The 72,089-nt window shown below is 43.5% G+C and overlaps 3 protein-coding genes and 1 long non-coding RNA gene across 5 annotated transcripts; 1 reads left to right on the top strand and 3 right to left on the bottom strand.

Annotated features, from left to right (window-relative positions):
• Window positions 1-12,165: 12,165 nt before the first annotated feature.
• On the bottom strand, window positions 12,166-38,034 carry spag1a (sperm associated antigen 1a). Its single transcript, XM_036953616.2, has 8 exons — window positions 36,505-38,034; window positions 33,626-33,725; window positions 28,558-28,710; window positions 28,249-28,385; window positions 23,037-23,178; window positions 20,470-20,596; window positions 14,276-14,413; window positions 12,166-13,578 (listed from the first exon to the last, which is right to left on the bottom strand). Exons 1-8 carry the CDS (start codon window positions 37,031-37,033, stop codon window positions 13,573-13,575), a joined length of 1,332 nt encoding a protein of 443 aa, XP_036809511.2. The 5' UTR covers window positions 37,034-38,034; the 3' UTR covers window positions 12,166-13,572.
• A 3,998-nt stretch (window positions 38,035-42,032) lies between these two features.
• Window positions 42,033-43,531, bottom strand: LOC110496771 (RNA polymerase II, I and III subunit K). The gene is made up of 4 exons (XM_021572807.3): window positions 43,422-43,531; window positions 42,812-42,880; window positions 42,450-42,542; window positions 42,033-42,261 (listed from the first exon to the last, which is right to left on the bottom strand). The coding sequence occupies exons 2-4, from the start codon at window positions 42,870-42,872 to the stop codon at window positions 42,239-42,241; spliced, it is 177 nt and encodes a 58-aa protein (XP_021428482.1). The 5' UTR covers window positions 42,873-42,880; window positions 43,422-43,531; the 3' UTR covers window positions 42,033-42,238.
• A 1,539-nt stretch (window positions 43,532-45,070) lies between these two features.
• LOC110496773 (serine/threonine-protein kinase 3) lies at window positions 45,071-67,055 on the top strand. Of its 2 annotated transcripts, none has more exons than XM_036953619.2 (11): window positions 45,071-45,256; window positions 45,944-46,024; window positions 46,374-46,502; window positions 47,023-47,137; window positions 47,282-47,446; window positions 48,091-48,258; window positions 51,689-51,826; window positions 56,182-56,304; window positions 58,354-58,549; window positions 60,229-60,413; window positions 65,377-67,055. In XM_036953619.2, the coding sequence occupies exons 1-11, from the start codon at window positions 45,234-45,236 to the stop codon at window positions 65,536-65,538; spliced, it is 1,485 nt and encodes a 494-aa protein (XP_036809514.1). In that variant the 5' UTR covers window positions 45,071-45,233; the 3' UTR covers window positions 65,539-67,055. The 2 variants fall into 2 exon arrangements, with proteins under 2 accessions (XP_036809514.1, XP_036809515.1); XM_036953620.2 differs by having other exon boundaries at window positions 45,074-45,256; window positions 65,380-67,055.
• Window positions 45,105-45,611, bottom strand: LOC149975658 (uncharacterized). Its single transcript, XR_016488638.1, has 2 exons — window positions 45,514-45,611; window positions 45,105-45,134 (listed from the first exon to the last, which is right to left on the bottom strand). It is a non-coding gene; the product is annotated as an uncharacterized LOC149975658 (long non-coding RNA).
• Window positions 67,056-72,089: the final 5,034 nt, after the last annotated feature.

Genomic DNA, 72,089 nt, shown 5'->3' with positions numbered 1-72,089 from the left:
GAGATGGTGAGTCCAAAGGGAGATGGTGAGTCCAAAGGGAGATGGTGAGTCCATAGGGAGATGGTGAGTCCACAGGGAGATGGTGAGTCCACAGAGAGATGGTGAGTCCATAGGGTGAGTCCATAGGGAGATGGTGAGTCCATAGGGTGAGTCCATAGGGAGATGGTGAGTCCATAGGTGAGACCATAGGGTGATGGTGAGTCCACAGGGAGATGGTGAGTCCACGGGGAGATGGTGAGTCCACAGGGAGATGGTGAGTCCACAGGGAGATGGTGAGTCCACAGGGAGATAGTGAGTCCACAGGGAGATAGTGAGTCCACAGGGAGATGGTGAGTCCATAGGGAGATGGTGAGTCCATAGGGTGAGTCCATAGGGAGATGGTGAGTCCAAAGGGAGATGGTGAGTCCATAGAGAGATAGTAAGTCCATAGGGAGATGGTGAGTCCAAAGGGAGATTGTGAGTCCACAGGGAGATGGTGAGTCCATAGGGGGATGGTGAGTCCACAGGGAGATAGTGAGTCCACAGGGAGATGGTGAGTCCATAGGGTGAGTCCATAGGGAGATGATGAGTCCAAAGGGAGATGGTGAGTCCACAGGGAGATAGTGAGTCCACAGGGAGATAGTGAGTCCACAGGGAGATGGTGAGTCCATAGGGAGATGGTGAGTCCATAGGGTGAGTCCATAGGGAGATGGTGAGTCCAAAGGGAGATGGTGAGTCCATAGAGAGATAGTAAGTCCATAGGGAGATGGTGAGTCCAAAGGGAGATTGTGAGTCCACAGGGAGATGGTGAGTCCATAGGGGGATGGTGAGTCCACAGGGAGATAGTGAGTCCACAGGGAGATGGTGAGTCCATAGGGTGAGTCCATAGGGAGATGGTGAGTCCATAGGGTGAGTCCATAGGGAGATGGTGAGTCCAAAGGGAGATGGTGAGTCCATAGAGAGATAGTAAGTCCATAGGGAGATGGTGAGTCCAAAGGGAGATGGTGAGTCCACAGGGAGATGGTGAGTCCACAGGGAGATGGTGAGTCCATAGGGAGATGGTGAGTCCACAGGGAGATGGTGAGTCCACAGGGAGATGGTGAGTCCACAGGGAGATGGTGAGTCCATAGGGAGATGGTGAGTCCATAGGGTGAGTCCATAGGGTTAGTCCACAGGGAGATGGTGAGTCCATAGGGAGATGGTGAGTCCACAGGGAGATGGTGAGTCCATAGGGAGATGGTGAGTCCACAGGGAGATGGTGAGTCCATAGGGAGATGGTGAGTCCATAGGGAGATGGTGAGTCCAGAGGGAGATGGTGAGTCCATAGGGAGATGGTGATTCCATAGGGTGAGTCCATAGGGAGATGGTGAGTCCATAGAGATATGGTGAGTCCACAGGGAGATGGTGAGTCCATAGGGTGAGTCCATAGGGATATAGTGAGTCCATAGTGAGATGGTGAGTCCATAGGGAGATGGTGAGTCCATAGGGAGATGGTGAGTCCATATGGTGAGTACACAGGGAGATGGTGAGTCCATAGGGAGATGGTGTGTCCATAGGGTGAGTCCATAGGGAGATGGTGAGTCCATAGGTGAGTCCATAGGGAGATGGTGAGTCCATAGGGTGATGGTGAGTCCACAGCGAGATGGTGAGTCCATAGGGAGATGGTGAGTCCACAGGGAGATGGTGAGTCCACAGGGAGATGGTGAGTCCATAGGTTGAGTCCATAGGGAGATGGTGAGTCCATAGGGTGAGTCCATAGGGAGATGGTGAGTCCAAAGGGAGATGGTAAGTCCATAGGGAGATGATGAGTCCAAAGGGAGATGGTGAGTCCAAAGGGAGATGGTGAGTCCAAAGGGAGATGGTGAGTCCATAGGGAGATGGTGAGTCCACAGGGAGATGGTGAGTCCACAGAGAGATGGTGAGTCCATAGGGTGAGTCCATAGGGAGATGGTGAGTCCATAGGGTGAGTCCATAGGGAGATGGTGAGTCCATAGGTGAGTCCATAGGGTGATGGTGAGTCCACAGGGAGATGGTGAGTCCACGGGGAGATAGTGAGTCCACAGGGAGATGGTGAGTCCACAGGGAGATGGTGAGTCCATAGGGTGAGTCCATAGGGAGATGGTGAGTCCATAGGGTGAGTCCATTTGGAGAAGGTGAGTCCAAAGGGAGATGGTGAGTCCATAGAGAGATAGTAAGTCCACAGTGAGATGTTGAGTCCATAGGGAGATGGTAGGTCCACAGGGAGATGGTGAGTCCATAGAGAGATAGTATGTCCATAGGGAGATGGTGAGTCCACAGGGAGATGGTGAGTCCACAGGGGGATGGTGAGTCCACAGGGAGATAGTGAGTCCACAGGGAGATGGTGAGTCCATAGGGTGAGTCCATAGGGAGATGGTGAGTCCATAGGGTGAGTCCATAGGGAGATGGTGAGTGCAAAGGGAGATGGTGAGTCCATAGAGAGATAGTAAGTCCATAGGGAGATGGTGAGTCCAAAGGGAGATGGTGAGTCCACAGGGAGATGGTGAGTCCACAGGGAGATGGTGAGTCCATAGGGAGATGGTGAGTCCACAGGGAGATGGTGAGTCCATAGGGAGATGGTGAGTCCATAGGGAGATGGTGAGTCCACAGGGAGATGGTGAGTCCACAGGGAGATGGTGAGTCCATAGGGAGAAGGTGAGTCCAAAGGCAGATGGTGAGTCCATAGAGAGATAGTAAGTCCACAGTGAGATGGTGAGTCCATAGGGAGATGGTAGGTCCACAGGGAGATGGTGAGTCCATAGAGAGATAGTAAGTCCATAGGGAGATGGTGAGTCCACAGGGAGATGGTGAGTCCATAGGGGGATGGTGAGTCCACAGGGAGATGGTGAGTCCATAGGGTGAGTCCATAGGGAGATGGTGAGTCCATAGGGTGAGTCCATAGGGAGATGGTGAGTCCAAAGGGAGATGGTGAGTCCATAGAGAGATAGTAAGTCCATAGGGAGATGGTGAGTCCAAAGGGAGATGGTGAGTCCACAGGGAGATGGTGAGTCCATAGGGAGATGGTGAGTCCACAGGGAGATGGTGAGTCCATAGGGAGATGGTGAGTCCACAGGGATATGGTGAGTCCATAGGGAGATGGTGAGTCCACAGGGAGATGGTGAGTCCACAGGGAGATGGTGAGTCCATAGGGAGATGGTGAGTCCACAGGGAGATGGTGAATCCACATGGAGATGGTGAGTCCATAGGGAGATGGTGAGTCCACAGGGAGATGGTGAGTCCACAGGGAGATGGTGAGTCCATAGGGAGATGGTGAGTCCACAGGGAGATGGTGAGTCCATAGGGAGATGGTGAGTCCACAGGGAGATTGTGAGTCCACAGGGAGATGGTGAGTCCACAGGGAGATGGTGAGTCCATAGGGAGATGGTGAGTCCATAGAGAGATAGTAAGTCCATAGGGAGATGGTGAGTCCACAGGGAGATCGTGAGTCCACATCGGTCTATATCTATCAGCAAGTCTCTATTGTACGGCATACATGAGGTGATGAAGGTGCACTTGTATACAATTCTCTAATAAAAATGTTGCCATCGGATATCTTACAACGGCTTTCTGCCAAATGTCAAAGAGCTCTTATCTGAGTTATCTGTACAGTTGCCATTTTGTTCCTGTGCTTCCTCCTCCATTCTTCGCCCCTCTGCTCTGTGTATACATGCTGCTCTTCCTTGAGAAAAGCATGCATCACAACTTTTTTCATTTGTAACATGTCTCTTGTTCACTTTCGCTTGTAATTGTCCACACTCACCGAAAATGACACTTGGTAGCTACTTCAAAAACATTTTTAGTAATTCAGCAGACGCTCTTATCCAGAGCGACTTACAGTAGTGAGTGCATACATTCTCAATTTGGTCCCCCGTGGGAATCGAACACACAACCCTAGTGTTGCAAGCCCAATGCTCTACCAACTGAGCTAAATGGGACTACTAAGCTATGCTTGTATACAGTAATTTTATGAATTGGATTTGCCTATCTTTGCCATTAGTTTGTTTGCTTTCGCTCATTTAGCATCCTGGTAATGGAGGCCCAATGGGATTTTCTTGCATTTTTGGCGCCCCTTGTGAGAGATGGACAGTATGACGATATGAACATCTGGATACTGCCCAAGCCTGTTGCTAGACAACCATTTTCAAGTCTTGCCATAGATTTTCAATCACATTTATCACATTCACATTCAAATCAAATCAAATCAAATGTTATTTGTCTCTTACACATGGTTAGCAGATGTTAATGCGAGTGTAGCGAAATGCTTGTGCTTCTAGTTCCGACAATGCAGTAATAACCAACAAGTAATCTAGCTAACAATTCTAAAACTACTACCTTATAGACACAAGTGTAAGGGGATAAAGAATATGTACATAAAGATATATGAGTGATGGTAGAGAGCAGCATAGGCAAGATACAGTAGATGGTATCGAGTACAGTATATACATATGAGATGAGTATGTAAACAAAGTGGCATAGTTTAAGTGGCTAGTGATACATGTATTACATAAAGATGCAGTAGATGATATAGAGTACAGTATATACGTATACATATGAGATGAATAATGTAGGGTATGTAAACATTATATTAGGGAGCATTGTTTAAAGTGGCTAGTGATATATTTCCATTATTAAAGTGGCTGGAGTTGAGTCAGTGTGTTGGGAGCAGCCACTCAATGTTAGTGGTGGCTGTTTAACAGTCTGATGGCCTTGAGATAGAAGCTGTTTTTCAGTCTCTCTGTCCAAGCTTTGATGTACCTGTACTTACCTTGCCTTCTGGATGGTAGCAGTATTAACAGACAGTGGCTCAGGTGGTTGTTGTCCTTGATGATCCTTTTGGCCTTCCTGTGACATCGGGCGCTGTAGGTGTCATGGAGGGCAGATAGTTTGCCCCCGGTGATGCATTGTGCAGACCTCACCAACCGCTGGAGAGCCTTGTGGTTGAGGGTGGTGCAGTTTCCGTACCAGGCTGTACGCTCAGGAGCTTAAAACGTTCCACCTTCTCCACTGCTGTCCCTTCGATGTGGATAGGGGGGTGTTTCCTGAAGTCCACAATCATCTCCTTTGTTTTGTTGACGTTGAGGGAGAGGTTGTTTTCCTAACACCACACTCCAAGTGCCCTCTCCTCCTCCCTGTAGCCTGTCTCGTTGTTGTTGGTAATCAAGCCCACTACTGTTGTGTCATCTGCTAACTTGATGATTGAGTTGGAGGCGTGCGTGGCCACGCAGTCGTGGGTGAACAGGGAGTACAGGAAGGGGCTGAGCACGCACCCTTGTGGGGCCCCAGTGTTGAGGATCAGCGGGGTGGCTACAATAGTCATTTACAACATTAAGTGGAGATGTTGTTTCCTACCTTCACCACCTGGGGGGCGGCCCGTCAGAAAGTCCAGGACCCAGTTGTACAGGGAGGGGTTGAGACCCAGGGCCTCTAGCTTGATGATGAGCTTGGAGGGTACTATGGTGCTGAATGCTGAGCTGTAGTCAATGAACAGCATTCTTACATAGGTATTCCTCTTGTCTAGATGGGATAGGGCAGTGTGCAGTGTGATGCCGATTGCATCATCTGTGGACCTGTTGGGGTGGTATGCAAATTGAAGTGGGGTCTAGGGTTGCCGGTAAGGTGGCGATGATATGATCCTTGACTAGCCACCCAAGGCACTTCATTATGACAGAAGTGAGTGCTACGGGGCGGTAGTCATTTAGTTCAGTTATCTTTGCCTTCTTGGGTACAGGAACAATTGTAGACATCTTGAAGCATGTGGGGACAACAGATGGGATAGCGAGCGGTTTAAATATGTCCGTAAACACACCAGCCAGCTGGTCTGCGGATGCTCTGAGGACGCGACTAAGGATGTTGTCTGGGCCAGCAGCCATTATCACAGCCATTAAACTCTAACAGTTTTAAAGTCACCATTGGCCTGATGTTCAAATCCCAGAGCGGTTTCCTTCCTCTCCGGCAACTGAGTTTTGAAAGGCACCTGCATCATTGTAGTGACTGGGTGTATTGATACACCATCCAAAGTGTAATTAATAACTTCACCATGCTCAAAGGGATATTTAATATTTTTAGCCATCTACCAATAGGTGCCCTTCTTTGTGAGGTATTGGAAAACCTTCCTGGTCTTTGTGGTTGAAACTGTGTTTGAAATTCACTGCTCGACTGAGGCACCTTACAGCTAATTGCATGTGTGGGGTACAGAGATGAGGTAGTCATTAAAATATCATGTTAAACACTATTATTGCACACAGTTAGTCCATGCAACTTGTCTTGTTAAGCTCATTTTATTTAGGCTTGCCGTAACAAAAGGGTTGAATTATTTTTGACTCAACATTTCATATGTTCATTTTTAATTAATTTGAGATTATAAAAAAAAAAAACATGATTCCACTTTGACATTATGGGCTATTGTGTGTAGGCCAGTTATACAACATATCAATTTAATACATTTTAAATTCAGGGTGTAACACAACAAAATGTGGAAAAAGTCAAGGGTGTAAATACTTTCAGAAGGGTCTGTAAACTACAGAGTAAATGTCACAGTAGTACCGTCCATTCTATACTATAGTTGGTAGTGTAGGAATGGTTCTGAAGTACGGCCACCCAGTTCACAATCCTATTGACAGAACAGGAGTATTATCTACTGGGAGATTTCTTGAATACTGTCAGCAGCTAAAACTGATTTCCAATGACTCCCTGTCCCTAATCACTACTCAGTGTTACTACAGTTCCTGTTCTGACCTCTCACCCACACATTAACTACTCACTGTAACTACAGTCCCTGTTCTGATGTCTCACCCACACATTAACTAATCACTGTTACTACAGTCCCTGTTCTGATGTCTCACCCACACAATAACTACTACACTAACACTAACCCACTCTACGCTAAGGACTGATTGTTAACACTTATCTTTAGGATGATGAATATGATGACCCCCAAAGATGGCGGTATCTGAGAGGGGTCATCCATCTATCCATCTATCACTCCTTAAATGCCCTGGAGGCACTCAACATGCAGTTTGGAGTGATCTGTGTCTCCACCTACTAGCAGGCTCAATCACTGCAGGTTTTCAGATAGTCCAGACAAAATGTATGACATGCCTTTTAGTTTCCTTCTCCATTTTGGAACATCTTTCACTTCTGGATTAGTATTGTAGTTAGAATTTAATACATGGTTTAGTAAATATGCGCAGCAGGTAGCCTAGTGGTTAGAGTGGAGGGGTGGCAGGTAGCCTAGTGGTTAGAGCATTGGACTAGTAACCGGAAGGTTGCAAGATCAAATCCCTGAGCTGACAAGGTAATAATCTCTGTTCTTTCCCTGAACAAGGCATTTAACCCACTATTCCTAGGCTGTCATTGTAAATAAGAATTTGTTCTCAACTGACTTGCCTAGTTAAATAAAGGTTAAAAATTGCATTGACAGGAAACACTGTTGGGGAAATATCAACTTTCTGTATTCTGATCAGCCTCCAGTATTTATGCTGCAGTAGTTCATGTGTCGGGGGGCTAGGGTCAGTTTGTTATATCTGGAGTACTTCTCCTGTCCTATCCGGTGTCCTGTGTGAATTTAAGTATGCTCTCTCTAATTCTCTCTTTCTTTCTCTCTCTCGGAGGACCTGAGCCCTAGGACCATGCCTCAGGTCTACCTGACATGATGACTCCTTGCTGTCCCCAGTCCAACCTCCAGTTTCAACTGTTCTGCCTGTGATTATTATTATTTGACCATGCTGGTCATTTATGAACATTTGAACATCTTGGCCATCTTCTGTTAAAATCTCCAAAAGAGAGGACTGGCCACCCCACATAGCCTGGTTCCTCTCTAGGTTTCTTCCTAAGTTTTGGCCTTTCTAGGGAGTTTTTCCTAGCCACCGTGCTTCTACATTTGCTCTGCATTGCTTGCTGTTTGGGGTTTTGGGCTTGGTTTCTGTACAGCACTTTGAGATATCAGCTGATGTACGAAGGGCTATATACTGTAAATACATTTGACAACCAGGCAGGATATAACCCCACCCACTTTGCCAAAGCACAGCCCCCACACCACTAGAGGGATATCTTCAACCACCAACTTACAATCCTGAGACAAGGCCGAGATGGTGAGTCCACAGGGAGATGGTGAGTCCACAGGGAGATGGTGAGTCCATAGGGAGATGGTGAGTCCACAGGGAGATAGTGAGTCCATAGGGAGATGGTGAGTCCATAGGGAGATGGTGAGTCCATCGGGTGAGTCCATAGGGAGATGGTGAGTCCACAGGGAGATGGTGAGTCCACAGGGAGATGGTGAGTCCATAGGGAGATGGTGAGTCCATAGGGAGATGGTGAGTCCATAGGGAGATGGTGAGTCCACAGGGAGATGGTGAGTCCACAGGGAGATGGTGAGTCCACAGGGAGATGGTGAGTCCATAGGGTGAGTCCATAGGGAGATGGTGAGTCCATAGGGAGATGGTGAGTCCATAGAGAGATAGTAAGTCCATAGGAGATGGTGAGTCCAAAGGGAGATGGTTAGTCCACAGGGAAATGGTGAGTCCACAGGGAGATGGTGAGTCCAAAGGGAGATGGAGAGTCCATAGAGAGATAGTAAGTCCATAGGAGATGGTGAGTCCAAAGGGAGATGGTTAGTCCACAGGGAAATGGTGAGTCCACAGGGAGATGGTGAGTCCATAGGGAGATGGTGAGTCCATAGGGAGATGGTGACTCCACAGGGAGATGGTGAGTCCACAGGGAGATGGTGAGTCCATAGGGAGATGGTGATTCCACAGGGAGATTGTGAGTCCACAGGGAGATGGTGAGTCCACAGGGAGATGGTGAGTCCACAGGGAGATGGTGAGTCCATAGGGAGATGGTGAGTCCATAGAGAGATAGTAAGTCCATAGGGAGATGGTGAGTCCACAGGGAGATCGTGAGTCCACATCGGTCTCTTTCTCTCTTTCTTTCTCTCTCTCGGAGGACCTGAGCCCTAGGACCATGCCTCAGGTCTACCTGACATGATGACTCCTTGCTGTCCCCAGTCCAACCTCCAGTTTCAACTGTTCTGCCTGTGATTATTATTATTTGACCATGCTGGTCATTTATGAACATTTGAACATCTTGGCCATCTTCTGTTATAATCTCCACCCGGCACAGCCAGAAGAGGACTGGCCACCCCACATAGCCTGGTTCCTCTCTAGGTTTCTTCCTAAGTTTTGGCCTTTCTAGGGAGTTTTTCCTAGCCACCGTGCTTCTACATCTGCTCTGCATTGCTTGCTGTTTTGGGTTTTAGGCTTGGTTTCTGTACAGCACTTTGAGATATCAGCTGATGTACGAAGGGCTATATAAATACATTTGACAACCAGGCAGGATATAACCCCACCCACTTTGCCAAAGCACAGCCCCCACACCACTAGAGGGATATCTTCAACCACCAACTTACCATCCTGAGACAAGGCTGAGTATAGCCCACAAAGATCTCCGCCACAGCACAACCCAAGGGGGGTGCCAACCCAGACGTCAGTGACTCAACCCACTCAAGTGACGCACTCCTCCTAGGGACGGCATGGAAGAGCACCAGTAAGCCAGTGACTCAGCCCCTGTAATAAGGTTAGAGGCAGAGAATCCCAGTGGAGAGAGGGGAACCGGCCAGGCAGAGACAGCAAGGGCGGTTCGTTGCTCCAGAGCCTTTCCGTTCACCTTCACACTCCTGGACCAGACTACACTCAATCATATGACCTACTGAAGAGATTAATCTTTAGTAAAGACTTAAAGCTTGAGACCGAGTCTGCGTCTCTCACATGGGTAGGCAGACCATTCCATAAAAATTAAGCTCTATAGGAGAAAGCCCTGCCTCCAGCTGTTTTCTTAGAAATTCTAGAGACAATTAGGAGGCCTGCGTCTTGTGACCGTAGTGTTTGTGTAGGTATGTACGGCAGGACCAAATCGGAAAGATAGGTAGGAGCAAGCCCATGTAATGCTTTGTAGGTTAGCAGTAGAACCTTGAAATCAGCCCTTGCCTTAACAGGAAGCCAGTGTAGGGAGGCTAGCAGTGGAGTAATATGATCACATTTTTTGGTTCTAGTCAGGATTCTAGCAACCGTATTTAGCACTAACTGAAGTTTATTTAGTGCTTTAACCGGTTAGCCGGAAAGTAGAGCATTGTAGTAATCTAACCTAGAAGTAACAAAACCGTGGATTAATTTTTCTGCATAATTTTTGGACAGAATGTTTCTGATTTTTGCAATGTTACGTAGATGGAAAAAAGTTGTCCTTGAAACAGTATTGAGATGTTCGTCAAAAAGAGAGCTCAGGATCCAGAGTAACGCCGAGGTCCTTCACAGTTTTATTTGAGACGACTGTACAACCATCAAGATGAATTGTCAGATTCAACAGAAGATCTCTTTGTTTCTTGGGACCTAGAACAAGCATCTCTGTTTTGTCCGATTTTAAAAGTAGAAAGTTTGCAGCCATCTACTTCCTTATGTCTGAAACACAGGCTTCTAGCGAGGGCAATTTTGGGGCTTCACCATGTTTCATTGAAATGTACAGCTGTGTGTCATCTGCATAGCAGTGAAAGTTAACATTATGTTTTCAAATGACATCACCAAGAGGTAAAAACCTTGTGGGAGATCTGTCAACATGCTCTTGAGCAGGACGTTGACCCTGGTTGCTTCTGTGTATCGCTCTGGATTGGAGTCTGTTAGTTGACTGGTGTGATGTGGTTGTTGAGTGGCTCCACTGCAAGTATATTGTATGTTTTAAATATTTTTTAAAAATGTATCAAGTCAAGAGATGCTAACCATCCCCCTCCTCATTGTGTTGAACAAGTCAAGAGATGCTGATGGACACACCAACTTGGTAACCACCTAGCCAACCAAAGACAGAACAGTTTAATGGACACACCAACCTGGTAACCACCTAGCCTACTAAAGACAGAACAGTTCTCAGGCTACTGTGGATGAACCCTCCTCACTCCTAAGGACCCTTGATGAGGTGTGTAGTGTCTCTCTGAGGTGTGTACTGTTCCCTTTCACTTTGACACTGTTTGTCACAAAGGTACAGTCAAGTGGTTCAACGTCAAGAATGGATATAGTTTCATCAACAGGAATGAGACATGGGAAGACGTATTCTTTGACGTCTTAGTACATGTTAAATTAAACAGTTCCGTTAGGATCGAATCTACGTTCATGTACCTGCAATACCTCAGAATGCATGGATGTATGTTCTAAACTAAAAGTTGACCCCTAAACTGTTCATTTATCTGCTGTTGTGGTGCTGCTCAACTATCAGTCTGGATTGATAACATGCCACAAGCTGCAGTTTGTCCGTTTGTTTCCACCCCCCTTTTCCCACTTCCTGTGATTCTGTATGATACTTTGATGACTAGTGTCTAACTTGTAGAGAGCGATTGGAGCTTATGGTATTTGTATATTTGTTTTCTAATTTGCTTCATAATTGGTATGTAAATGCATAGTTCACAAAAATAAACCCATGAGTGTAAGTTGTTAGCCTGGTCCCAGATCTGTGGTCTCCTTCTATAGCCTGGTCCCAGATCTGTTCTCCTTTTATAGCCTGGTCCCAGATCTGTTGTCTCTTTCTATAGCCTGGTCGCAGATCTGTTCTCCTTCTATAGCCTGGTCCCAGATCTGTTCTCCTTTTATAGCCTGGTCCCAGATCTGTTGTCTCTTTCTATAGCCTGGTCCCAGATCTGTTGTCTCCTTTTATAGCCTGGTCCCAGATCTGTTGTCTCCTTCTATAGCCTGGTCCCAGATCTGTTCTCCTTTTATAGCCTGGTCCCAGATCTGTTGTCTCTTTCTATAGCCTGGTCCCAGATCTGTTGTCTCCTTTTATAGCCTGGTCCCAGATCTGGTTGTCTCTTTCTATAGCCTGGTCCCAGATCTGTAGTCTCCTTTTGTAGCCTGGTCCCAGATCTGTAGTCTCCTTTTGTAGCCTGGTCCCAGATCTGTTTGTGCTCTGGCCAACTCCATAGCTCAAACCAAACTGTTTGGCATGACAGCTCAAACAGACTGGCACTCAGGCTAATACTTTGTTGTTGAACATACAAAATGGATTTGTCATCGGGACAACTAAAATACTGAGAGTCATCAAGTAAGTTGCTTCATATCATCAGTCCTACTGATCATCAGTAACTGACTGCATGAAGTCAACTCTAGACATCTTTCAGAATGAACACATGGTACACAGTACAAAGCAGACGTGTTTAATCATGAACAACCACCTCAGAGGGGTCTATGTTCTAAATAGACCAATCTGTGGTGAAAGCAGAACATTCACAATATATTCAACACACGCAGCTTGTTATTAATCAGTTTCAGACACTAACTGAAATACCTCTAACTCAACAGATAACTATCTGAAGGGAGTTGATCTCTAACTCAACAGATAACTAACTATCTGAAGGGGGTTGATCTCTAACGCAACAGATAACTATCTGAAGGGGGTTTGGGGATTTTATAAAGCAGTAGAGCAACATCTGAAAACTAGCAGATCAGTGTTTGACTACTATACACATTTACCTAGCTCTGGTCCAGGCCATTACAATTCCTCTAACGCCATGGACCAGAGCTAACATTTACCATACAATCATGGTCATGTTCAAGACTGAACCTGAGATTAAAAGCATACAGTACATGATATACACAGTTGTCCATCTTTCATTATGCATTAATTAGCCAACAGTGCCCTTTAAAGGTTGAAAAGGTACATGCATGACTGTCAATACAGTGGCAACATATTTTTTGGTTTCCACATGTAAAATACTCTGCAGTGTATCAAAGCAGCAGTTTATTACATATATACAAGGATGTTATTTCTCTGAGGTTCAGATTACACTTCCCAAATATATGGTTCAACTTGAATCTCAATAAGGCACACCACATCTCTCCCACATTGTGTTCCAGTGTGCTTCTAGAGCTTCTGTCGATCGCTTCTCCAATCTGTAATACCGCCGGTCTGCATAATCTGCTGTTAGTGGGAAGAAATCAAATACTTCTGCAAAACTAGTCACTCCTAGCTTTTAAGATGTTGGGTCTGAGTCCCAAATGGCACCCCTATCCCCTATATAGTGCACTACATTTGATTATAGACCTATGAGCCCTGGTCAAACATAGTGCACTTTATAGAGAGTAGGGCATCATTTGTGACGCACCCTTTCTCTACAGTGTGTTGCTGTAGGGGGTCTGAGCATGCTGAGGTAAAGAATGCACTAACTGCAAGTCTCTCTGGATAAGAGAGTCTGCTAAATGACTCACTACTGTAAGTCTCTCTGGATAAGAGCATCTGCTAAATGACAAATGTAAATGTAAGAAGCTGCATTGCATCTAAAGTATCTTTAGAGTCTCCAGAATGGAAATGAAGGATGCAGCTGCCTGCTGGGAATTATTGAACAACGCTCTGCCGTCGTTGACGCAATGCTTTAATGATGCTCTTTGAAGGCAGATGGAGTCAGAGCCCAACATCCAGCATAGTTCACCTTAGTTCATGTCAACTCTGTGAGGGATGATGAGGCCTGAACAGCCTTCCCAGGTCTCCATCAGTCTCTCTCTTCATCAGCCTCCTATACAGTCTCCTGTGGCAGTCTCATCTCTGCCATCAAACCTGAGGTGGAATAAAGAGTTCAGTCTGATCTCTGACATCAAACCTGAGGTGGAATAAAGAGTTGGGTACCTACCCTGGGTGTGTGTTGAGTACCTACCCTGGTTGTGAGTTGGGGACCTACCCTGGGTGTGTGTTGGGGACCTACCCTGGGTGTGTGTTGAGAACCTACCCTGGGTGTGTGTTGAGAACCTACCCTGGGTGTGAGTTGGGGACCTACCCTGGGTGTGTGTTGAGTACCTACCCTGGGTGTGTGTTGAGAACCTACCCTGGGTGTGAGTTGGGGACCTACCCTGGGTGTGTGTTGAGAACCTACCCTGGGTGTGTGTTGAGAACCTACCCTGGGTGTGTGTTGAGAACCTACCCTGGGTGTGTGTTGAGAACCTACCCTGGGTGTGAGTTGGGGACCTACCCTGGGTGTGTGTTGAGTACCTACCCTGGGTGTGAGTTGGGGACCTACCCTGGGTGTGTGTTGAGTACCTACCCTGGGTGTGTGTTGAGTACCTACCCTGGGTGTGTGTTGGGTACCTACCCTGGGTGTGTGTTGAGTACCTACCCTGGGTGTGTGTTGGGGACCTACCCTGGGTGTGAGTTGAGTACCTACCCTGGGTGTGAGTTGGGTATCTACCCTGGGTGTGTGTTGAGTACCTACCCTGGGTGTGTGTTGAGTATCTACCCTGGGTGTGTGTTGGGTATCTACCCTGGGTGTGAGTTGGGCTCCGTCCATGAGGCTCTGTCTGAGCAGCCCTGTCACAGTCTCCAGCTCCTGTTCAGCCTCGTGGACGTTGGGGTCCAGCTGTAACACCTCCTGGAGGTCACTGCTGGAAGACAGGTAGTCCTGGGAAGGGAGGGAGAGGAGGCGAAGAGAGTGGGGTAGAGGAAAAGAGAGAGAGGATGAAGAAAGGGTGAGCGTGTGTGGAGAAAGAGTGAGAGAAGGAGGGGGAGGTAGAATGTCAAAAAGGGGTTAAAAATCAATGGTATTTGGTATTTTATTAGGATCCCCATTAGACTTTGCGACAGCAGCAACTACTCGTCCCGGGATCCACACAAAACACAACATATTACAGAACATTAATAGACAAGAAGAGAACTACATACATTTTTTAAAAACAGCACACATATCCTACATATAAGCTATCTAGGTCCAATAGGGGAGAGGCGTGAGGTGTTGCTTTATTAGTTTTGTTAAACCAGGTTTGCTGTTCTTTTGAGCAATATGAGATGGAAGGAAGTTCCATGCAATAATGGCTCTATATAATACTGTACGCTTTCTATTTGTTCTGGAGTTGCGTGTAAGTTGACTATGCAAACCATTTGGTATTTTCAACACATTAATGTTTCTTATAAAAAGAATAAGTGATGCAGTCAGTCTCCCCTCAACTCTTAGCCAAGATAGACTGGCATACATAGTATTAATATCAGCCCTCTGATTACAATGAAGAGCAAGACATGCCGCTCTGTTCTGGGCCAGCTGCAGCTTAACTAGGCCTTCCTCTGCAGCACTGGACCACATGGCTGGACAATAATAATAAAAACATGTTGCATCTCTTCTATCCTCAAGGGCGATAGTGTCCATTGGCTTCACACAAAAACATGGGCACAAAACCATTTTTTCCAAGTTTATAACAGAAAAATCTGCAACGTGAAAAAGGCTTTTTTAAATATTTTTTTTTACATATAAACAAAAAAACGACTTCATGTTTCGATTTTCACAAGTGGGTTAGGGTTAGGGTTACATGTGGAATGCCTGTCATTTTCCAAATGCAACAGTTCCTGTCTCTTCAAAATAGAGGTTCATTCTTCTAACTTCATTCTATTAATCTACTATCTATTAAGACATCTATTAATACCTATTAAGTCATACATTAATGCCAGTGGTGTAAAGTACTTAAGTAAAAATACTTTAAAGGACTATTTAAGTAGTGTTTTGGGCGTATCTGTAAAGTACTACTTATTGTAAGTAGATATTTTGGAGTATCATTACCTGACTTTACTATTTATATTGATTATAAGTTTTAATTTTTACTCACTAAACAAATACTGCCTTTGTAAACTATGTTGGAGAGTTGGAGTGTGTCCCTGTCTGTACGTACACTACCGTTCAAAGGTTTGGGGTCACTTAGAAATGTCCTTGTTTTTGAAAGAAAAGCACCTTTTTTGTCCATTACAATAGCATCAAAATGATCAGAAATACAGTGTAGACATTGTTAATGTTGTAAATGACTATTGTGGCTGGAAACGGCTGATTTTTTAAATGGAATATCTACGTAGGAGTACAGAGGCCCATTATCAGAAACTATCACTCCTGTGTTCCAATGGCATGTTGTGTTAGCTAATCCAAGTTTATCATTTTAAAAGGCTAATTGATCATTAGAAAACATTTTGTAATTATGGTAGCACAGCTGAAAACTGTTGTGCTGATTAAAGAGGCCTTCTGTAGACTAGTTGAGTATTTGGAGCATCGGCATTTGTTGGTTCGATTACAGGCTCAAATTGGCCAGAAACAAAGAACTTTCTTCTGAAACTCATCAGTCTATTCTTGTTCTGAGAAATGAAGGCTATTCCATGAGAGAATTTGCCAAGAAACTGAAGATCTCGTACAACTGTTCTGTTGCCATGGCGCCTACAGAGATGGCCGCCTCGCTTCATGTTCCTAGGAAACTATGCAGTTTTTTGTTTTTTTACATGTTATTTCTTACATTAGTACCCCAGGTCATCTTAGGTTTCATTACATACAGTCGAGAAGAACTACTGAATATAAGATCAGCGTCAACTCACCATCAGTACAACCAAGAATATGATTTTCGCGAAGCGGATCCTGTGTTCTGCCTTTCAACCAGGACAACGGAATGGATCCCAGCCGGCGACCCAAAAAAACGACTCCGTAAAAGAGGGAAACGAGGCGGTCTTCTGGTCAGACTCCGGAGACGGGCACATCGTGCACCAATCCCTAGCATTCTTCTTGCCAATGTCCAGTCTCTTGACAACAAGGTTGATGAAATCCGAGCAAGGGTAGCATTCAAGAGGGACATCAGAGACTGTAACGTTCTTTGCTTCACGGAAACATGGCTCACTGGAGAGACGCAATCGGAGGCGGTGCAGCCAGCGGGTTTCTCCACGCATCGTGCCGACAGAAACAAACATCTTTCTGGTAAGAAGAGGGGCGGGGGCGTATGCCTTATGGCTAACGAGACGTGGTGTGATCACAGAAACATACAGGAACTCAAATCCTTCTGTTCACCTGATTTAGAATTCCTCACAATCAAATGTCGACCGCATTATCTACCAAGAGAATTATTTTCGATTATAATCACAGCAGTATATATTCCCCCCCAAGCAGACACATCGATGGCTCTGAACAAACTTTATTTGACTCTTTGCAAACTGGAATCCATACATCCTGAGGCTGCATTCATTCTAGCTGGGGATTTTAACAAGGCTAATCTGAAAACAAGACTCCCTAAATTGTATCAACATATCGATTGCGCAACCAGGGCTGGAAAAACCTTGGATCATTGTTATTCTAACTTCCGCGACGCATATAAGGCCCTGCCCCGCCCTCCTTTCGGAAAAGCCGACCACGACTCCATTTTGCTGATCCCGGCCTACAGACAGAAACTAAAACAAGAAGCTCCCACGCTGAGGTCTGTCCAACGCTGGTCCGACCAAGCTGATTCCACACTCCAAGACTGCTTCCATCACGTGGACTGGGATATGTTTCGTATTGCGTCAGATAACAACATTGACGAATACGCTGATTCGGTGTGCGAGTTCATTAGAACGTGCGTTGAAGATGCCGTTCCCATAGCAACGATTAAAACATTCCCTAACCAGAAACCGTGGATTGATGGCAGCATTCGCGTGAAACTGAAAGCGCAAACCACTGCTTTTAATCAAGGCAAGGTGACTGGTAACATGACCGAATACAAACAGTGCAGCAATTCCCTCCGCAAGGCTATCAAACAAGCTAAGCGTCAGTATAGAGACAAAGTAGAATCTCAATTCAACGGCTCAGACACAAGAGGTATGTGGCAGGGTCTACAGTCAATCACGGACTACAAGAAGAAAACCAGCCCAGTCACGGACCAGGATGTCTTGCTCCCAGGCAGACTAAATAACTTTTTTGCCCGCTTTGAGGACAATACAGTGCCACTGACACGGCCTGCAACGAAAACAAGCGGACTCTCCTTCACTGCAGCCGAGGTGAGTAAAACATTTAAACGTGTTAACCCTCGCAAGGCTGCAGGCCCAGACGGCATCCCCAGCCGCGCCCTCAGAGCATGCGCAGACCAGCTGGCCGGTGTGTTTACGGACATATTCAATCAATCCCTATACCAGTCTGCTGTTCCCACATGCTTCAAGAGGGCCACCATTGTTCCTGTTCCCAAGAAAGCTAAGGTAACTGAGCTAAACGACTACCGCCCCGTAGCACTCACTTCCGTCATCATGAAGTGCTTTGAGAGACTAGTCAAGGACCATATCACCTCCACCCTACCCGACACACTAGACCCACTCCAATTTGCTTACCGCCCAAATAGGTCCACAGACGATGCAATCTCAACCACACTGCACACTGCCCTAACCCATCTGGACAAGAGGAATACCTATGTGAGAATGCTGTTCATCGACTACAGCTCGGCATTCAACACCATAGTACCCTCCAAGCTCGTCATCAAGCTCGAGACTTGTCTCGACCCCGCCCTGTGCAACTGGGTACTGGACTTCCTGACGGGCCGCCCCCAGGTGGTGAGGGTAGGCAACAACATTTCCACCATGCTGATCCTCAACACTGGGGCCCCACAAGGGTGCGTTCTGAGCCCTCTCCTGTACTCCCTGTTCACCCACGACTGCGTGGCCACGCACGCCTCCAACTCAATAATCAAGTTTGCGAACGACACAACAGTGGTAGGCTTGATTACCAACAACGACGAGACGGCCTACAGGGAGGAGGTGAGGGCCCTCGGAGTGTGGTGTCAGGAAAATAACCTCACACTCAACATCAACAAAACTAAGGAGATGATTGTGGACTTCAGGAAACAGCAGAGGGAACACCCCACTATCCACATCAGTACAGTAGTACAGAACAGTAGTGGAGAGGGTAGTAAGTTTTAAGTTCCTCGGCATACACATCACAGACAAACTGAATTGGTCCACTCACACAGACAGCATCGTGAAGAAGGCGCAGCAGCGCCTCTTCAACCTCAGGTGGCTGAAGAAATTCGGCTTATCACCAAAAGCACTCACAAACTTCTACAGATGCACAATCAAGAGCATCCTGGCGGGCTGTATCACCGCCTGGTACGGCAACTGCTCCGCCCTCAACCGTAAGGCTCTCCAGAGGGTGGTGAGGTCTGCACAACGCATCACCGGGGGCAAACTACCTGCCCTCCAGGACACCTACACCACCCGATGTTACAGGAAGGCCATAAAGATCATCAAGGACAACAACCACCCGAGCCACTGCCTGTTCACCCCGCTATCATCCAGAAGGCGAGGTAAGTACAGGTGCATCAAAGCTGGGACCGAGAGACTGAAAAACAGCTTCTATCTCAAGGCCATCAGACTGTTAAACAGCCACCACTAACATTGAGTGGCTGCTGCCAACACACTGACTCAACTCCAGCCACTTTAATAATGGGAATTGATGGGAAATGATGTAAAATATATCACTAGCCACTTTAAACAATGCTACCTAATATAATGTTTACATACCCTACATTATTCATCTCATATGTATACGTATATACTGTACTCTATATCATCTACTGCATCCTTATGTAATACATGTATCACTAGCCATTTTAACTATGCCACTTTGTTTACATACTCATCTCATATGTATATACTGTACTCGATACCATCTACTGTATCTTGCCTATGCTGCTCTGTACCATCACTCATCCATATATCTTTATGTACATATTCTTTATCCCCTTACACTGTGTATAAGACAGTAGTTTTGGAATTGTTAGTTAGATTACTTGTTGGTTATTACTGCATTGTCGGAACTAGAAGCACAAGCATTTCGCTACACTCGCATTAACATCTGCTAACCATGTGTATGTGACAAATAAAATTTGATTTGATTTGAAGTAGTACACAGAGTTCAAAAGTTCAAATCAATGATTTGATTTGAACTCTGTGTACTACTCCCTTCACAGATCAGCGCAAACTGACTCTAACCAGAATATAAAGAGCAGTGGGAGGCCCCAGGTCACAACTGAGCAAGAGGACAAGTATATTAGAGTGTCTAGTTTGAGAAACAGACGCCTCACAAGTCCTAAACTGGCAGGTTCATTAAATAGTACCTGAAAAACACAAGTCTCAACGTCAACAGCAAAGAGGCAACTCCAAGATGCTGGCCTTCTAGGCAGAGTTGCAAAGAAAAAGACATATCACAGACTGGCCAATAAGAATAAAAGATTAAGATGGGCAAAAGAACACAGACACTGGACAGAGGAACTCTGCCTAGAAGGCCAGCATCCTGGAGTCGCCTCTTCACTGTTGACGTTGAGACTGGTGGGCGGGGGTTTCTGATCAATTTGCTAACCAGCTAACCATTTACAGTAATAGATTAATAAATAGCTATTAATTGGTGACTTAATTAATAGATGAATAAATAGCTATTAATTGGTGACTTAATAGATAGTAGATGAGGTTAGAAGGGTGAACTCCTATTTTGAAGGGACAGGAAGTATTGGTTGTGCATTTGGCCAATAAAATGCATTCCACATGTAACCCCACCCACATGTTAATTGTTTTATCTGCTGAGTTAACAAAAAACAAGCCGTTTTCCTGTTTTTGGAAAACACAGTGTTCATTGGTTTTCCTTGTTCTTCACAACAACAAAAAAATGTGTTGAACCAACTAGGACTTTGAATAATAGATAACCACCTGTAAACCTTTAAACGCCAGCGCCCGTCTATAGAAGGCCTTCTTATTGGTTGGTTCCAGCTTGAGGGCGGAGTCACAGTCCTGTCTGGCCTCTTCAAAACAACCCAGTCTCAGATAACAGATGGCTCTGGGGGTGAAGGGTAGGAGTTAAGGACTAACAGTGGGCTTGAATGTGGTCATGTATCATGGCAATTTTTGTGTACAGTACTACACTGATAAAGAACTGTGCTTACAATCATATAAAAATTAATCAAATAAATGCCACTCGCACTCGGTCATTACTGAGGAAAAATGGACTTCCCCCTACTAGCATGGACATTACTGAGGAAAAATGTACTTCCCCCTACTAGCATGGACATTACTGAGGAAAAATGGACTTCCCCCTACTAGCATGGACAATACTGAGGAAAAATTTACTTCCCCCTACTAGCATGGACAATACTGAGGAAAAATGGACTTCCCCCTACTAGCATGGACAATACTGAGGAAAAATGGACTTCCCCCTACTAGCATGGACATTACTGAGGAAAAATGTACTTCCCCCTACTAGCATGGACATTACTGAGGAAAAATGGACTTCCCCCTACTAGCATGGACATTACTGAGGAAAAATGGACTTCCCTCTACTAGCATGGACATTACTGAGGAAAAATGGACTTCCCCCTACTAGCATGGACAATACTGAGGAAAAATGTACTTCCCCCTACTAGCATGGACAATACTGAGGAAAAATGGACTTCCCCCTACTAGCATGGACAATACTGAGGAAAAATTGACTTCCCCCTACTAGCATGGACAATACTGAGGAAAAATGGACTTCCCCCTACTAGCATGGACATTACTGAGGAAAAATGTACTTCCCCCTACTAGCATGGACATTACTGAGGAAAAATGGACTTCCCCCTACTAGCATGGACAATACTGAGGAAAAATGTACTTCCCCCTACTAGCATGGACAATACTGAGGAAAAATGGACTTCCCCCTACTAGCATGGACAATACTGAGGAAAAATGGACTTCCCCCTACTAGCATGGACATTACTGAGGAAAAATGTACTTCCCCCTACTAGCATGGACATTACTGAGGAAAAATGGACTTCCCCCTACTAGCATGGACATTACTGAGGAAAAATGGACTTCCCTCTACTAGCATGGACATTACTGAGGAAAAATGGACTTCCCCCTACTAGCATGGACAATACTGAGGAAAAATGTACTTCCCCCTACTAGCATGGACAATACTGAGGAAAAATGGACTTCCCCCTACTAGCATGGACAATACTGAGGAAAAATTTACTTCCCCCTACTAGCATGGACAATACTGAGGAAAAATGGACTTCCCCCTACTAGCATGGACATTACTGAGGAAAAATGGACTTCCCCCTACTAGCATGGACATTACTGAGGAAAAATGGACTTCCCCCTACTAGCATGGACATTACTGAGGAAAAATGTACTTCCCCCTACTAGCATGGACATTACTGAGGAAAAATTGACTTCCCCCTACTAGCATGGACATTACTGAGGAAAAATGGACTTGACTGAGATATGTGGTTATGATGAATTCACTAACTGTAAGTGGCTCTGGAGATCTATCTGCTGAATAACTCAAATGTAAATCTTGTCTATAAGCACTTCCTATTATCTACTGTAAGTATTAACTTAGGTTTGATCTGAAGGATTAGGGCGTCACCTGTTGCTAAAGCAGGAACACTTGTCAGGTTAGGGTTAGTATGCTATGAGGATTATGGTTAGTATGCTAACAGGATTAGGGTTTGTATGCTAGCAGGGTTAGGGTTAGTATGCTAACAGGGTTAGGGTTAGTATGCTAGCAGTGTAAGGGTTAGTATGCTAGCAGGGTTAGGGTTAGTATGCTAACAGGGTTAGGGTTAGTATGCTAGCAGGGTTAGGGTTAGTATACTAGCAGGATTAAGGTTAGTATGCTAGCAGGATTAGGGTTTGTATGCTAGCAGGGTTAGGGTTTGTATGCTAACAGGGTTAGGGTTGGTATGCTAGCAGGGTAAGGGTTAGTATGCTAGCAGGGTTAGGGTTAGGGTTAGTATGCTAACAGGGTTAGGGTTAGTATACTAGCAGGATTAAGGTTAGTATGCTAGCAGGGTTAGGGTTAGTATGCTAGCAGGGTTAGGGTTAGTATGCTAACAGGGTTAGGGTTAGTATGCTAACAGGGTTAGGGTTAGTATGCTAGCAGGGTTAGGGTTAGTATGCTAGCAGGGTTAGGGTTAGGGTTAGTATGCTAACAGGGTTAGGGTTAGGGTTAGTATGCTAGCAGGGTTAGGGTTAGGGTTAGTATGCTAGCAGGGTCAGGGTTAGTATGCTATGCTAACAGGGTTAGGATTAGGGTTAGGATGCTATGCTAGCAGGGTTAGGATTAGGGTTAGTATGCTATGCTAACAGGGTTAGGGTTAGTATGCTAGCAGGGTTAGGGTTAGTATGCTAGCAGGGTTAGGGTTAGTATGCTAACAGGGTTAGGGTTAGTATGCTAACAGGGTTATGGTTAGTATGCTAGCAGGATTAGGGTTAGTATGCTTAGCAGGGTTAGGGGTCACCTGTTGGTAAAGCAGGAACACTCGTCAGGTTTGATCTTAAGGCATTCACTGTACTTTTCTAGACCGTCATGGAACTGGCTTTTCCTCACATGCTCATTTCCTTCTGTTTTGAGAGAGGCAAAGCGAGCCTCTGCTTTTTTGGCTGCGGAGAGAGAGAGAAGCAGTTATCAGTAGTGATGCCAGAGGAAATCTGCAGACTCAGAGCAATATGATTTGTTTTTCTAACTAATTAAACTACTTCTAGCTGACTGTAAATATAAAAAAAACTTTCCTACAATGACTTCTAATGTCAAATGAGCAAAAGCTGACTGGTTGAGCCTCTGTTGAGTTTAACAGTGCTGTGACTCGATGAACTATGTCTAATCCACAGCACACCATTCTGGTCAACTCAACAGATATGACATTTCATATTCAGGACACTGGGTAGTCTGGGTAGAGAAGTCTGATTAAGGTGCTCCCTTAAGGAGTGCTGGTGTCTCACATGACAGACCCTGTTTTATTAATCTGTATCTATTTCTGAATAATCTGCATGGACAATCTCTTTCTACCAGTCTGACTCTGGACAGTGGGTAAAAACTAACGGTCAGTCTGTGGTGAGATAATCAACAGAATGTTGTCATGCTGAAGCCTGAAGGGAGCCAGCAGCAGCCAGGCAACCAGACCCTGTTTGTTCCATGACTACCACACTGTGACTGGCAGACCCGTGGGTATCAGGTTGCACTCTACATAACTACCACACTGTGACTGGCTGACCCGTGGGTATCAGGTTACACTCTACATAACTACCACACTGTGACTGGCTGACCCGTGGGTATCAGGTTACACTCTACATAACTAACACACTGTGACTGGCTGACCCGTGGGTATCAGGTTACACTCTACATAACTACTACACTGTGACTGGCTGACCCGTGGGTATCAGGTTACACTCTACATAACTACCACACTCTGACTGAATGACCCGTGGGTATCAGGTTACACTCTACATAACTACCACACTCTGACTGGCTGATCTGTGGGTATCAGGTTACACTCTAGCGAGTGTAAACACAAAACGGGGCTGTTTAGAAGCCTCTTGGACCTAGACTTGGTGCTCCGGTACCACTTGCCATACGGTAGTGGAGAGAACCGTCTATGACAAGGGTGGCTGGAATCTTTGACCATTTTTGGGGCCTTCCTCTGACACCGACCTAGTATAGAGCTCCTGGTTGGGAGGAAGCTTGGCCCCAGTGATGTACTGGGCCATACTCACTACCCTCTGTAGCGGTGATGCAACCAGACAGCATGCTGTTGATGGTGCAGCTGTATAATTTTTTGAGGATCTGGGGACCCATGACAAATATTTTCAGTCTACTGAGGGGGTATAGACATTGTTGTGCCCTCTTTACAACTGTCTTGGTGTGTTTGGACCATGATAGTTTGTTGGTGATGTGGACACCAGGGAACTTGAAGATCTCAACCCGCTCCACTACAGCCCTGTCGATGAGAACGGGGGCGTGTCCAGCCCTCTTTTTCCTATAGTCCACAATCAGCTCCTTTGTCTTGCTCGGGTTGAGGGAGAAGTTGTTGTCCTAGCAACACACTGTCAGTTCTCTCCCTATAGGCTGTCTCGTCGTTGTCGGTGATCAGGCCTACCACCATTATGTCATAAGCAAATTTAATGATGCTGTTGGAGTCATGCTTGGCCATGCAGTCATGAGTGAACAGGGAGTACAGGAGGGGACTAAGCATGCACCACTGAGGGGCCCCCGCGTTGTGGATCAGCGTGGCAGATGTGTTGTTGCCTACCCTTACCACCTGGGGGCGGCCCGTCAGGAAGTCCAGGATCCAATTGTAGAGGGAGGTGTTTAGTCCCAGTGTCCTTAGTTTAGTGATGAGCATTGGGGGCTCTATGGTGTTGAACACTGAGCTGTAATCAATGAACAGCATTCTCACATACAGTAATGTACCTTTTGTCCAAGTGGGAAAGGGCAGTGTGGAGTGCAATTGAGTTTGCGCCATCTGTGGATCTGTTTGGGCGGTATGCGAATTGGAGTGGGTCTAGAGTTTCAGGCATGATGGTGATGATGTGAGCCATGACCAGCCGTTCAAAGCATTTCATGGCTACTGACCTGAGTGCTATGTGGCGGTGGTCATTTAGACAGGTTACCTTTGCATTCTTGGGCACAGGGACTGTGGTGGTCTGCTTGAAACATGTTGGTATTACAGACTCAATCAGGGAAAGGTTGAAATTGTCAGTGAAGACATTTGCCAGTCGGTCCACACATGCTCCGAGTACACGTCCTGGTAATTGCCCCACGGCCTTCTGAATGTTGACATGTTTAAAGGTCTTGCTCACATCAGCTATGGAAAGCGTCTGGAACAGCTGGTGCTGCCTCAAAGCGAGCATAAAAAGAAATTAGCCCATCTGGTAGGCTCGAGTCACTGTGAAGCTCAGGGCTGGGTTTCTCTTTGTAGTCCGTAATAGTTTGCAAGCCCTGCCACATCCGACGAGTGTCAGAGCCGGTGTTGTAGGATTCAATCTTAGTACCTTATTGATGCTTTTGCCTGTTTGATGGTTTGTCTGATCGAATAGCGGGATTTCTTATAAGCGGCTTGCTCCTTGAAAGCGGAAGCTCTAGCCTTTATCTCAGTGAGGATGTTTCCTGTGATCCATGGCTTCTGGTTGGGATATGTACGTACAGTCACTGTGGGGATGACGTCCTCAAGGCACTAATTGATGAAGCCGTTGGCTGTGGTGGTATACTCTTCAATTTCATTGGATGAATCCCGGAACATTTTCCAGTCTGTGCTAGCAAAACAGTCCGGTTGCGTAGCATTCGCTTCATCTGACCACTTCCGTATTGAGCGAGTCACTGGTACTTCCTGCTTTAGTTTTTGCTTGTAAGCAGTAATCAAGAGGATAGAATTATGGACAGATTTGCCAAATGGAGGGTGAGGGAGAGCTTTGTACACGTCTCTGTGTGGAGTAAAGGTGGTCTAGAGTTTCTTTTCCTCTGGTTGTACATTTAACATGCTGGTAGAAAGGAGGTAAAACTGATTTAAGTTTGCCTGCATTAAAGTCTCCGGCCACTAGGAACGCCGCTTCTGGATGAACATTTCCTTGTTTGCTCCCGAGTGGCAATGCATCTCAATGTAAGAGGTGTCACTACAGTTCCTGGTTCGAATCCAGGCTGTTTTACATCCGGCCGCAATTGGGAGTCCCGAAGGGCAGCACACAATTGGCCCAGCGTCGTCTGGGTTTGGCCGGGGTAGGCCGACATTGTAAATAAGAATTTGTTCTTTACTGACTTGCCTAGTTATATGAAGGTTAAATAAAATAAAATAAAAAATAATTATGTATGACTTTATACAGTTGGTTGAGTGCAGTCTTAGTGCCATCATCGGTTTGTGGTGGTAAATAGGCAGCAATGAAAAATATAGATGTGTTGCACATAGCCTGTCTTCTCTTCAGAACCAGGTCTGCCTATGGTGGTCTTTCTCAATAGCAAGGCTATGCTCACTGAGTCTGTACATAGTCAAAGCTTTCCTTAATTTTGGGTCAGTCACTGTGCTCAGGTATTCTGCCACTGTGTACTCTCTGTTTAGGGCCAAATAGCATTCTAGTTTGCTCCGTTGTTTTGTATATTCTTTCCAAGTAATTATCTTTTCGTGTCCTCATGATTTGGTAGGGTCTTGTTGTGTTGCTGTCCTGGGGCTCTGTGGGATGTGTTTGTGTTTGTGATCAGAGCCCCAGGACCAGCTTGATTAGGGGACTCTTCTCCAGGTTCATCTCTTTGTAGGTGATGGCTTTGTTATGGAAAGTCAGGGAATCGGATCTCCGTCTCCTCTTCATGTGAATGACAGGGATTTGGGCCTGGTCCGGGAGCAACAGTATATCCTTCGCGTCAGACTCATTAAAGAAAAAATCTTTGTCCAGTTTGAGGTCAGTAATTGCTGTTCTGATATCCAGAAGCTATTTTCGGTCAGAAACATTATGTACAAAATAAGTTAAAAAAAACACAAAATAGCACAATTGGTTAGGAGCCTGTAAAACAGCAGCCGTCCCCTCCGGTGCCATTGTCACTGTGACTGGCAGACCCGTGGGTATTAGGTTACACTCTACATAATTCATTGATTCCTCTTGAGACACCTCATCAGGAATACTTCTACCATTCACTCAGATTCCCTGTGACACACTTATATATCTATATGTTGCAGCTATTAGATCAAGAACACAACTTCAGCACTTGGATGGATTTGGTCAACTTCGCATGTTTCATTGTGATGAGTAATCCTTTCCTCAGACCTGAAGACTTGTTTATTGCCTAGGCTTTAGCTCAGTGGACTAAAGCTGTCTTGAATTGCATGGACAACCCAGGTTCAATACCCGGTCTTTCCTTCCAGTTCTCTGCTGCCAATGACAGGAACGAACTTCAAAAATCTCTGATGCTGGAGACTCATATCTCCCTCACTGGCTTTAAGCAGCAGCTCACAGATCACTGCACCTGTACATAGCTCATCTGTAAATAGCCCATCCAATCTACCTCATCCCCATACTGTATTTATTTATTTATTTTGCTCCTTTGCACCCCAGTATCTCTACTTGCACATTCATCTTCTGCCGATCTACCATTCCAGTGTTTAATTGCTACATTGTAATTACTTCGCCACCATGGCCTATTTATTTCCTTAACTTACCTCATTTGCACTCACTGTATATAGACTTTTTGTTTTCTTTTGTTCTATTGTATTATTGACTGTTTTGTTTATTCCATGTGTAACTCTGTGTTGTTGTATGTGTCGAATTGCTATGCTTTATTTTGGCCAGTTCGCAGTTGCAAATGAGAACTTGTTCTCAACTAGCATACCTGGTTAAATAAAGGTGAAATAAAATAAATAAAACATTTTTTTTAATTAGATCACAATGAAACATGTTCAAACTGTTTGATATCTGCTAGGTCTGAACTAGTGGGTAGCCTAGTGGTTAGAGCGTTGGACTAGTAACCAAAAGGTTGCAAGTTCATATCCCTGAGCTGACAAGGTACAAATCTGTCGTTCTGCCTAGGAACCCACTGTTCCTAGGCCATCATTGAAAATAAGACTTTGTTCTTAATTAACTGACTTGCCTAGTTAAATAAAGGTAAAAAAAATATCTGGTCATTTCACGGTACGGCTAGCCAGTAAACAGGAAGTGATGTGGCTAGCCAGTAAACAGGAAGTGACCTCTGACCTTCTCTAGCCTGGACCAGCTCAGCGCTGGGGTCTTTCTGCCTGTGGTGCTGCTGAGCTGACAGTGGGACTAGAGGGATCTCCGGAAGCTTCTGTCTCCAGTCAGGGCCGTCCTGCTCAATAAGCTGCTTGGTGATCCTGGAGGAAAACACACTCAGGTCACACAGTTCACATCCTAAAATAAACCCTGACACCATATTGACAGAGACAACTGCAAGTTCATTTTCACTGCAGGGGAACCTCCACTGTCATGGTTGTATGGCCATACACAATGTCCTCTGAGGGGGGCTGCTTTAAATCCTTGGTTTACCTGTGGACACTGTCGTGTGCCGCCTGCACCCCGATGTCTATCTGCAGAACAGTCTTAAAATCCACGTAGGCCTGTCGGTAACGTTCCATTGACTCATAGGCCGTGGCCCTGCGGAGGAGGGGCTTCAGGGAGAAGGGCTGAATATCCAATGCCCTGGGGTTAATAGGATCAGAGGGAGGGAGAGAAAGAGAGAGAGAGTGAGAGAGACAGAGAGAGGATCACAACCCCCACTTTGCGTTTGGTCACGTTGTGTTCCAGGTGGTGGGACAAGACTTCACCTCAGTCCTGACACTCTAGGCTGCAGCAGATAATGTCTGCCATTTAGAAACACGTGATAGAGAGAGTGTGTGTGTGAATGGAAACCTAAAACACATGCCATTTGTCTAACCTATAAACAGAGGCAGAACAGAGGCAGACAGTCTGTGAACAGAGGCAGACAGTCTGTAAACAGAGGCAGACAGTCTGTGAACAGAGGCAGACAGTCTGCGAACAGAGGCAGACAGTCTGCGAACAGAGGCAGACAGTCTGTGAACAGAGGCAGACAGTCTGTAAACAGAAGCAGACAGTCTGTGAACAGAGGCAGACAGTCTGCGAACAGAGGCAGACAGTCTGTGAACAGAGGCAGACAGTCTGTGAACAGAGGCAGACAGTCTGTAAACAGAGGCAGACAGTCTGTAAACAGAGGCAGACAGTCTGTGAACAGAGGCAGACAGTCTGTAAACAGAGGCAGACAGTCTGTGAATAATGTGTTTGTAGTGCCACGAACATGTGTTAAACACTACAACAACAACCACATGATGAGCATGAATGAGTTTAATACAGACTGGAAATCTGTCTTTCTCTAACAGCCTAATACTCTGTCTCTCTCAGACAACCTAATACTCTGTCTCTCTCAGACAACCTAATACTCTGTCTCTCTCTGTCTCTCTCAGACAACCTAATACTATGTCTCTCTCTGACAGCCTAATACTCTGTCTCTCTCAGACAGTCTAATACTCTGTCTCTCTCAGACAGTCTAACACTCTGTCTCTCTCTGTCTCTCTCAGACAACCTAATACTATGTCTCTCTCTGACAGCCTAATACTCTGTCTCTCTCAGACAGTCTAATACTATGTCTCCTCAGACAGCCTAATACTCTGTCTCTCTGTCTCTCTCAGTCTAATACTCTGTCTCTCTCAGACAGTCTAACACTCTGTCTCTCTCTGTCTCTCTCAGACAGTCTAATACTATGTCTCCTCAGACAGCCTAATACTCTGTCTCTCTGTCTCTCTCAGTCTAATACTCTGTCTCTCTCAGACAACCTAATACTATGTCTCTCTCTGACAGCCTAATACTCTGTCTCTCTCTGTCTCGCTCAGACAGTCTAATACTCTGTCTCTCTCTGTCTCTCTCAGACCGTCTAATACTATGTCTCTCTCTGACAGCCTAATACTCTGTCTCTCTCTGTCTCGCTCAGACAGTCTAATACTCTGTCTAGCTCAGACAGTCTAATACTCTGTCTCTCTCAGACAGCCTAATACTCTGTCTCTCTCAGACAGTCTAATACTCTGTCTCTCTCTGTCTCTCTCAGACAGTCTAATACTCTGTCTCTCTCAGACAGCCTAATACTCTGTATCTCTCAGACAGTCTAATACTATGTCTCTCTCAGACAGTCTAATACTCTCTCTCTGTCTCTCTCAGACAGTCTAATACTCTGTCTCTCTCAGACAGTCTAATACTCTGTCTCTCTCTGTCTCGCTCAGACAGTCTAATACTCTGTCTCTCTCTGTCTCTCTCAGACAGTCTAATACTCTGTCACTCTCAGACAGTCTAATACTCGGTCTCTCTCAGACAGTCTAATACTCTGTCTCTGACAGTCTAATACTCGGTCTCTCTCAGACAGTCTAATTCTCTGTCTCTCTCAGACAGTCTAATACTCTGTCTCTCTCAGACACTCTAATACTCTGTCTCTCTGACAGCCTAATACTCTGTCTCTCTCAGACAGCCTAATATTCTGTATCTCAGACAGTCTAATACTCTGTGTCTTGCTGTCTCTCTCTGACAGCCTAATACTCTGTCTCTCAGACAGCCTAATACTCTGTCTTTCTGACAGCCTAATACTCTGTCTCTCAGACAGCCTAATACTCTGTCTCTCTCAGACAGCCTAACACTCTGTCTCTCAGACAGTCTAATACTCTTTCTCTCAAACAGCCTAATACTCTGTCTTTCTCTGTCTCTCTCTGACAGCCTAATACTCTGTCTATCTCTGTCTCTCTCAGACAGTCTAATACTCTGTCTCTCTCTGTCTCTCTCAGACAGTCTAATACTCTGTCTTTCTGACAGCCTAATACTCTTTCTCTCAAACAGCCTAATACTCTGTCTTTCTCTGTCTCTCTCTGACAGCCTAATACTCTGTCTATCTCTGTCTCTCTCAGACAGTCTAATACTCTGTCTCTCAAACAGTCTGAGAGACAGCCTAATACTCTGTCTCTCTCAGACAGCCTAACACTCTGTCTCTCAGACAGTCTAATACTCTTTCTCTCAAACAGCCTAATACTCTGTCTTTCTCTGTCTCTCTCTGACAGCCTAATACTCTGTCTATCTCTGTCTCTCTCAGACAGTCTAATACTCTGTCTCTCAAACAGCCTAATACTCTGTCTTTCTCTGTCTCTCTCTGACAGCCTAATACTCTGTCTCTCTCAGACAGTCTAATACGCTGTCTCTTTGACAGCCTAATACTCTGTCTCTCTGTTTCTCTCTTTGACAGCCTAATACTCTGTCTCTCTCTGACAAACTAATACTTTTTCTCTCTCTGTCTCTCAGACAGTCTAATACTCTGTCTCTCGCTGTCTCTCTCTGACAGCCTAATACTCTGTCTCTCAGACAGCCTAATACTCTGTCTCTCTCAGACAGCCTAACACTCTGTCTCTCAGACAGTCTAATACTCTTTCTCTCAAACAGCCTAATACTCTGTCTTTCTCTGTCTCTCTCTGACAGCCTAATACTCTGTCTATCTCTGTCTCTCTCAGACAGTCTAATACTCTGTCTCTCTCTGTCTCTCTCAGACAGTCTAATACTCTGTCTTTCTGACAGCCTAATACTCTTTCTCTCAAACAGCCTAATACTCTGTCTTTCTCTGTCTCTCTCTGACAGCCTAATACTCTGTCTATCTCTGTCTCTCTCAGACAGTCTAATACTCTGTCTCTCAAACAGTCTGAGAGACAGCCTAATACTCTGTCTCTCTCAGACAGCCTAACACTCTGTCTCTCAGACAGTCTAATACTCTTTCTCTCAAACAGCCTAATACTCTGTCTTTCTCTGTCTCTCTCTGACAGCCTAATACTCTGTCTATCTCTGTCTCTCTCAGACAGTCTAATACTCTGTCTCTCAAACAGCCTAATACTCTGTCTTTCTCTGTCTCTCTCTGACAGCCTAATACTCTGTCTCTCTCAGACAGTCTAATACGCTGTCTCTTTGACAGCCTAATACTCTGTCTCTCTGTTTCTCTCTTTGACAGCCTAATACTCTGTCTCTCTCTGACAAACTAATACTTTTTCTCTCTCTGTCTCTCAGACAGTCTAATACTCTGTCTCTCGCTGTCTCTCTCTGACAGCCTAATACTCTGTCTCTCAGACAGCCTAATACTCTGTCTCTCTCAGACAGCCTAACACTCTGTCTCTCAGACAGTCTAATACTCTTTCTCTCAAACAGCCTAATACTCTGTCTTTCTCTGTCTCTCTCTGACAGCCTAATACTCTGTCTATCTCTGTCTCTCTCAGACAGTCTAATACTCTGTCTCTCTCTGTCTCTCTCAGACAGTCTAATACTCTGTCTTTCTGACAGCCTAATACTCTTTCTCTCAAACAGCCTAATACTCTGTCTTTCTCTGTCTCTCTCTGACAGCCTAATACTCTGTCTATCTCTGTCTCTCTCAGACAGTCTAATACTCTGTCTCTCAAACAGTCTGAGAGACAGCCTAATACTCTGTCTCTCTCAGACAGCCTAACACTCTGTCTCTCAGACAGTCTAATACTCTTTCTCTCAAACATCCTAATACTCTGTCTTTCTCTGTCTCTCTCTGACAGCCTAATACTCTGTCTATCTCTGTCTCTCTCAGACAGTCTAATACTCTGTCTCTCAAACAGCCTAATACTCTGTCTTTCTCTGTCTCTCTCTGACAGCCTAATACTCTGTCTCTCTCAGACAGTCTAATACGCTGTCTCTTTGACAGCCTAATACTCTGTCTCTCTGTTTCTCTCTTTGACAGCCTAATACTCTGTCTCTCTCTGACAAACTAATACTTTTTCTCTCTCTGTCTCTCAGACAGTCTAATACTCTGTCTCTCGCTGTCTCTCTCTGACAGCCTAATACTCTGTCTCTCAGACAGCCTAATACTCTGTCTCTCTCAGACAGCCTAACACTCTGTCTCTCAGACAGTCTAATACTCTTTCTCTCTCTGTCTCTCTCTGACAGCCTAATACTCTGTCTCTCTCAGACAGTCTAATACTCTGTCTCTCAGACAGTCTAATACTCTGTCTCTCTCTGACAGTCTAATACTCTGTCTCTCTCTGACAGTCTAATACTCGGTCTCTCTCAGACAGTCTAATACTCTGTCTCTCTCAGACAGTCTAATACTCTGTCTCTCTGACAGCCTAATAGTCTGTCTCTCTCTGACAGACTGATACTCTGTCTCTCAGACAGCCTAGTACTCTGTCTCTCAGACATTCTAATACTCTGTCTCTCGCTGTCTCTCTCTGACAGCCTAATACACTCTGTCTCTCAGACAGCCTAATACTCTCTCTCTCAGACAGCCTAACACTCTGTCTCTCAGACAGCCTAATACTCTGTCTCTCAGACAGCCTAATACTCTGTCTCTCAGACAGCCTAATACGCCTGCCACTATTAACATGTTTACTGAGCCCAGGGAGAGGTGGGATGTGTTTCAAATGGCACCATATGCCCTATATAGTGCACTATAACCAGGGCCCTGGTCAACAGTAATGCATTATATCTGGAATAGGGTTCCATTTGGGACACAGATGTAGAAGAGTATTGGCCTGTAGAAGGGGCGATAGCAAGGCCTCCTCACCTGGTGCAGTCCTGGATACACTCTGTGTTGCTCCCATCCTTCAGGTAGCAAGCAGCTCTGTTAGAGTAGAGAATACACAGGTCCTCTCCACTCTCTATACCTTTAACAACAAACAGCTCTGTTAGAGTAGAGAATACACAGATCCTCTCCACTCTCTATACCTTTAACAACAAACAGCTATGTTAGAGTAGAGAATACACAGATCCTCTCCACTCTCTATACCTTTAACAACAAAGACAACTTGTATTTCAAAGTCATTTAAATAAAAATATAATTTAAAAAATAACAAAGCGAGCAACGAAAATAACAGAGAGCATTTTGTCCATACTCTGCTCAGATCTCAGTTAAACTTGTTAATAGGACAGACTATGATGTTGAGTGTGTGTGTGTGCACACCGTACAGTTTGCATGGTCAATCCATTTACAAGGAAAAGGCTTTCCACTGCCCTTTCTCCAAGGAGCTCAATCTGCAGCATCAGCCATTGTTGACCATCATCAGTCATTACACAGTAGTGATGGATTCCTGTCAGTCTAGATAATGTTGTTGGCTGTTGTGTTTTTCCCTGCTACTAGCATCTATTTGTGTTGCCACCCACGAGCTTTCATGACGTTTTGGAAATTCAACTGAATCCAATTTGCAGGAGTGTAATGTTAATGCCTACGCAGCAGCATGTCACGAGCCCATACTCCAGACACACTACCAGCAATAGGGATTGGCTGATGAGGGCTCTGGGATGACTATCATAAAGCCCAATGACAACAAAGAGGCCTGTGTCAGGAAATGGACCCTGTAGAAACTAGGAACGAGTGACACTTAACGTGAACCTGGGTCTAATACCCATTTCCTCCATGACACACACACACAGCAGCTGGGAGGAACATGATCTTCCTGTCGCAGTCCTTATGACTACCTTCATTGTCATTATTCAAGTACCCACAATATCCTACATCACTGACAGTGGGCCTCTTAGTCCTGTGACCTGTTAAAACATCTAGTGTAGGTCTGTTTCCTGTTAAAACATCTAGTGTAGACCTGTTTCCTGTTAAAACATCTACTGTAGGCCTGTTTCCTGTTAAAACATCTGGTGTAGGTCTGTTTCCTGTTAAAACATCTAGTGTTGGGCCTGTGTCCTGTTCAAACATCTGCTGTAGACCTGTTTCCTGTTAAAACATCTAGTGTAGGCCTGTTTCCTGTTAAAACATCTAGTGTAGGCCTGTGTCCTGTTAAAACAGCTAGTGTAGGCCTGTGTCCTGTTAAAACATCTGGTGTAGGCCTGTTTCCTGTTAAAACATCTAGTGTAGGCCTGTGTCCTTTTAAAACATCTAGTGTAGGCCTGTGTCCTGTTAAAACATCTGGTGTTGGGCCTGTGTCCTGTTAAAACATCTAGTGTAGGTCTGTTTCCTGTTAAAACATCTAGTGTAGCCCTGTTTCCTGTTAAAACATGTAGTGTAGGCCTGTGTCCTGTTAAAACATCTAGTGTAGGTCTGTTTCCTGTTAAAACATCTGGTGTTGGGCCTGTTTCCTGTTAAATCATCTAGTGTAGGCCTGTTTCCTGTTAAAACATCTAGTGTAGGCCTGTGTCCTGTTAAAACATCTAGTGTAGGTCTGTTTCCTGTTAAAACATCTAGTGTAGACCTGTTTCCTGTTAAAACATCTGGTGTAGGCCTGTTTCCTGTTAAAACATCTGGTGTTGGGCCTGTTTCCTGTAGAAACATCTAGTGTAGGCCTGTTTCCTGTTAAAACATCTGGTGTAGGCCTGTTTCCTCAGTTATATCAAATGGATGTTTCACTAACCCACTTTCCTTCACTGCTGGAACCTGAAATATTAAGTTCAGGGCCGGTTCCAGGCATAAGCAATATAAGCGGTCACTTGACATTTTTGTTGTTGTTGTAAATTAGGAACTCAGTCAGGGTCTCAACTTACTATTGAGAGTTAAAATAGTAGAATTTAGAAATGTGGTTGTGCATCAGCAGTTTGTCTTGTTATGTCCATCACCGACAGTCATTCAATTAGCCGCCAGCTAACAATTTTTTTTGCCAGCTAACTAAACTTGTATTAATCATGGCCAAACAGCGACCGGGCACGCAGGGCACGTGTCCAGGGGCCCTGACCTCCAGGGGGCCCCCATTGATTTTGTTTGTCATTCTCACTCAGATGTCATTAACACAGCATAAGCCATGTAAAATGTATAGAATTGCAGGAAATTTGCTCTAAAACTGCTAAATAAATATCTCCACCCCATTGCAAAATGGGTAGAATTGCATAAAATGTGTTGTACAATTGCAACTTCCTCTCTGCCCCATGTGAAAATGTGTAGAATAAGAATTGCAGGAAACATGCTTTAATGGTCCAATGCAGCAGTTTTTATCTCAATAATAAATAATTTCTTGTAATATTTAAGTACCTTACTGAGATTGTTTTAAATTAAAATGGTTCAAAATAAACTAAAATAGCTTCTTAGCAAAAGGCAATTTCTTAATCAAGAATTTTGCTGGAACTGTCAAGGAGTGGCGAGGGGGAAACAAAGAATGTGCTGTTATTGAGAGAGAGGTTGGGAACTCTCTTTCTTATTGGTTGATTAACTCATTTAACACATGGTGATGTCACCATGGAAGGCCAAAACTCCATCCCACCAAAACAGGCTGAAATTTCTGGCTTTTCAAACACCCGCATACATAAGGCGTGAGGCCCCCCAACCAAATCTAGCTTAGGGCCCCCAAAAGGCTAGAGCCGGTCCTGATTGAGTAACACGCTGCTTGCTGCCTGCTGAGATGAAACACACATCAAAGACATGTATGAGGTCATGAACTCTGAGACTAAACCCCATCCTGAGACATCAAACTCTGTAACAAGCCACTGCTATTGATTGTACTCCACCTGCGTCACAGCAGCCATCGATGGCTGCAGAGTATTTCTCCACAGCATCTGCAAACTGTCCTTTTTTGAAGAGGTGGTTACCCTCGTTCTTGAGCCGGCCCAGGTGGGGTGGCAGAGCTCCAGCGGGGGCGTCCAGATAGCTGGTGTCTGGTGGGATGTCCTTACTCTGGTTCCTGTCCCCCTGGGTGGCTCCGTTGGCCATCGACCCCTTCTCTGGGGGACCCTTCCCTGCCTTGGGCTTCTCCGTACTCCCAGCTCTGCTTCTCCTCCTGAATCCTGGGGTGGCCTGGTCCGTTTTAGCCCCCCCGGATCCAGAGGGCTTATCCTGTGCATTCCCCATTATTATCTCTGTACGCTGCAGTGTCAAAGCTTTCCTCCCCCTAGAGCAGCAGCCTAGTCTAAGCTGGATGGAAGATCTGGTGTCAGGACACGCCCCTACTGGTGGAGTCAGCAGTGACATCACAAAAGGGGGCGGTGTTGTTGCATTGCAGTGCTGAGAGAGGAGAGATATTTCATGAGGCCACTGCATGAGGGAGAACTGGTGCTTGGCAAGAGAGAGGAGCCAGTTATGCTGCCAGCAGTTAGGTGATGTCAGGGAAGAATGAGGATATTCCTCTGGGGACACTTCAGGAACAGAACTCTCTGGGAAACCAGTGAAATATGCTACATCCTAAATGGAATCCTATTCCCTAAGTAGTGCACTACTATACATCCTAAATGGAATCCTATTCCCTAAGTAGTGGAATACTATACATCCTAAATGGAATCCTATTTCATATGAAGTACCCTACTTCTGACCAGGGCCCATAGGCCTCTGTATTCAGTTCAAAGTCATATCCAGTAAGTAGTAATATTAATGATAGAGTGCTATGAATGATATTGCTCCAGTATCTCTTTAGGGTGTCGAAATAATTAGCATATTTATAGGTGAAACTCCTAGACTAGGTAACTCCAAACGTATAATTAGCATATGTATAGATGTGTAAGGTTATATCTAAGACTAGGAAACTCCTAACCTACTTTGGACTCCTACTCCTTGGGGACAAACAGACAACTGAACCCTTCAGTCACTACAATAAACATGACACAATTCTACATCCACACTCATCAAGGTCCTGTAGTGCAGATGTCTTGACCAGTAGAAACATGACACTGTTCTACAAATCAAATCAAATTGTATTTGTCACATACACATGGTTAGCAGATGTTAATGCGAGCGTAGCGATATGCTTGTTCTTCTAGGTCCGACCATACAGTAATATCTAACAAATGATTGAACAATTTCACAACTACCTTTTACACACAAGTGTAAAAGAATGAATAAGAATATGTACATATAAATACAGTGGGGAGAACAAGTATTTGATACACTGCCGATTTTGCAGGTTTTCCTACTTACAAAGCATGTAGAGGTCTGTAATTTGTATCATATGTACACTTCAACTGTGAGAGACGGAATCTAAAACAAAAATCCATAAAATCACATTGTATGATTTTTAAGTAATTAAATGGCATTTTATAGCATGACATAAGTATTTGATACATCAGAAATGCAGAACTTAATATTTGGTACAGAAACCTTTGTTTGCAATCACAGAGATCATACGTTTCCTGTAGTTCTTGGCCAGGTTTGCACACACTGCAGCAGGGATTTTGGCCCACTCCTCCATACAGACCTTCTCCAGGTCCTTCAGGTTTCGGGGCTGTCGCTGGGCAATACAGACTTTCAGCTCCCTCTAAAGATTTTCTATTGGGTTCAGGTCTGGAGACTGGCTAGGCCACTCTAGGACCTTGAGATGCTTCTTACGGAGCCACTCCTTAGTTGCCCTGGCTGTGTGTTTCTGGTCGTTGTCATGCTGGAAGACCCAGTCACGACCCATCTTCAATGCTCTTACTGAGGGAAGGAGGTTGTTGGCCAAGATCTCGCGATACATGGCCCCATCCATCCTCCCCTCAATACAGTGCAGTCGTCCTGTCCCCTTTGCAGAAAAGCATCCCCAAAGAATGATGTTTCCACCTCCATGCTTCACGTTTGGGATGGTGTTCTTGGGGTTGTACTCATCCTTCTTCTTTCTTCAAACAAAGCGACTAGAGTTTAGACCAAAAAGCTCTATTTTTGTCTCATCAGACCAGATGACCTTCTACCATTCCTCCTCTGGATCATCCAGATGGTCATTGGCAAACTTCAGACGGGCCTGGACATGCGCTGGCTTGAGCAGGGGGACCTTGCGTGCGCTGCAGGATTTTAATCTATGACGGAGTAGTGTGTTACTAATGGTTTTCTTTGAGACTGTGGTCCCAGCTCTCTTCAGGTCAATGACCAGGTCCTGCCGTGTAGTTCTGGGCTGATCCCTCACCTTCCTCATGATCATTGATGCCCCACGAGGTGAGATCTTGCATGGAGCCCCAGACCGAGGGTGATTGACCGTCATCTTGAACTTCTTCCATTTTCTAATAATTGCGGCAACAGTTGTTCTTACTGTTGTTCTTAAGAATTCTTACTGGTTGGGGTTGGTAGGTGATCAAATACTTATGTCATGCAATAAAATGCAAATTAATTACTTAAAAATCATACAATGTGATTTTCTGGATGTTTGTTTTAGATTCCGTCTCTCACAGTTGAAGTGTACCTGTGATAAAAATTACAGACCTCTACATGCTTTGTAAGTAGGAAAACCTGCAAAATCGACAGTGTATCAAATACTCTCCCCACTGTATATGGATGAGTGATGGCCGAACAGCATAGGCAAGATGCAGTAGATGGTATAGAGTACAGTATGAGATGAGTAATGTAGGGTATGTAAACATTATATAAAGTGGCATTGTTTAAAGTGACTAGTGAAACATTTATTACATCCAATGTTTAATTATTAAAGTGGCTAGAGATTTGAGTCAGTATGTTGGCAGCAGCCACTCAATGTTAGTGATGGCTGTTTAACAGTCTGATGGCCTTGAGAAAGAAGCTGTTTTTCAGTCTCTCGGTCCCAGCTTTGATGCACCTGTACTGACCTCGCCTTCTGGATGATAGCGGGGTGAACAGACAGTGGCTCGGGTGGTGGTTGTCCTTGATTATCTTTTTGGCCTTCCTGTGACATCAGGTGGCGTAGGTATCCTGAAGGGCAGGTAGTTTACCCCCGGTGATGCGTTGTGCAGACCTCACTACCATCTGGAGAGCCTTACGGTTGTGGGCGGGGCAGTTGCCGTACCAGGCGGTGATACAGCCCGACAGGATGCTCTCGATTGTGCAGCTGTAAAATTTTGTGAGTGTTTTTGGTGAAAAGCCAAATTTCTTCAGCATCCTGAGGTTAATAGGCGCTGCTGCGCCTTCTTCACCACGCTGTCTGTGTGGGTGGACCATTTCAGTTTGTCCGTGATGTGTACCACCCTCATACTAAGGAAGGTTAAAACCACCCTCAGACTAAGGAAGGTTAAAACCACCCTCAGACTCAGGAAGGTTAAAACCCACCCTCAGACTCAGGAAGGTTAAAAGCACCCTCAGACTCAGGAAGATGTAAAACTTTCCTTTTTAATTATATGAGTTTTAACTGCCCATAAAGTCTGTTTTGACAGAGTATACTTTTTAAAGAATGTCTTCGGTGGGGTAATTGGTATTACCAAAAATAAAACCAAAACCTTTGTCAGCCATGCCGTTCTAAAGAGTTTTATTCTCCCTGTAAGATTCATGGAAGTTTATTCAATTTAATTAGATCTGCTTTCATGTGGTTGAGTAATGGAATAAAGTTATCTTTATATATTTGTTGGCACTTATTAAGAATCCTAAGTATTTTATATTTTTTGCAGACCACTTAAAGCACAGGTGTCAAACTCATTCCACAGAGGGCCGAGTGTCTGCAGGTTTTTGCTCCTCTCTTGTTTTGATTGATGAATTAAGGTCACTAATTAGTAAGGAACTCCCCTCACCTGGTTGTCTAGATCTCAGTAAGGAACTCCCCTCACCTGGTTGTCTAGGTCTCAGTAAGGAACTCCCCTCACCTGGTTGTCTAGATCTCAGTAAGGAACTCCCTTCACCTGGTTGTCTAGATCTCAGTAAGGAACTCCACTCACCTGGTTGTCTAGATCTCAGTAAGGAACTCCCCTCACCTGGTTGTATAGATCTCAGTAAGGAACTCCCCTCGCCTGGTTGTCTAGATCTCAGTAAGGAACTCCCCTCACCTGGTTGTCTAGAACTCAGTAAGGAACTCCCCTCACCTGGTTGTCTAGATCTCAGTAAGGAACTCCCATCACCTGGTTGTCTAGATCTCAGTAAGAAACTCCCCTCACCTGGTTTTCTAGGTCTTAATTGAAAGGAACAACCAAAAACCAGCAGACACTAGGAATAATGGAATAAGTTTGACACCCCTAACTTAGAGGATTGCTGTAGATCAGGAGTTATGCTTTCTTTTTAGAACATTCTGAAAATATTTTTAGCAAGGGGGTCGAGTTTTCAATATTGGTCAGGTATATGAGGGGGGGGGGATCATCTGCAGATATGTTTAGTTTATATTCATGTTTATCAATACTGATATGTTTGTGTCCTGTCTAATTCTTTCTGGAAGCGGTTCAATTTCCAGTGCAAACATGAGAGTGGACAACATCCCTGTCTTGTTCCCCTTTCTAAAGCAATTTTATCAGATAATGTATTATTTGTGTATATTTTTGCTTTAGCACATTTAAAGAAATGTTTTTATTAAATGTATTATTTCAGCTGGAAAGTTAAAAGCTTCCAAAGTTTTGAATAGAAAAGGCCATTCAAGATAGCCGAAAGCTTTTTCGGCATCAACAGCCATTATTGATAAATCTAGATCTTGTTTTTTTAGCGTATTGTATTAAACTGAAACACGTTCTTGTATTTGTTTGTGTACATTTTTAATAAACCCTGTTTGATTGATATGTATCAAATCTGGTAAGACTTTTGCCTTTCTATTGCTTATGAGCTTTGTTATTATTTTGTCACAATTTATTAAACTTATGGATCTATAATGAGCAGGGGACTCTCCAGATTTTAACATAACTGAAATAACTGTTTCATACATGGAAGTCGGAAGTACTGAATGGGGCGGCAGCGCAGAGTGTTGGACTAGTAACTGAAAGGTTGAAAGTTCAACTCCCGAGCTGACAAGGTACAAATCTGTCGTTCTGCCCCTGAACAAGGCAGTTAACCCACTAGGCTGTCATTGAAAATAAGAATTTGTTCTTAACTGACTTGCCTAGTTATATAAAGGTAAAAAAATGCAGTGCTGTGTGTTGTCATTTGTGTAAATAGGGGGGCTACTTTGTCCCAAAATGTTAATTCTATGCTATTTTCTAGCTGTTGCTTTTCTCCATGCAAATGTTTTAACAGTGTCGAATATTTATTTTTTGGGTGATATCTATTTTTTGTGATTATTTTTGTCTGCTGATAGACTCAACAACTAAGGCCAACTGTTGTTTAAATCTGATTTATATAGATTCTGTTGCATTCTTTGTATTTTCAAATGATAAAATATTGTTCAGTTTCATTTCTTGATGTGCAAAAACCACAAGCTCAATCAATCGGGATGTATTTTATAAACCATATCTATCATTGATTACAGTTGCAGGAACATAATCAACCAACTGGGCACCCATTCTGGCACTGCTTCCCAAGCCTGTGGGATTTCCTAGAAAGAATATGAAGTGTTGGTGACTTGGTGCAACACTGTGACACACTAAAAACTAACAGAACAAAAATGAGTCAATGTTGTAGTCGTCCACTTCACCGCGCGTCAAACACAACCACTGGAGTCTGGGAGTCGAGGAATAGCAACAAGAATTGAAAATATTATTTCATATAGTAAGTAGCCTTGCACGAGTCTTGGCTTGTGCGAGCCATAACGGCTAATATGAGCTTGAGCTTGGGATTTTTCTGTGGCAAATAGCAGCGAACAGGAAAATAAGTGCAGCAGAAACACTATTTAAAAGGATACATCTCTTTGTTCTCTTCTTGTACATGATTCTGTATCCACACTCTCTGCATCTGATTGGATCACGAGCCTTAATTTCATTTTCAGTGTGGCATTCTGTTTGGAGAGAAAACAACATTTCAGCCACTACTACAGCAGACATACTGGTAAGCATTCTATAAGGCAGGAGCTGCAGTAGTACATCAACCACGTAGATACATGTATAGATATGGGTGAATAAAACAAGGGTAGACAACTGAGGGGGCATGTTATGAAAAGTTACTAATAGTCTTAGTTACAGTACAAAGACAAAGCATGGATTTTTAGAAAAATAGCACCCCATGTACAGTATAATAGAATATTAGTTTCAGAACAGCAGACATTACCCCCACATATGTAGATCATAGGCTGTTGCTTGGGGGGTTGCACATCTTTTTGAGCGTCCATGCTTGAATCTGGAGAAAAATCAGATTAAACATTGTCAGTACAGTTTGGGAGTGTATTTGTATGTATTATGAATCCCCATTAGCTGTTGCCTTCCTGGTGTCCAGCCAAATTAAGGCAGTTATGCAATTTTAAAAACAATACAATACATTTCACAACCCAATAAGTGTATGCCCTCAGGCCACTCCTGTACTACCACACAAAATACTTGTGAACATGTGTATAGTATAGTGTGTGTGTGTAGGCATATGACACATTTCTGAAATAGCCGAACCAGCATGGCTTATAAATGAGATTGTAATGACTAGCTAACATATAACAGGTTTGCAAAGTGAGCCAAAAGCATAATTATCTCACAGCAATTTAGCCAAATATTATGATAACTAACCCCTTGTATCTGTGGTTTAGCCTTAGCTAGTTACCCTGCTATGAATGGTTTCCTGGCTAGCGTTAGCAGGCTAACTTCAAAATAATAACTGAGAAATATCAAAGCATATATCGCGTGTTTAAAACCAATTCAACTTGAAATAATTAGTTATTTAGGTACCCTACCGGTTTAGAAAGTTGATAAGTATGTTTTTTGTTTCTCTCATGCCAGCGTGCGCAGTCGTACTGGACGTCGCAACAACGTGATTCGTGATTGGTTACCTAATCCTCCATTGTAATTGGTCCATCAATGCTTGGCTAGATTTAATTTTTTATTTAACCTTTATTTAACTAGGCAAGTCAGTTAAAGAACAAATTCTTATTTACAATGACGCTTTATTCAATATATTTTCTAGCAGTTTGATGTCAAATTAAATATAACAATCGGTACATAGGAGTCTTTCTATGTTTGTCACAAGCCATACTTAGTTTTTTTCTCGATGGGACTTGGATGATTTTAGGTTCACAGCTCCAGCAGAGGGCGCTGTTCGGTTCATGTAAGCGCCGTTACACACTGCAAATCCGAAGACGATATCACCACAGATAGAACAATGAGACAGATATTTTACCGGATGTATAAATGTGAAGCATCCGTTTGGCGTTTCCACTCACTACCAAATATGGTGATGAGAAGAAGCCCAGTGGCGGGCAGTGTGGGAAGATGGGATGAGATGGAATTCTACAAAATGTTGTCATCGTTGAAACATTTGATCTCAATACAGTTTTCTGTTCCCAAAACTAAAATATGTTACAAACAGAGTGGACTAAGTATTGTAGACTTCACCCTTTGCCAAAGTTTAAGACAAACGCAGGAGGCCTTTTGTCTTTTGGTAGTCCATCATTGTAAATACGAATTTGTTATTAACTGACTTGCCTAGTTAAATAAAGGTTAAATAAAATAAAATAGAGTTATTGCACATGAACACTTCACAGAGCAGGCATTCCCTAACGGAAAAATGAAAATGTATGCTAGAACACGCCAATAGGCTAACTCGTGCATGGCTCTGCCCCATCCTTGCGTGTTCTGCCCACTATGACTCAATTGTTCCCATTGCAAATAACAGGCTGTGGTTTGTCTAGATTATCTTTGATGCTGCCACACAATGAGTTAGTTATAAAATGAGTTAGTTATAAAAATCTTTGACGATGCCTTAAAGGCTTTTCATATAAGACGAAATATAGTTCCTTGGTGGACTGAAGCATGTGATAAGGCTTTTAAAACTTTAAAGAATAATTTGACATTTGATAGCATGATAGTCTTTCAGAGAAAGAGAGTGTTTTCTAGAATGCCAAGAAAGGTTCATGGAGGGAATTCTGTTCTTCTATAGGAAGGGAAACTCAACTGGGGGATGTGTGGAAGAGTGGATGTGGTTGGAAGAGTGCGCTTTTTTTAAATGGAAAAGCGTTGTACTGTGGAGCACTACAGAGATTGTGTCAGCCGGTTAAATGCCGTTCCTTGAGAAGACAAGAACAACATATATGTCAGGAGAAGTGCAGTATTATCATAAGGACACGTATACTTGGAATAGGAGGAATGGAGGGAAAAAGAGAGGCAGAGGAGGTCTAAGAGAGTGGGAGGATGAGGGTACGCTTGAATCGGTTAAAAAAGGGAGATGGTTTGTTTAAAGAAGAATGGTAGAAAATGTAAGCAGAGTGAGCTGATGACAGGAGGAGAAATTGAAGTGAAAGCAGGGTGAAGTATCGGAGGTGGTAGGTGTGGTGTGGCCTCACACTCCGGTACAGTAGGTGGCGTTGTATGCGCATCAGTTGGTTGCGATTCCCCCGATAAAAGTTAAAGAAGAATAAACCTTTGACACTACAGCTGACCGGACCTCTTGCCTAAAAACAACGACAGAAACAGAAAATATCACAAATATTAGTTTGAATTTGTTATATTTTAGCGTTTTAAACAAGGGTGACTATTTGAAGTTGTAAAGCATGGAGCCGACAGCGCCCAAAAGGTGTGTGGGAGTTTAGAAAGTTTACTAACAATATTTGTCATATTTTATAAGCTAGCCAGCTAGAGTGTTAGCTTCACCATTATGAGTCAAAGTTTGACTTGTAGTTATCTAACTAGACATTTTATGCTTTACCTTAATGTAGCTACCGGCGGGCTAGTTGTCTAGTTAGACAGAAACGGTCTGAAAATGTATTTTATGTTCTTGTCATGTTTACATTTATGCCTGAAAAGCTAGCTAACTACTTTGACATAACTTACATTAAAATCCATGTAGACCCAGTTCTACAATGCCAGTCATGTTGTTCATGCTGTAGAAGATATTGAACCCTCTTAACTCTGGCAATTTGACGAGAAAATAATGAGTCACTCTAATGGCTGCCTGGTGTTGTGATGCCATCATTTCCATGCTAATTAAACATCTCTTAAAACTGATGCTGGATTTGTCATGGTAATGTAGAATGCTAATTCATATGATGCTAACTGATGTAGCTCATGGAATTTATTTTTTTGTTTGTTTAATCAACAAATCACAATGCAGATTGAATGGTACACTTCCTGCTTTTATTTCCAGGCATGGGTACACTGTGTGGTACTGGTTATAGTGTGGGGTCTGCCATCATTGACTTGAATAGGGACGCCTGTTCTATCCATTATATTTCTATTGTTCATGCTCAAACTTCCTCCACAGCAAGCTGAAGAAACTGAGTGAAGACAGTCTCACAAAACAACCGGAGGAGGTCTTTGATCTTCTGGAAAAACTAGGTGAAGGGTGAGAATATTCATTCATTCATATATATTCTTACCGCATTATAATTATAATATTATAATATTAATAATATTATAATATTATAACATTATAATTTCTTACAGAATAACACTTTATAATGAAAATAAAGAGATGTTCATGTAAATTGACATTATAATAATGACTAGATTATTTATGCAACAGCTGATGGAACCACTAATATGTATCTTAAGATATTGTTGAGGTATTACCCTTACAAACTATCATGAACTTATTTTTTCTTAAGATGCTTACGTTTTTACATGTGTTTTGTGAATGGGCCCTGGTCTTTGGTACTTTCTGCATCATTTCCACTGTCTTTCTTAATCTCCAGGTCCTATGGCAGTGTGTTTAAAGCCATCCATAAGGAGTCAGGCCAGGTGGTGGCTATCAAACAGGTGCCTGTTGAGTCAGACCTCCAGGAGATCATCAAGGAGATATCCATCATGCAGCAGTGTGACAGGTATTCTGTATGTAAGAGAGGAAAGACTCTCTGGCCCAGACGTTCATCAGGCAGAGCTAGCATGGCTCCAGAGGCTAGTGAGAGGAGAACAGTCTCCTCCTCCACAATCACATAACCAGTACCACACACACTACCCCACACTCTGTTACTATAACCAGTACCCCACACTCTGTTACTATAACCAGTACCCCACACTCTGTTACTGTAACCAGTACCCCACACTCTGTTACTATAACCAGTACCCCACACTCTGTTACTATAACCAGTTCCCCACACTCTGTTACTGTAACCAGTACCCCACACTCTGTTACTATAACCAGTACCCCACACTCTGTTACTATAACCAGTACCCCACACTCTGTTACTATAACCAGTACCACACACTCTGTTACTGTAACCAGTACCCCACACTCTGTTACTGTAACCAGTACCCCACACTCTGTTACTATAACCAGTACCACACACTCTGTTTGCTCACCTTTCATCAATAATTGTTTGTTCTGTCTCTCCTCCTGTCCAGTCCCTATGTGGTGAAGTACTATGGCAGCTACTTTAAGAACACAGACCTGTGGATAGTGATGGAGTACTGTGGAGCCGGTTCTGTTTCAGACATCATCAGACTACGCAATAAGACGGTCAGTATATTGACTAAAAGTGTGAGAATGAAGATGACCTTTGGTATTTCGGTAGCCTTTTACCATTCATTTCTCATGTTAATGTGTATTCATAGACTACTGAATTATCAGAATGAATCATTTATACCATCTCCTCTTGTAAAGCTCACAGAGGATGAGATAGCCACCATCCTCAAGTCCACATTGAAAGGTCTGGAGTATCTGCATTTCATGAGGAAGATCCACAGAGACATCAAGGCAGGCAACATTCTCCTCAACACAGAGGGCCATGCCAAACTGGCTGACTTTGGAGTAGCGGGACAACTCACGGTCTGTCTACCTGTCTGTCTGCCTGTCTGTCTACCTGTCTGTCTACCTGTCTGTCTGCCTGTCTGTCTACCTGTCTGTCTGTGTCTACCTGTCTGTCTACCTGTCTGTCTACCTGTCTGTCTACCTGTCTGAGTCTACCTGTCTGTCTACCTGTCTGAGTCTACCTGTCTGTCTACCTGTCTGTCTGCCTGTCTGAGTCTGCCTGTCTGTCTACCTGTCTGTCTACCTGTCTGTCTGCCTGTCTGTCTACCTGTCTGTCTACCTGTCTGTCTACCTGTCTGTCTACCTGTCTGTCTACCTGTCTGTCTGCCTGTCTGTCTGCCTGTCTGAGTCTGCCTGTCTGTCTACCTGTCTGTCTGCCTGTCTGTCTGCCTGTCTGAGTCTGCCTGTCTGAGTCTGCCTGTCTGAGTCTGCCTGTCTGAGTCTGCCTGTCTGAGTCTGCCTGTCTGAGTCTGCCTGTCTGAGTCTGCATGTCTGTCTTCAACTCTCTCTGTCTCCCTAAAGTGAATTCTGACTGTCTAACGATGTAATCTGGTGTCAGTTTGATCAGGCGTTCTTATTATCCTTGTAGTGATTGTAGCAGCATATCACAGAAGTTTATATATAGATGAGACTAATGCTCGTATTATTCTGTCCCTGTCTAGGACACGATGGCAAAGCGGAACACGGTGATCGGGACTCCGTTCTGGATGGCTCCAGAGGTCATCCAGGAGATAGGATATAACTGTGTGGCAGACATCTGGTCCCTGGGCATCACCTCTATAGAGATGGCTGAGGGCAAACCTCCCTACGCTGATATACATCCCATGAGGGTGAGTCTGAGTTTGGGCAGGACAGTTCAGTGAGGTTAGTCTACATGTTGATTATAATTCACCTAGCTGAAAAATAAGACATCTGGGATACTTCACAAACACCTGGATGTCTCAGAATCACAAATAAACATTCTTCCAAATATATTTTATAACCCTTTTTTGGTAACTACATGATTCCATATGTGTAATTTCGAAGTTTTGATGTCTTCACTACTATTCTACAATGAAAGAAAATAGTACAAATAAAGATAAACCCTTGAATGAGTAGGTGTCAACTTTTGACTGGTCAAAAGTGTTTCTTTATTTTGACTATTTTCTACATTGTAGAATAATAGTGAAGACATCAAAACTATGAAATAACATGCATGGAATCATGTAGTTACTACAAAAGTGTTAAACAAATCAAAATATAGTTGAGATTCTTCAAAGTAGCCAAGCTTTGCCTTGATGACAGCTTTGCACGCTCTTGGCATTCTCTGAACCAGCTTCATGAGGTAGTCACCTGGAATGCATTTTAATTAACAGGTGTGCCTTAACTTCATTTGTGGAATTTCTTTCCTTAATGTGTTTGAGCCAATCAGTTGTGTTGTGACAAGGTAGGGATGGTATACAGAACATAACCCTATTTGGTAAAAGACCAAGTCCATATTATGGCAAAAACAGCTCAAATAAGCAAAGAGAAACAACAATCCATCATTACTTTAAGAAATGAAGGTCAGTCAATACGGAACATTTCAAGAACTCTGAAAGTTTCTTCATGTGTAGTCGCAAAAACCATCAAGCGCAATGATTACACTGGCTCTCATGAGGACTGCCACAGGAAAGGAAGACCCAGAGTTACCTCTGCTGCAGTGGATAAGTTCATTAGAGTTACCAGCCTCAGAAATAGCAGCCCAAATAAATACTTCACAGAGTTCAAGTAACAGACACATCTCAACATCAACTGTTCAGAGGAGACTGCGTGAATCAGAAACCACTACTAAAAGACACCAATAATAAGATATTTGCTTGGGCCAAGAAACACGAACAATGGACATTAGACCTGTGGAAATCTGTCCTTTGGTCTGATGAGTCCAAATTGGAGACCGCTGTGTCTTTGTGAGATGCAGTGTGGCTGAACGGATGATCTCCGCATGTGTTTTTCCCACCGTCAAGCATGGAGGAGGTGGTGTGATGGTGTGGGGGTGCTTTGCTGGTGACACTGTCAGTGATTTATTTAGAATTCAAGGCACATAACCAGCATGGCTACCACAACATTCTGCAGCAACACGCCATCCCATCTGGTTTGGGCTTAGTGAGACTATCATTTGTTTTTCAACAGGACAATGACTCAAAACACACCTCCAGGCTGTGTAAGGGCTATTTGACCAAGAAGGAGAGTGATGGAGTGCTGCATCAGATGTCCTGGCCTCTACAATCACCCAACCTCAACCCAGTTGAGATGATTTAGGATGAGTTGGACCGCAGAGTGAAGGAAAAGCAGACAACAAATGCTCAGCATATGTGGGAATTCCTTCAAGACTGATGTAAAAGCATTCCAGGTGAAGCTGGTTGAGAGAATGCCAAGAGTGTGCAAAGCTGTCATCTAGGTGAAGGGTGGCTACTTTGAAGAATATAAAGTATATTTTGATTTGTTTAACACTTTTTTTTGTTACTTCATGAATCCATATGTGTTTCATAGTTGTGATGTCTTCATTGCTATTCTACAATGTAGAAAATAGTAAAAAGAAAAACTCTTGAATGAGTAGGTGTGTCAACTTTTGACTGGTACTGTGTGTGTGCGCATAGAGTCCGTGCAAGAGCGTTAGTGGAAAAAAGGGTCAATGCAGGTAGTCCGGGTAGGCATTTGATGAGCTATTTAGCGGTCTTGTTTAGCAGTCTTATGGCTTGGGGGTAGAAGCTGTTCAGGGTCCTGTTGGTTCCACACTTAGTGCAGCGGTATCGTTTGCTGTGCGGTAATATAGACATTCATTAGGGTTACAGAGAGGTTCCGTACCAAGCGGTCTATAGACATTCATTAGGGTTACAGAGAGGTTCCGTACCAAGCGGTCTATAGACATTCATTAGGGTTACAGAGAGGTTCCGTACCAAGCGGTCTATAGACATTCATTAGGGTTACAGAGAGGTTCCGTACCAAGCGGTCTATAGACATTCATTAGGGTTACAGAGAGGTTCCGTACCAAGCGGTCTATAGACATTCATTAGGGTTACAGAGAGGTTCCGTACCAAGCGGTCTATAGACATTCATTAGGGTTACAGAGAGGTTCCGTACCAAGCGGTCTATAGACATTCATTAGGGTTACAGAGAGGTTCCGTACCAAGCGGTCTATAGACATTCATTAGGGTTACAGAGAGGTTCCGTACCAAGCGGTCTATAGACATTCATTAGGGTTACAGAGAGGTTCCGTACCAAGCGGTCTATAGACATTCATTAGGGTTACAGAGAGGTTCCGTACCAAGCGGTCTATAGACATTCATTAGGGTTACAGAGAGGTTCCGTACCAAGCGGTCTATAGACATTCATTAGGGTTACAGAGAGGTTCCGTACCAAGCGGTCTATAGACATTCATTAGGGTTACAGAGAGGTTCCGTACCAAGCGGTCTATAGACATTCATTAGGGTTACAGAGAGGTTCCGTACCAAGCGGTCTATAGACATTCATTAGGGTTACAGAGAGGTTCCGTACCAAGCGGTCTATAGACATTCATTAGGGTTACAGAGAGGTTCCGTACCAAGCGGTCTATAGACATTCATTAGGGTTACAGAGAGGTTCCGTACCAAGCGGTCTATAGACATTCATTAGGGTTACAGAGAGGTTCCGTACCAAGCGGTCTATAGACATTCATTAGGGTTACAGAGAGGTTCCGTACCAAGCGGTCTATAGACATTCATTAGGGTTACAGAGAGGTTCCGTACCAAGCGGTCTATAGACATTCATTAGGGTTACAGAGAGGTTCCGTACCAAGCGGTCTATAGACATTCATTAGGGTTACAGAGAGGTTCCGTACCAAGCGGTCTATAGACATTCATTAGGGTTACAGAGAGGTTCCGTACCAAGCGGTCTATAGACATTCATTAGGGTTACAGAGAGGTTCCGTACCAAGCGGTCTATAGACATTCATTAGGGTTACAGAGAGGTTCCGTACCAAGCGGTCTATAGACATTCATTAGGGTTACAGAGAGGTTCCGTACCAAGCGGTCTATAGACATTCATTAGGGTTACAGAGAGGTTCCGTACCAAGCGGTCTATAGACATTCATTAGGGTTACAGAGAGGTTCCGTACCAAGCGGTCTATAGACATTCATTAGGGTTACAGAGAGGTTCCGTACCAAGCGGTCTATAGACATTCATTAGGGTTTACATTGAGGCTTCTATACTACCTGCTTAACTAGGTGTTTTCTGTCTCTTCTTCCTCTGTATTACTGTCAGGCTATTTTCATGATCCCAACCAACCCTCCACCTACGTTCAGGAAGCCTGAGCTGTGGACAGACAACTTCACACACTTTGTAAAGAAATGTCTGGTGAAGAACCCAGAACAGAGAGCTACAGCCACGCAACTACTACAGGTGAGATACACACAACTACTACAGGTGAGAGATACACACACACAACTACTACAGGTGAGAGATACACACACAACTACTACAGGTGAGAGATACACACACAACTACTACAGGTGAGAGATACAGCCACACAACTACTACAGGTGAGAGATACAGCCACACAACTTCTACAGGTGAGAGATACAGCCACACAACTTCTACAGGTGAGAGATACAGCCACACAACTTCTACAGGTGAGAGATACAGCCACACAACTACTACAGGTGAGAGATACAGCCACACAACTACTACAGGTGAGAGATACAGCCACACAACTACTACAGGTGAGAGATACAGCCACACAAACGCTGACACTACACATCCAAATATATCGAGGGACCAAATTATAAAAGACCAGAATTGTATTTTTGAATTCCGTAAAGTCAGTATGGACGAGGTGAAAAAAGTATTGTTGATCAACAACGACAAACCACCGGGGTCTGAGAACTTGGATCGAAAATTACTGAGTGTAATAGCGGACAATATTGCAACTCCTATTTGCCACATCTTCAATTTAAGCCTACTAGAAAGTGTGCCCTCGGGCCTGGAGGGAATCAAAGTAATTCCTCTACCTAAGAATAGTAAAGCCCCCTTCACTAGCTCAAATAGCTGACCAATCAGCCTGTTACCAACCCAAGGTAAACTTCTGGAACAAATGGTGTTTGACCAGATACAATGCTATTTCACAGTAAACGAATTGACAACAGACTTTCAACACCCTTATATGGAAGGACATTCAACAATCACTTACACAAATGACTGATGATTGGCTGAGACAAATTGATGATAAAAAGTTTGTGGGGGCTGTCTTGTTAGACTTCAGTGCAGCTTTTGACATTTTCGATCATAGTCTGCTGCTGGAATAATATATGTGTTATGGCTTTACACCCCCTGCTATAATGTGGATAAAGAGTTACCTGTCTAACAGAACACAGAGGGTGTTCTTTAATGGAAGCCTCTCCAACATTATCCAGGTAGAATCAGGAATTCCCCAGGGCAGCTGTTTAGGCCCTTTACTTTGTTCAATCTTTACTAATGACATGCCACTGGTTTTGAGTAAAGCCAGTGTGTCTATGTATGTGGATGACTCAACACTATACACGTTAACTATTACAGCGACTGAAATGACTGCAACACTTAACAAAGAGTTGCAGTTAGTTTCAGAATGGGTGGCAAGGAATAAGTTAGTCCTAAATATTTATAACACTAAAAGCATTGTATTTCAAATCAAAATCAAAGTTTATTTGTGACATGCGCTGAATACAACAGTGAAATGCTTACTTACAGGCTCTAACCAATAATGCAAAAAGGTATTAGGTGAACAATAGGTAAGTAAAGAAATAAAACAGCAGTAAAAAGACAGGATATATACAGTAGAGAGGCTATAGAAGTAGCGAGGCTACATACAGACAGACACCTGTTAGTCAGGCTTATTGAGGTAGTATGTACATGTAGATATGGTTAAAGGGACTATGCATATATGATAAACAGGGAGTAGCAGCAGCGTAAAAAGATTTGGGACAAATCATTCACTAAACCCTAAACCTCACCTCCATCTTGTAATGAATAATGTAAAAATTTAGCAAGTTGAGGTGACTAAACTGCTTGGAGTAACCCTGGATTGTAATCTGTCATGGTCAAAACATATTGATACAACAATAGCTAAGATTTTTTAAATTTTATTTCACCTTTATTTAATAGGCCAGTTGAGAACAAGTTCTCATTTACAACTGCGACCTGGTCAAGATAAAGCAAAGCAGTGCAACAAAAACAACAACACAGAGTTACACATAAACAAACACAATAGAATCATCTGGATACATTGTGTAGATGGGGAGAAGTCTGTCCATAATAAAGCGCTGCTCTACCTTCTTAACAACATTATCAACAAGGCAGGTCCTACAGGCCCTAGTTTTGTAGCACCTGGACTACTGTTCAGTCGTGTGGTCAGGTGCCACAAAGAGGGACTTAGGAAAATTGCAATTGGCTCAGAACGGGGCAGCACGGCCCTTGGATGAACACAGAGAACTAATATTAATAATATGCATGTCAATCTCTCCTGGCTGAAAGAGGAGGAGAGATTGACTTCATCACTACTTGTATTTATGAGAGGTATTGACATGTTGAATGTACCAAGCTGTCTGCCTAAACTACTAGCACACAGCTCAGACACCCATGCGTACCCCACAAGACATGCCACCAGAGGTCTCTTCACAGGCAAAGGGAGTGTCCTGTCTTTACTATCATTAAATTGAAGACTTCGTTTTTATCAAAGATACTCTGTAATTAGTATTACACGATCAAATTGATTAATCATGTAGCTGTAATTATCTAGGAAGTCGGGGCACTAGGGGGAGTGGGGGTCAGCTGAGAAGTCACTACAGAGTTGATAATTATAACAATTGAAATGCTAATCCTTTGCACATGAACGCTCACTCATTCGGGAACAATTGCAATCAATATATATATTTACGCTCAGTGTGTCGTCTTGATCGCTGTTGAAAAGTTGTTTCTTTTGTAGAATTGTCCGTCTCTCTCTGTCGCGGTTATAGTGGATAGTTCAGAGTGACATTCATTCATGTTGTTGTAGGATGGATGTTTCGGCGGTTGTCGTGTCGTTCTTCGCATTCAATGATACCGAATTCCTAGCTGCAGACTAGTAATTAATATCAAAGACTTGTTCTTATTCTGTCGGTATCAATAGTCTAAGAGTTTAACCACGTGGTATGGTTAAAAGATTCAGCAATGGTCTACAACCTTTGTCCCCTCCTAATGGAGAAAAGCATGGTCTGGTCATAATTTCTCAAAGTTGGGTTTTATTCAGAATTTCAGAAAAGGGGCTGTCCCAGGATGCCTGACCCTAACTGGGCACAGGGGCGGTCCTCTTAGTTCAAATCAAAGGGGAGTTGGATTTTCCTTCATTAAACAGTTCAAAATCATATTACACAATTTTACAAACAGTATCATAGTCACTCATTCATCTTATACAACAATTAGACCAATTATGGTAATGTGGCCACACCGTCTCCCACGAGCTTCCCCAAAATGTAACAAACGGACCAGTTCGTAGCTGGATTCTTCACCGACCTTTTATACCTTGTCCGGAACATGACATTTGTTCGGACCTCCAGTTCTGAGGTGGAAGAAATTCCTTTGTTCTCTATGAAACTTCACTCTCTCTCTATACTGTGTGGCCATGAGGCAGGGTCTTCTCAGGAATTTACGACCTTTCTCTGACCACAGCAGCCTAGTTGAAGGAGGCAGGGAGAGGGGATGGGCTTGCTGTACCAAAAGAGGGCAACGTCATGACAGGAGGCACACAGTACTACATAGAGCCATGACTACATGGAACTCTATTCCACATAAGAGGAACTGATGCAGCAGTAGAATCAGATTTAAAAAACAGATAAACACCTTATGGAACAGTGGGGACTGAAGCAACACAACCATTGGCACAGACACACGATAACATGCGCACTATACACACACACACACATGGATTTAGTACTGTAGATGTGGTAGTGGTGGAGTAGGGGCCTGAGGGCACACCGTGTTTTGTGAGATTTGTGAAGGTATTGTAATGTTTTAAAGTTGTATAAACTGCCTTAATTATGCTGGACCCCAGGATGAGTAGCTGCTGCCTTGGCAGGTGAGACACAGACAGACAGACGACTACCACAGGTGAGGCACAGACGGACGGACGACTACCGCAGGTGAGACACAGACGGACGGACGACTACCGCAGGTGAGACACAGACGGACGGACGACTACCGCAGGTGAGACACGGACGGACGACTACCGCAGGTGAGACACAGACGGACGGACGACTACCGCAGGTGAGACACGGACGGACGGACGACTACCGCAGGTGAGACACGGACGGACGGACGACTACCGCAGGTGAGACACAGACAGACGACTACCGCAGGTGAGACACAGACAGACGACTACCGCAGGTGAGACACAGACAGACGACTACCGCAGGTGAGATGCACACGGACGACTACCGCAGGTGAGACGCAGACGGACGGACGACTACCGCAGGTGAGACACGGACGGACGACTACCGCAGGTGAGACACGGACGGACGACTACCGCAGGTGAGACGCAGACGGACGGACGACTACCGCAGGTGAGACAGACAGACTCCTGTATACTGGTAGAACATCATAGTGTGGTCTTCTGTAGCTCATCAGAGCCTAGCACCTTGACAATTATCTGTCTATGCTGTCCCTTCCTCTACCAACATATTAAACCGCTGGCAGGCATGTGGAGCTTCGTCAACTAACTGCCTTCCTTCTCTCGCTCTCTCCTGTAGCATCCGTTCATCACAGCAGCCAAGCCAGTCACCATCCTGAGAGACCTGATCACTGAGTCCATGGAGATGAAGGCTAAGAGACAACAGGAGCAGCAGAGAGAGCTGGAGGAGGAGGACGACTCTGTACGTATAGTTTAGTCTAGGATCTATGTACACAGTACACAGCCATTAAAGCAGCTGGGTTCAGACATGTTCACCAAGCTGCCTTAATGGCTGGGCTTCTAGGGGCGTTATAGTTCTGATGATCGTCAACTACAAGTAGGGGATTGGTTGATGCTGAATGTTATATTAAAATATTCCTACCATTTCATCTAAGTCAATATGACACCAATATCTTAATAGTTAGCTAACACCAGTCTGCTGAACAGGCAAAGAAAAGGTCATGGAACCTTGACACAAATTACTTTTGCCATTAGCTAGCTAGCTAGAGCTAGACAACAACAGTTGACCTCAACACTTCACATAAAAGCTACAGGTAAAATAAAGGAATAAAGGAAACACCAACAGTGTCTTAATAGGGCGTTGGCCCACCATGAGCCAGAACAGCTTCAATGCATCTTGGCATAGATTCTACAAGTGTCTGGAACTCTAATGGGGGGGATTCAACTAGGGCTGTTGCGGTGACTGTATTACAGCCACACCGGCAGTCACGAGTCATGACCGCAGTACAATTCCACGTGACCATTGAGTCACGGTAATCTCATTTTATGCACAGTGGTCTTGCGTTGGTAGTACCCGTCCCTAATGGCCTGGTACTCAGGGCTCTATTGTCCCTCCATCAGGTCCTAATGGCGTGGTACTCAGGGCTCTATTGTCCCTCCATCAGGTCCTAATGGCCTGGTACTCAGGGCTCTAATGTCCCTCCATCAGGTCCTAATGGCCTGGTACTCAGGGCTCTATTGTCCCTCCATCAGGTCCTAATGGCCTGGTACTCAGGGCTCTATTGTCCCTCCATCAGGTCCTAATGGCCTGGTACTCAGGGTTCTATTGTCCCTCCATCAGGTCCTAATGGCCTGGTACTCAGGGCTCTATTGTCCCTCCATCAGGTCCTAATGGCCTGGTACTCAGGGCTCTATTGTCCCTCCATCAGGTCCTAATGGCCTGGTACTCAGGGCTCTATCGTCCCTCCATCAGGTCCTAATGGCCTGGTACTCAGGGCTCTATTGTCCCTCTAACCACTCTGACATCAATGCAATCTAAAGTCACATCAAACAGTATTGCAGTTGATATACAACAAAATGGACAGTGCTTTTAGTTCCCAACACCCATATGCATAGGCTTATATATGAGCCCCCCAAAAAACCCTGAATTAAAATGATTGTGCCATTATATTATACGTGGCAGAGAGTTATTGAATACAAATGTAAGATGTCTTTGGTATATAATTGGTCTACCCTATGCTCCAAAAGCTCCAAAAGTAAGTCAATAGCCATGTTAGACTGAAATATATAACGGTCAATATGTAAAGGTCAATATGTAAAGGTAATTTCGTCAAACTTGTGAGGCTCTCTCGTCTCCATGCTCATTCAACATACAGTGCATTCCGAAAGTATTCAGACCCCCCAGAAATACCTTTATGTAAATAAGGTAGTTTCAAAGTTACAAAAATGTCAACCTGTTTTTGCTTTGTTCTTATTGGGTATTGTGTGTAGATTGATTTGAAATAATTTCATCCAGAATAACGTCAGCTTGCTCATGTCCAAATGCCAGTCCTACATTCTTCCACTTCCACAAAGAAGGTTTGAATCCTAAGCAACCTGCCTACATAGTGTTGAAGTACAATAGACCAACATAACTACTGTAGTAGGTTAAAGCTGTGTGTTGGAAAACCATGGTAGAGCATGGGTGGATTACACATTAGTGCTTTTGTTGCTTAAGACCAATGCTTAGTTTACACTTAAAAGGTTGTTTTTGTGTTAATAGATACCTAGTATGAAAGCAGAATAATGGGCCAGCACACATTTTATATATTTGCAGTTGATACTTTGAACGTAATTTTTTATTTCCTGGGTAACATGTCCTTCTACACAGCTCAGGTTTGGGCCTGCAAATTCCGCAGTTAGTGGGTATTTGTATGAATGAATCCCAGCACCTTACTGTCCACCTGCTGATGTAAAAATGACTTTACAAGTTAGTTTGATTGACCTGACTGTCCTCTCTCTCTGTGTCCAGGAAGAGGAGGTGGAAGTGGACTCCCACACCATGGTGAAGTCTGGGTCAGAGGGGGCTGGCACCATGAGAGCTACCAGCACCATGAGTGACGGAGCTCAGACCATGATCGAGCACGGCAGTACCATGTTAGAGGCAGACCTGGGAACCATGGTCATCAACAGTGATGAGGAGGACAACGATGAAGGCTCAATGAGGAGTGAGTAGAGCTTGTCAGGATAGTACCGTAGGCTGTAACATAGTATATTTTGTGATAATTTAGTTATATTTATTTTAGTGAGCTGTCAGCGTAGTACCCATTAGGCTGTAGCTGACATTATCTAGTTTTTGTGATAGATTTTTATTTGATTTGAGACTAGATGCACATGGAGAAAGACTTAAACCCCCAACCTCAGGACCTCCGTCCTGTAACTGTCTCTGTCTTTAGTTTAGTAGTGTTGCTACTGTAAACAAATATATCAATGCAAAATACAACAATTCCTGAGTTACAGCTCATATAAGGAAGTCAGTCAATTCAAATAACTTCATTAGACCCTAATCTATGGATTTCACAAGACTGGGCGCAGCCATAGGCCTACCCACTGGGGAGCCAGGTCCAGTCAATCGGAATGAGTTTTTCCCCCACAAAAGGGCTTTATTACAGACAGAAATATTCAGTTTCATTAGCTGTCCGGGTTTTTATTTATTTTATCAGGCAAATTCTTAAGAACAAATTCTTATTTTCAATGACGGCCTAGGAACAGTGGGTTTAACTGCCTGTTCAAGGGAAGAACGACAGATTTGTACCTTGTCAGCTCGGGGGTTTGAACTTGCAACAGTCCGGTTGCTAGTCCAACGCTCTAACCACTAGGCTACCCTGCCCCCCCTCCACTCTAACCACTAGGCTACCCTGCCCCCCCTCCACTCTAACCACTAGGCTACCCTGCCGCCCCGGTGGCTGATCTCAGAATATTCAGCAGGTGAAGAAGTCAGATGTAGGGGTCCTGGGCTGGCGTGGTTACATGTGGTCTGCGGTTGTGATGCCGGTTGGACGTACTGCCAAATTCTCTAACACGATGTTGGAGGCGGTTTGTGGTAGAGAAATGAGCATTCAATTATCTGGCAACAGCTCTGGTGGACATTCCTGTGGGCAGCATGCCAATTGAACATTCCCTCAAAAATATAGATATCTTTGGCATTGTGTTGTGACAAAATTGCACCTTTTTAGTGGCCTTTTATTGTCTCCAGCGCAAGGTGCACCTGTGTAATAATCATGCTATTTAATCATCTTCTTGATATGCCACACCTGTCAGGTGGATGGATTATCTTGGGGGGGAAAGGCTCACTAACAGGGATATAAACAAATTTGTGCACAGCATTTGAGAGAAATTAGCTTTTTGTGCATGTGGAACATTTCTGGGCTCTTTTATTTCAGTTCTTGAAACACTTTACATGTTGCGTTTTTATATTTTTGGTCGGTATATTTTAAAACCTTATCTATTCCTCGTAGATATAAATCTTCACAGTTAGAAAATTATTATATTCAAGGGATACATCAGGATTTTGGCAATGAGGCTCTTAATCTACTTCCCCAGAGTCAATGACCTCGTGGAAACCATTTTTATGTTTCTACGTACAGTTTGAAGGAAGTTGCTAACTAGCGTTAGCGCAATCACTTAGAAGTCTATGGGAAGCTGATACCCATAGGCTTCCAGTCATAGCGGCTCACGAAACTACCTCCAACTTCCTTCATACTGGAAACAGAGACATAATGATCCGGAAGTATCCCTTTAACATGTGTTCATTACTCCAACATGCCTAGCTCTACCTCACTCCACACTGTGTGGTTTTGTTATTCATTAGGAAGAGTAGAGTAAATGTTTCCTTCTCTCTGCACAGGACACCCCACCTCCCAGCAGGCCCTGAGACCCTCCTTCATGGACTACTTTGACAAGCAGGACTCTAAGGTCCAACAGGAGAGCTATAACCATAACCGGCAGCAGGAACCAGGCTATCACATCAGCCAGGCTAAGGACGTCTTCCCTGACAACTGGAAGGTTCCTCAGGATGGAGACTTTGACTTTGTGAGTTACACCTAATCACCCTTCCATAGAACAACATATAGAACCATCCATAGAACAACAAAAATAACCATCCATGGAACTACATATAGAACCATCCATGGAACTACATATAGAACAACATATAGAACCATCCATAGAACAACATATCGAACCATCCATGGAACTACATATAGAACAACATATAGAACCATCCATTGAACGATATATAGAACCATCCATGGAACTACATATAGAACCATCCATTGAACGACATATAGAACCATCCATGGAACTACATATAGAACAGCATATAGAACCATCCATAGAACAACATATAGAACCATCCATGGAACTACATATAGAACCATCCATGGAACTACATATAGAACCATCCGTGGAACTACATATAGAACCATCCGTGGAACTACATATAGAACCATCCGTGGAACTACATATAGAACCATCCATGGAACTACATATAGAACAGCATATAGAACCATCCATGCAACTACATATAGAACCATCCATGCAACTACATATAGAACCATCCATGGAACTACAAAAATAACCATCCATAGAACTACATATAGAACTATCCATAGAACTACATATAGAACTACATATAGAACCATCCATAGAACTACATATAGAACAACATATAGAACCATCCATGGAACTACATATAGAACCGTCCATAGAACTACATATAGAACCATCCATAGAACTACATATAGAACCATCCATGGAACTACATATAGAACCATCCATAGAGCCATCCATAGAACAACATATAGAACCATCCATGGAACTACATATAGAACCATCCATGGAACTATGTATAGAACCATCCATGGAATTACATATTGAACCATCCCTGGAACTACATATAGAACTATCCATGGAACTACATATAGAACCATCCATAGATCAACTAATAGAACCATCCATAGAACTACATATAGAACCATCCATGGAACTACATATAGAAAAACATCTAGAACCATCCATAGAACTACATATAGAACCATCCATAGAACTACATATAGAATCATCCATAGAACTACATATAGAACCATCCATAGAACTACATATAGAACCATCCATGGAACTTCATATAGAACCATCCATGGAACTTCATATAGAACCATCCATGGAACTTCATATAGAACCATCCATGGAACTTCATATAGAACCATCCATGGAACGACATATAGAACCATCCATGGAACGACATATAGAACCATCCATGGAACTACATATAGAACCATCCATGGAACGACATATAGAACCATCCATGGAACGACATATAGAACCATCCATGGAACGACATATGGAACGACATATAGAACCATCCATGGAACGACATATAGAACCATCCATGGAACGACATATAGAACCATCCATGGAACTACATATAGAACCATCCATGGAACTACATATAGAACCATCCATGGAACTACATATAGAACCATCCATGGAACTACATATAGAACCATCCATAGAGCCATCCATAGAACAACATATAGAACCATCCATGGAACTACATATAGAACCATCCATAGAACTACATATAGAATCATCCATAGAACTACATATAGAATCATCCATAGAACTACATATAGAACCATCCATATAACTACATATAGAACCATCCATGGAACTTCATATAGAACCATCCATGGAACTTCATATAGAACCATCCATGGAACTTCATATAGAACCATCCATGGAACTACATATAGAACCATCCATGGAACTACATATAGAACCATCCATGGAACTACATATAGAACCATCCATGGAACTACATATAGAACCATCCATGGAACTACATATAGAACCATCCATGGAACTACATATAGAACCATCCATGGAACTACATATAGAACCATCCATGGAACTACATATAGAACCATCCATGGAACTACATATAGAACCATCCATGGAACTACATATAGAACCATCCATGGAACTACATATAGAACCATCCATGGAACTACATATAGAACCATCCATGGAACTACATATAGAACCATCCATGGAACTACATATAGAACCATCCATGGAACTACATATAGAACCATCCATGGAACGACATATAGAACCATACATGGAACTACATATAGAACCATCCATAGAACAACATATAGAACTACAAATAGAACCGTCCATGGAACTACATTTAGAACCTTCCATGGAACTACATATAGAACCATCCATAGAGCCATCCATAGAACAACATATAGAACCATCCATAGAACAACATATAGAATCATCCATAGAACATCATATAGAACCATCCATGGAACTACGTATAGAACCATCCCTGGAACTACGTATAGAACTATACATGGAACTACATATAGAAAAACATCTAGAACCATCCATAGAACTACATATAGAACCATCCATAGAACTTCATATAGAACCATCCATATAACTACATATAGAACCATCCATAGAACAACATATAGAACCATCCATGGAACTACATATAGAACCATCCATAGATCAACATATAGAACCGTCCATAGAACTACATATAGAACCATCCCTGGAACTACATATAGATAAACATCTAGAACCATCCATAGAACTACATATAGAACCATCCATAGAACTTCATATAGAACCATCCATAGAACGACATATAGAACCATCCATAGAACTACATATAGAACCATCCATAGAACAACATATAGAACCATCCATAGAACTACATTTAGAACCATCATAGAACTACATATAGAACCATCCATAGAACTTCATATAGAACCATCCATAGAACTACATATAGAACCATCCATAGAACTACATATAGAACCATCCATAGAACTACATATAGAACCATCCATAGAACTACATTTAGAACCATCATAGAACTACATATAGAACCATCCATAGAACTACATATAGAACCATCCATGGAACTTCATATAGAACCATCCATGGAACTTCATATAGAACCATCCATGGAACTTCATATAGAACCATCCATGGAACTTCATATAGAACCATCCATGGAACTTCATATAGAACCATCCATGGAACTTCATATAGAACCATCCATGGAACTTCATATAGAACTATCCATGGAACTTCATATAGAACCATCCATGGAACTTCATATAGAACCATCCATGGAACTTCATATAGAACCATCCATGGAACTTCATATAGAACCATCCATGGAACTTCATATAGAACCATCCATGGAACTTCATATAGAACCATCCATGGAACTTCATATAGAACCATCCATGGAACTACATATAGAACCATCCACGGAACTACATATAGAACCATCCATGGAACTACATATAGAACCATCCACGGAACTACATATAGAACTACATATAGAACCATCCATAAAACTACATGTAGAACTACATATAGAACTACATATAGAACCATCCATAGAACTACATATAGAACCATCCATGTAACTACATATAGAACCATCCATGGAACTTCATATAGAACTACACATAGAACTACACATAGAACAACATGTAGAGCGTTCTCTAGAACTTCATATAGAGCCGCCTATAGAACTACAGTACCAGTCAGAAGTTTGGACACACCTACTCATTCCAGGGTTTTTACAATTTTCTACATTGTAGAATAATATTGAAGATATCAAAACTATGAAATAATACACATAGAATGATGTTGTAACCATAAAAGTGTTTGAGCTTCTTGAAAGTAGCCAAGCTTTGCCTTGATGACAGCTTTGCACACGCACGCTTCATGAGGTAGTCACCTGGAATGCATTTCAATTAACAGGTATGCCTTGTTAAATTAATTTGTGGAATTTCTATCCTTAATGTGTTTGAGCCAATCAGTTGTGTTGTGACAAGGTAGGTTTGGTATTCAGAAGAAAGCCCTATTTGATTAAAGACCAAGTACATACAGTGGGGCAAAAAGGTATTTAGTCAGCCACCAATTGTGCAAGTTCTCCCTGTGTTGCTGATGGTAGGCTTTGTTACTTTGGTCCCAGCTCTCTGCAGGTCATTCACTAGGTCCACTGTGTGGTTCTGGGATTTTTGCTCACCGTTCTTGTGATCATTTTGACCTTACGGGGTGAGATCTTGCGTGGAGAACTTGCACAATTGGTGGCTGACTAAATACTTTTTGCCCCACTGTATATGAGTCCAATTTTTAGTTTTTTGGTTCCAACCGCCGTGTCTTTGTGAGACGCAGGGTTGGTGAATGGATGATCTCCGCATGTATGGTTCCCACCGTGAAGCATGGAGGAGGAGGTGTGGTGGTGCTTTGCTGGTGACACATTTTGATTTGTTTAACACTTTTTTGGTTACTACATGATTCTGTATGTGTTGTTTCATAGTTTAGATTTCTTCACTATTATTCTACAATGTAAAAAAAATTGACAATGGCACATGTAACCTACATATCAATACATACACACAAACTATCTACGCCAAATAGGGGAGAGGCGTTGTGCCGTGAGGTGTTGCTTTATCTGTTTTCTGAAACCAGGTTTGCTGTTCATTTGAGCAATATGAGATGGAAGGAAGTTCCATGCAATAATGGCTCTCTATAATACCGTACGCTTTCTTGAATTTGTTCTGGATTTGGGGACTGTGAAAAGACCCCTGGTGGTTTGTAATAGCATGTCTGTGATCAATAGGAATGTAATATTATCTCTGTGATTTAATAGTCATATGATGTCATCTCTGTGATTTGTAGTATGTGATGTCATCTCTGATCAATAGGAATCTAATATTATCTCAGTGATCAATAGTAATGTGACATTATCTCAGTGATCAATAGTCATGTGATATTATCTCTGTGATCCATAGTCATGTGACATTATCTCTGTCCATCCCTTGGTCTTTACTTCCTATCTGACACAGTGATTTAGGTTGTGCCGTGTTCTAAAGTTGCTTCTCTCCCTGTGTGTGTGTGTGTGTGTGTATGTGTGTGTGTGTGTGTGTGTGTCCCTGCGTGTTCTCTGTCTAAGCAGCTGAAGAACCTTGACTTTGAGGAGCTGCAGCTGCGTCTGACGGCTCTGGACCCCATGATGGAGAGAGAGATCGAGGAGCTGCGCCAGCGCTACACCGCCAAGAGACAACCCATCCTCGACGCAATGGACGCCAAGAAACGCAGACAGCAGAACTTCTGAAGAGCCTGACCTGAGGAACACATTCTGACCTGGGCCCGTGTTCATACAGCGTCTCACATTCCAGAGTGCTGATCTAGGCTAAAGTCCACTTTCCATGTAATCTTATTCCTTATGATCTAAAAGGTAGAACTGATGCTAGATCAGCACTCTGGCAGTAGAACTGATGCTAGATCAGCACTCTGGCAGCAGAACTGATGCTAGATCAGCACTCTGGCAGCAGAACTGATGCTAGATCAGCACTCTGGCAGCAGAACTGCTGAGGACCTTAGAAAAGGAATTCTGACCTGGTGCTTTCTGTTAAGACCTGATCAAGGGAGAGGAGAGACCTGACCGCTGTCTGGAATTTAATTCACCCTGCTTCTGTGCTTCTAAATGTCCTCCATTTTGTCTCTCATCACCACCCCAGTAGTCAGTGTGACCTGGAGTTATCCTATCTTCCCATGGCTCTGCTGGCCCTCAGGACTATTTTAAACAATTATTAGCCTCCCCCTCTGTTAATTATGAACCTGTAGGTAGCCTTATACCCCTCTGTTAATTATGAACCAGTAGATAGACTTATATCCCAAAGTATGATTGATTAACATTTACTTAAAGATATGTTTTTCCCCTTTAGAGCATCCTCTGATAAACTGTCTGGGTTTATTTGCCTCTTGGGAAATGACCAGCGATATGGAAAATAATGTTAAAGGAGGATACAACAACGCATTGTAAACTGCAGACGTTCTACTTGACAAGAAAAGCTAGTTTATGTTGTTAAGATGGGGAAGCTTCACCATCCTTACATCGGCGTCACTAAGAGGCGTGGTCATCTCAACGAGAAATGGCAGATTGGGGGAAGCGGCCATTGTAGAAATGGCTGTCGTTTCCAGGTGATACAAAGAAAACAATAATGTGTGAGAAACCATCTAAATCGCTATAAAATATATTTTCAATAACAACTTTCTTTTGCGGCTGTTGAAAGTTGGACGAAACTGAAAGTGAATTGTTATCCGGGGTCCTTTGGACGTCCACCATCATTGTCCATGCTATCCGGTATCCTTGTACAGTCTTTAGCCATAACGACAATTGGTCCTGAGAATGTAACTCTAACGTTACCCCATTGAAGTTGAAAATGGTCAAGGTTAGGTAAGTGTTATAGTTTAGGGTAGGGATGTTCCCTGAAATCCAGATAGCACTAACCACCATGTTACAGGGAAATGGGATGCGAGGTAGGGGATTGGAGTTGTTTGGAATGGAGCCTAGTTGTTGCAGTTCACCTAGCTTCCACACGGATGGGACATTCTACATGTACTGTCGCACCTTCAATATAGCCCCACTATTCATATCAGTTCCACTGTGGTAGTGGCAGCCAGCCTGGGGGATGATAGAGTAGTGCATCGATGGAAACCCCGTGGTGTGTATTTGATACATCATGATGTAATACTGTAGTTTGTCAACTACCAAACACTAACTGGATGAGAATAAATGCCTTAAAAAATATATATATATATATATTTTTTTTTTAAGCAATTCATTTATGTGATCTGAGTGGACAGAATATTTTCTCCCATTAGGAACTCGATCTGAAAACCTAATGGAGGGGATGTGATCTGATGTGCACCGAGAAGTTAACCCCTGTTCATTGGAACGTCTGCCAGTTGTTTATCCTTTCCTGTTCTGCTTGATATTCTGACCCAGTTGGTTACTAGGTTACTATATGTTTCCCTCTAATGTAGACACAGGCTTTAGGTTTCCTGTACTCTTAGTGCTTCATGAGTCTTAACGTGCGCTCACTGTCATAAGATTTCCATACTCTGGGTCTGTCCCAAATGGAACACTGTCCCCTATGTAGTGCATTACTTTTGACCCGGACCCATAGGTGCTACACAGGGTATAAGGTGCATTTGGAACACTGCCTCTGACTGTATATTCCCAGAGACAGAGAGCAGCTCCTGTCTGACTGTACATTCCCAGAGACAGAGAGCAGCTCCTGTCTGACTGTATATTCCCAGAGACAGAGAGCAGCTCCTGTCTGACTGTATATTCCCAGAGACAGAGAGCAGCTCCTGTCTGACTGTACATTCCCAGAGACAGAGAGCAGCTCCTGTCTGACTGAATATTCACAGAGACAGAGAGCAGCTCCTGTCTGACTGAATATTCCCAGAGACAGAGAGCAGCTCCTGTCTGACTGTATATTCCCAGAGACAGAGAGCAGCTCCTGTCTGACTGTACATTCCCAGAGACAGAGAGCAGCTCCTGTCTGACTGTATATTCCCAGAGACAGAGAGCAGCTCCTGTCTGACTGTACATTCCCAGAGACAGAGAGCAGCTCCTGTCTGACTGTATATTCCCAGAGACAGAGAGCAGCTCCTGTCTGACTGTACATTCCCAGAGACAGAGAGCAGCTCCTGTCTGACTGTATATTCCCAGAGACAGAGAGCAGCTCCTGTCTGACTGTATATTCCCAGAGACAGAGAGCAGCTCCTGTCTGACTGTACATTCCCAGAGACAGAGAGCAGCTCCTGTCTGACTGTATATTCCCAGAGACAGAGAGCAGCTCCTGTCTGACTGTACATTCCCAGAGACAGAGAGCAGCTCCTGTCTGACTGTATATTCCCAGAGACAGAGAGCAGCTCCTGTCTGACTGTATATTCCCAGAGACAGAGAGCAGCTCCTGTCTGACTGTACATTCCCAGAGACAGAGAGCAGCTCCTGTCTGACTGTATATTCCCAGAGACAGAGAGCAGCTCCTGTCTGACTGTACATTCCCAGAGACAGAGAGCAGCTCCTGTCTGACTGTATATTCCCAGAGACAGAGAGCAGCTCCTGTCTGACTGTATATTCCCAGAGACAGAGAGCAGCTCCTGTCTGACTGTACATTCCCAGAGACAGAGAGTAGCTCCTGTCTGACTGTATATTCCCAGAGACAGAGAGCAGCTCCTGTCTGACTGTACATTCCCAGAGACAGAGAGCAGCTCCTGTCTGACTGTACATTCCCAGAGACAGAGAGCAGCTCCTGTCTGACTGTACATTCCCAGAGACAGAGAGCAGCTCCTGTCTGACTGTACATTCCCAGAGACAGAGAGCAGCTCCTGTCTGACTGTATATTCCCAGAGACAGAGAGCAGCTCCTGTCTGACTATGTTATTTCTGTAGTGATTCTGTATGACGTTCTGTAGAGATGGCTGACTCTTTGTTCCCTGGGAGGTTGAATAATAAGGAATGAAACCACTTGATGGACAGAGGAGAGAATATCCTGTCAGTCATGTAATAATGGATCCTAGTAACTGCTCTTTTACAACCACGTCAAAGGGTTTTTATCCAGGTGATGATTGAGGGCGTGGTGTGATATCTTACATTGTAGGGTTCAGACAGAGGCTTCGACAAGGAGTCAAGTCACTTTTATATTGAGTCTTTTTATTGTTGTGGTTCATTAATATTGTTTCCGTGCTTGATGAGAATCACTAAACCCAATAGGACCAGCATTCCTTTAGGTGGACGGTGAGAGTGAAGGATGGATTTACCTTGCATCGTCCATTTACTAAAGCTGTTCAGTCTATTGCCATAGCAACACATGAGTTATTGAATGTTGTGAAATATTTCTGGAAGACTTGTGGTCATTTCAGATGTCTCTGGTTTCATGATGTTTGCCTAATACTATGCATGTTGCTCTTTGCATCAATCCGCTGTGTAGTGGGATATGTGATATACTATACAGAATGACAGTACTATCTGTATATAGTACTGTCATGGTTCACACTTCTCTTCCTCAGCTTTTAACAAACTACTTTACAGTACCATTACACAACCTAGAAGACCCTTGCCATAGATGGGAGATTCCCATATAAAGTTTTTGTAATATGGAAAAACTCCTCAGCTTTTAATATTTTGCCGTAGTTCCTCTTCATTTACTTCCACAATGTACAACCTGTACGCAGTTTCTCCGGTCCCCTACAAGGTTGCAGTTGTCTGCCTGTGGAATCGATCCTAGGCTTTCTGTGGTGCCAGGGCATGTAGCCTAATAGCTTTGCTTTAGCTAATGGTTCAATATTTATTGGTTGTTTAAAAAAAAAATGTATATACTGTATATATCCTACATGAAGCAATATGCAGTGTTCCACGGGTACCATTTATACTGCTGGCTGGCGGCAATAATGGAATTACTTGTTCAGTAATTAAAGTTGGAATTTCCAGTTTTTCTGGTTATATAATAGTTTTGTTTAAAACAATTATATATACACATTTGAGTAAAACCTGTCTATTAATGCCAATTAATAGTCAGTCCACCCTCAACACTAGTTGACTAGGGATCATTATGCAGAGTACTATCAGTCCACCCTCAACACTAGTTAACTAGGGATCATTATGCAGAGTACTATCAGACCACCCTCAACACTAGTTAACTAGGGATCATTATGCAGAGTACTATCAGTCCACCCTCAACACTAGTTAACTAGGGATCATTATGCAGAGTACTATCAGTCCACCCTCAACACTAGTTAACTAGGGATCATTATGCAGAGTACTATCAGTCCACCCTCAACACTAGTTAACTAGGGATCATTATGCAGAGTACTATCAGTCCACCCTCAACACTAGTTAACTAGGGATCATTATGCAGAGTACTATCAGTCCACCCTCAACACTAGTTAACTAGGGATCATTATGTGGTGTACTATCAGTCCACCCTCAACACTAGTTAACTAGGGATTATAATGTGGTGTACTATCAGTCCACCCTCAACACTAGTTAACTAGGGATCATTATGCAGAGTACTATCAGTTCACCCTCAACACTAGTTAACTAGGGATCATTATGCAGAGTACTATCAGACCACCCTCAACACTAGTTAACTAGGGATCATTATGCAGAGTACTATCAGTTCACCCTCAACACTAGTTAACTAGGGATCATTATGCAGAGTACTATCAGTCCACCCTCAACACTAGTTAACTAGGGATCATTATGTGGTGTACTATCAGTCCACCCTCAACACTAGTTAACTAGGGATTATAATGTGGTGTACTATCAGACCACCCTCAACACTAGTTAACTAGGGATCATTATGTGGTGTGCTATCAGACCACCCTCAACACTAGTTAACTAGGGATCATTATGTGGTGTACTATCAGTCCACCCTCAACACTAGTTAACTAGGGATCATTATGCAGAGTACTATCAGTCCACCCTCAACACTAGTTAACTAGGGATCATTATGTGGTGTACTATCAGTCCACCCTCAACACTAGTTAACTAGGGATCATTATGCAGAGTACTATCAGTCCACCCTCAACACTAGTTAACTAGGGATCATTATGTGGTGTACTATCAGTCCACCCTCAACACTAGTTAACTAGGGATCATTATGCAGAGTACTATCAGTCCAACCTCAACACTAGTTAACTAGGGATCATTATGCAGAGTACTATCAGTTCACCCTCAACACTAGTTAACTAGGGATCATTATGCAGAGTACTATCAGTCCACCCTCAACACTAGTTAACTAGGGATCATTATGTGGTGTACTATCAGTCCACCCTCAACACTAGTTAACTAGGGATTATAATGTGGTGTACTATCAGTCCACCCTCAACACTAGTTAACTAGGGATCATTATGCAGAGTACTATCAGTCCAACCTCAACACTAGTTAACTAGGGATCATTATGCAGAGTACTATCAGTTCACCCTCAACACTAGTTAACTAGGGATCATTATGCAGAGTACTATCAGTCCACCCTCAACACTAGTTGACTAGGGATCATTATGCAGAGTACTATCAGACCACCCTCAACACTAGTTAACTAGGGATCATTATGTGGTGTACTATCAGTCCACCCTCAACACTAGTTAACTAGGGATCATTATGCAGAGTACTATCAGTCCACCCTCAACACTAGTTAACTAGGGATTATAATGTGGTGTACGATCAGAACCACCCTCAACACTAGTTAACTAGGGATTGTCTCAGTATGCAGAGTACTTTCTATAGCTATATACAGTATTTAGCAGCTATTTATAAACTTGTAAAAATTACACATCAAATAGCCTATTAAGAGGAAAAAAGTAGTCGGCTTGAGGATAAATTCACTATTTATTGTTGAACTCAGTGGGGTTTGTCTGGCTAATAGCCTAAACAAATAGTCTGCAGTCAAGGTCAATGAAACAAGGGTTCTATGTCGAGTCCTATAGTAGCTACAGATGCTTTCACGCTGGCCTCAAGGTCCAGGTTTCTATACGGATTATTGAAACCCAGACTCTTTCCTGAGACATTGTGCATTATACAGTGCCTTCAGATAGTATTCACATCGCTCAACTTTTTCCACATTTTGTTACAGCCTGAATTTAAAATGGTTTAAATTGAGTGGGGAGCGTATAGTGGCTGTAGGAGGATAGAGGCTGTAGGAGGATAGAGGAGTGGATAAGATTAGATATTCCTTTGTCTGATTTTCAGAGATATTTACTTTACATACTGGAAGACGCAGTGAGACATGACATAGGCCAGACATAACATCACACATTCATGAAACAACTAAACAAGAATGACAGCTTAAGAACTCTGACCCCTCTCTTG

The sequence above is a fragment of the Oncorhynchus mykiss genome, chromosome 18 (genome assembly GCF_057628025.1).
Source record: "Oncorhynchus mykiss isolate SJ-2025 chromosome 18, ASM5762802v1, whole genome shotgun sequence".
Classification (NCBI taxonomy): Eukaryota; Metazoa; Chordata; class Actinopteri; order Salmoniformes; family Salmonidae; genus Oncorhynchus; species Oncorhynchus mykiss.
Note: the sequence above shows the minus strand (reverse complement) of the source record. Positions and strands in the feature narration are given on the sequence as shown.

What these genes read in the sequence shown, in the direction of transcription:
- spag1a (XM_036953616.2), bottom strand. Translation starts at nt 37,033, where the DNA reads ATGCAGTGGCCTCATGAAATATCTCTCCTCTCTCAGCACTGCAATGCA. An exon ending in TGTATCCAGGACTGCACCAG is followed by an intron (nt 28,711 to 33,625) that starts GTGAGGAGGCCT and finishes TATTAACCCCAG; the next exon opens with GGCATTGGATATTCAGCCCT. An exon ending in TGTTCCTGCTTTACCAACAG is followed by an intron (nt 20,597 to 23,036) that starts GTGACCCCTAAC and finishes CTTCACCCCCAG; the next exon opens with AGCCATCTGTTATCTGAGAC.
- LOC110496771 (XM_021572807.3), bottom strand. Translation starts at nt 42,872, where the DNA reads ATGGACGCTCAAAAAGATGTGCAACCCCCCAAGCAACAGCCTATGATC. An exon ending in TATGATCTACATATGTGGGG is followed by an intron (nt 42,543 to 42,811) that starts GTAATGTCTGCT and finishes CTCTCCAAACAG; the next exon opens with AATGCCACACTGAAAATGAA. An exon ending in CAAGAAGAGAACAAAGAGAT is followed by an intron (nt 42,262 to 42,449) that starts GTATCCTTTTAA and finishes CCCAGACTCCAG; the next exon opens with TGGTTGTGTTTGACGCGCGG.
- LOC110496773 (XM_036953619.2), top strand. Translation starts at nt 45,234, where the DNA reads ATGGAGCCGACAGCGCCCAAAAG. An exon ending in TCAGACTACGCAATAAGACG is followed by an intron (nt 47,138 to 47,281) that starts GTCAGTATATTG and finishes CCTCTTGTAAAG; the next exon opens with CTCACAGAGGATGAGATAGC. An exon ending in AGGATGGAGACTTTGACTTT is followed by an intron (nt 60,414 to 65,376) that starts GTGAGTTACACC and finishes TCTCTGTCTAAG; the next exon opens with CAGCTGAAGAACCTTGACTT.